Below are 71,697 nucleotides of genomic sequence, written 5' to 3' on the forward strand. Positions count from 1 at the left end.
TGAGAGGCAGATGTGAGCCCCCCTGCCTCCCACACACCTCATGGAACTCACCCGATCAATCAGTCTTTTCTGATTAGTGCTCAGGTCCTTGACTTCACTGCTCACCTTTGCAGGTTTCACTTAAATGCCACTTAAATCTCTCTATTCACCTAGTCTGCCTTTTTAAAAAATCTTTAAAATTATACACATCTTCTCAAGACAATCACTTCTGTACCCATGGCTTCATTACTTTCTATATGTTCTAATGACAATACAATTGTAAATAGTTTTTCATTTAACAGTTTTGTTTTACATAAACTGTGCCATTTATTAAAACCATAGATTCCAAGCTTTTCTATGAAAGTAACCACCAGGAAATGTTACATTCTCAGCATGTCAACTTTAAGAAATCTCCCCAATTACTTTTTGGGTGGTTGAATATGTGTGTAATTTTTGAAAATGTAACTTGGGATATCACAAAACAGACTTAGTCAAAAGAGCTATAGATCCAACTTTCCCCCGGAGATCTCCATTTGGATGTTCCACTTCATAGGGCAAAGATTATCTTCCTCCTCAAACCTATTCCTCTTTCTGTGTTCTCTCTGGGAAAAAGTCACCGCTCTCTATCCAGTCCTCAAAGCCAGAATCCTAGCAGCCATTTCTGCCTCCCTCTTCACTTCTCCCTCCATACCCAGTCATCAAGTATTGCAATTCTACCTCCCCAAAGATCTCAAGTCCTTTCCCCCCACTTCAGTCACTGCCACTGCCTTCTCTCCTAGTTGAACATAAAGTCTCTGAATTGGTCTTGCATCCTTCAGTCCTTATTGTTGGGAGTGACCTCATGACAAACCATCTGATAGTGACACGCCAGCTTCCTATTACTCAATCGTCTTGTGTTTCCAGGGTAAAAATCCATCCTCTTTCCCCCAACATGTACTTTGGGGTCAGTTAGATCTAGGTTTGAACCCCAGGTACAAGCACTTTCCAGCAGCGTGACCTCAGACAATTGGACTCTCTGAGCCTTTGTTTTGTTATCCCTGAGAGCTCACTGAGGGCCCGAAGGTTTCCCACATACAGTGACGGGCACATGGGAGAGAATGTTGAGTGAAGGGAAAACATTTACAAATCTACACTAAAAAAAAAATTGTCCTCCCTTAAATAAATATCCTGATATACAGTGTCATTTCCTCTCAAGTTTTACTTCTACCTTTATTTTCTGGTAATCACAATAAGGTGCCTGTGGGGATCCACAATATCTGGGCTCAAATCCCGGCCCCACACCTGAGCAATCACTTGGCCTTGGGAATGTTAATTCGTCTCACTTTCTTCCCTAAAATCTGTGAAAGGATTGTTGTCGAGGGTTAAACGGGTACCTACCTAACTTGGAATGGGGTTGGGCGCACTACTAAGCACTACCCAAATGTTAACTATCATTATCATCATCTCCATCAGGTCAGGACCCGTGCCACCTCACTCTGTGGGTCTCAATTTTGTATGAGAAAATCGTGCTTTATGGGTTGTTGGCCAAAGAAGGGAAATCTGGAAACTCCTGCCATCAAAGGGGGAAGCAGAGGGGAGAAAAGCGAGTCGGTGAAACCCAGCGTTTCCGGGCCGGGAGGGACGAGTTCGTTCCTTATTTTAGTGAGAAAGAAGTGAAGGGTGACGTGTCCTCGGGTCTCACTCAAGACACAAAGCCACAGCGCTCTACTGAGAGGAGGACCAGGGCTCCGGGGGTTGCTATGGTCAAGTTGCAGGCGAAAACTAACGTTTGGAAGGCAAGAGAGGAGGAGCGTTTAGTTACAAAAACGGTTCAACAATTCGGGGGGAACTAAGTTCGGTGGCCGATCAAATGAGTCAGCTGTCACACCCGGTGAAATCGGGTTGCTAACGGAATCGGCTCTTTACTAACGAGACTTTCTATAACGCCCACCGACCCGGGACGGCTTAGAGTAACTAACGCCCGGTGCGCTTCCCACAGGACCGGAAAGCTCCGGGCTGCGCTAGATGAATGGAAACCGGAGTCGGCGGCGCGCCGCGCGGGGGGCGGAGCAGCCGCGGGGCGGGGCGGGGGCGGGGCACTGCGAGTCACGTGCCTCCGCTCCGAGGCGGGCGCGTGGAGGGAACTCTGGGTGTGATTGGTGCCTCGTAACCAGGTGACCGCAGAATGTGTTCCGGTTGGCAGGCGCCAGCCAGGCCAGCGGACGGCAGTCGGGAGGTGGTGGCGGAAGGAGGAGGAGCTCCGACCGCGCTCTCTGCCGGCAGTGGCTGCGCCTCTCAGCGCTCGTCGGGTCCCCACCCCTTTTAAATAAGCCGGGCTGGTCGCCGCCCTCACAGACTAGTTGGCTCGGGGGAGGCGGCGGCAGCGGCGGCGGCGCGGCGGCGGGGGTGCGGCCGGGGCCGGAGCCCTGCCCGGGGCCCGGCGGCGGGGCGTACCGGCGGGCAGCGGGCGAGGCCGCGCCTGCATGCGCGGCACAGCCCCGGCGTAGCCCGGGGCTGCCGGTGCCGACCGCGCCATTGTTGGGGGAGGGGGCAGCTGCTGAGCGCGGCGGAGTCGGGGGCGAGCGCAGGCGAGGAGTGGAGGCGCCCCATGGGGAACACGCTGACCTGTTGCGTGTCCCCCAATGCCAGCCCCAAGGTGGGCCGGCGCACGGGGCCGGCGGAGGCAAACTACGAGTCTGAGATCTGCGAGGCGGCGGCCGGGGACGCGGTGGCAGTAGCCCCGGCGCCTGCTGCCGTGGAGCCCGCCGAGTTGGATTTCGGAGCCGGCGAGGGCCACCACCTGCAGCACATCAGCGACCGGGAGATGCCCGAAGGTGAGGAGGAGGCGGGGCCCTCTTGTTCCTCTCGGGGGCCGGTGCTGTCCGCTCTCTGGCAGACCGCTGGCCTGCGCCGCCCCCGGGGTCCCCCGGGACCGAGCCGCCGCCTCGGGCTCCTTCCTGCCCGGAGCGGGCTTTCTCAGGGCTGGGCGCCGGGGATGAAGGCGGCTCTGCCTGGCGTCCCCATCCTTTCTTCTTTCCCCGTCGTGTCCGGCCAGTTTCTCTCCCTCTTCCCTGCCCGAACGCCTAGTTCTTTCCCGTATTCCCGTTTCCCAGCGCGGCCTGAGACCGTCCAGTCCGCAGCCCTTTCCTGTTTGGGGGTCTCCTGGACGTCTCCGGAGACTTTATAAAGACTCTTTTGGTATACGCGCTCCCCTTTCTCGGTGGAAATGTAAATACCCCAACTTGGGAGCATCCACCTCATCTCCCTATCCTTACCTAAGTAAAGGGACCAAGTAAGGGCCTGATGGTACCCTTCCTCCTACCATTAAGGTAGTTGACACGCGGGACGATTCAGACGAATTGTAGGAAATTCAAAATAGAGATTGGCTTGCGAAAGTCTATGCGGTGTTCTTAAGTAGGCTGTTTCCAGTAGCCTCGATGGAAACTGCCTAATTCTAACTATATTTTGAAGACGGAAGGAAAATGATGGCAGAAGAGACTTGAACTCATTGTGAACAGTGTGAAATGTTACTGCCAGGGCTGCGAGAATATAGTTTTTTGTTTCTTGTTTTCCTTTTACCGAACGGAGAACCCAGGGAGTTTAAAATTCCCACTTTGGCACAAAAGTGTCTTCTGCTCTATCTCAGTGATTTAACAGACTTAACTTACATGCTGCCAGTTCTAAAAATGAGCGGGGCAGTGGTTCATGAGGCTATTGGTAGAAAGTTTCCAAAGAGAAAAAACCATAAATTTAGACCTTAATTTGTAATATAAACGTTTGGCAGTTAAAGTGTCAGATCTTGTACAGAATGTTTGTCTCCATGGCTCCCTCTCCTTCCTCTCCCCTCCTGCCAATAGAATCCTGTTCAACTTTAAGAATGTTGGGGTAAAAGTTCTTCAGACTAAACGGTTGGGGGAGGGGGGAGGGCAAAGAGGAAGTGTTTGATTTTTGCCTCTGGAATTTTGGAAAGGGAGGACTAGGTAAAAATAATTCTGAGTAACAATGTGGCTCTTTAATAACCATGTGGCTCTTTAATGAGTCTTATGTTCTTTGAAGTAGAAAACATTGTATCATAAAGATGTTAAAGCCCCATTAGCCCATTCGTTTCATTTAAATGCCACAGCTTATAGAGGAAATGTCTTACAGCTCTTTTTCTAAAACTTCAGCGGGGCTCTTAAGAATTATAATAATTAAGCCTGTGGATTCACCCATATGAGGGACATGGCTTTGTAATGGGGAAGTACTGCTTTTTCAGAATATTCAAATATTGTAAAAGAATGAACAAATTAAATGAATTAATTGGACGTTTAAACACAAAGCATGTGAATACTTGTGAAAACTTCTGTTCTGCTTGGTGTTGAAAGGTAAGCTTCTGAGTGATTTTACAAACTAGTTAGTAGATGGGTAGTGTTGGATGAGAGACCAAATGGGACCTTTACATAATTCTTTTAAGATTTACAGCACATTTTCATGTCAATCTCATTTGGCCCTTCCGACTACAAATAAGGCTGCAGGTATTCTCCCCATGTTGCTAATGAGGAAAGAGAGACCCAGAGATGGGCAATGACTGTGTAACACAACTACTAAACAGAAGAGACTGACAAGGTGACAGATTGCTGGGTTCAGCTCTTGTACAGCTCTCATAGTCAGCTCTCACCTTATTTATACATAAGGTAGACCTATCCCAACGTAGTCATCATGATTGTTTCCGTTCAAGGTTGATTGTTCACAACTCAAAGCAACTTTTACCTCTCTCTCCTGTCTGTACATTCATTACAATAGGCAAGACTAGATAAAAGTGGAAGCCACGAACCTAGATTAACCTGTCAGGGAAACGGGTTGATGCATTTTAAAGAGTTTGTTCTGGTGACCTCAAATTGAAGCCAAGAATACGCTGGACAGAGGAACGTTAGGAAAAGCAGATGAGAAGGATGACTGGGAGGCTTAGTCGGTTAAGCATCTGACTCTTGGTTTTAGCTCAGGTCATGATCTCATGGTTTGTGAGTTCGAGCCTCACATAGGGCTCTGTGCTGACAGTGTAGAACCTGCTTGGGATTCTCTCTCTCTCCCTCTCCCTCCGTTCCTCCCCTGCTTGTGCCCCCTCCCTCTCAAATAAGCTTAAAAAAAAAGAAAAGCTGATGAGGTAAGGTACCTTAAGCATAAGACTGTAAGGAGTATTAAACCAAAAAAGTTAAAAAAGTTTGTAAGTATAGAATTTACCCTTTATGTTTAACATGATAGTTTAAATTTCATTTCAATTTGTCTTAAATTTTTCTTTGAAATTCAATAAACTGATAAGAGAACTCTCAATTTCAGCATTTGCCTATTAGATTTCCATAGAAACAAGGTCAGAACACTAACTCTAAAGTGCAGGCACATTGAAAGTTTGCTTTTAATGTCTTTATTTCAAAAATTTTATATCAGTTTCCCTGGAAACTAAGAAATACCTACTTAGATATAAAGCATTTTGGCTTTTCTATGATGAAGAATTTATTTACTTCATTTCGTAGACAAAAGTCATCCATAGATAATGCTGTGCCTTGTTTTTCTCAAACATTTCAGAAAAATGTGATTTCTTCAAACCTTTTCAAAGGGATATTCTAAGAACCTAGCATAGATTTCAGATAGACTCAAAAGAATTTTTCTTTTTTAAAATTTTTTTTTAACATTTATTTATTTTTGAGACAGAGAGAGACAGAGCATGAACGGGGGAGGGTCAGAGAGAGGGAGACACAGAATCTGAAACAGGCTCCAGGCTCTGAGCAGTCAGCACAGAGCCCGACGCGGGGCTCGAACTCACATACCGCGAGATCGTGACCTGAGCCGAAGTCGGACGCTTAACCGACTGAGCCACCCAGGCGCCCCTCAAAAGAATTTTTCTAGGTGCACCTGGGTGGCTCAGTCGGCTAAGCATCCCACTCTTGGTTTCTGCTCAGGTCATGCTCTCGTGGTTTGTGAGTTCGAGCCCTGCTTTGGGCTCTGTGCTGGTAGTGCAGAGCCTGCTTGGGATTCTCTCTCTTTCTGCTCCTCCACTGCTCACTGTCTGTCCTCTTTCAAAATAAACAAACATTGAAAAAAGATTAAAGAATATCTCCACTACCTTGCCTTTACCTAACCCTGTATCTACTCTAACTGGTGTATCAATGACACAAAATAAGATACTGAAGTCCTGTTATCCAATTTTATTGTTACTCACCAACTTTTCATACAGTCTTTTATGTTCTGACCTTACAGGCCTCACTGATTTGCTGGCCAGAGTGCTCTCTGAAGTGACCCCTTCTTCCCCCTTCCCCCGAGGAGTGAGTAGGGAAGGAATTGGCAATATGATGTGGAAAAACCTCTGAGCAACGGATCTTTCCTCTTTCCAGTAGCTATTTTAAACCCTCCTTTTTTTTTGTTTTTTTGGGGGGTTTTTTTTGGCTTTTTTAAATGACAATAAGCATTTGATATAAAAGATTTAGAAAATATAAAAAAGTCATTCACTTAGAATATCCAGAACTTTTATTAATATTTTGGCATTTACTCTTCCTAAATGTGCTGTATGTGTATAAACATAACATTTTGTTTATTTAACAAAAATGAGCTAACTCTTCATATACTGCTGTATAGCATTTTGTTTTAAAGGAAAGCAACGACCTAAAGCTCCTAGCACTGTGCTTGATGCCTAGAGAGCACTCTAGGATATATTTCCGTGCAGCTGCACATAGCTCGACTACATGCCTTTTCATAACTGTGTAGTGTACTGTTGAATGGTGGGAGCACCATTCATTTACCTACCCCTTATGGTTGGGCATCTTTTATAGTAAAACAGTATACAATCCCATTATTATGCTTTATTCAGGGGGCACAGATAAAAACTGGTGCATTGTACCTCCCTTTAGAATTCAGATGGTATACGGAAATTAAGTCTTATGACTTAATTAAGTCTGCAGGATGAGTCCTTTTGTAGGTAAAGTAGTTTAACACTAAATGTCCTTATACTGAATTACAGTTACCATTGGTTTTTCACTGGATGTTAGAGTTCCTCTTTTAGATTTTTGTGGTTCTTGGTAGCCTGTCTTGTGTCTTTAATTCTGAATAACTACTACGCTAAGAGATCTGAAAGTAATGCCAGTCTAAGATGACTAATCAAAAGAAGCATTAGAAGAAATCTTAGTAGAGATGGGAAAATAGGAAGAAACTTAACTGGTTTAGGGTACACTGAAACAGATGTTTATTGGTCACTGTTCCAGATGCTGGGCAGCCGGTGGTATACATGACAAAGCCCCTACCCTAACTCCTTACATTCTGGAAGGACCTAGGGGCAGACAGCACATGAATAATAAAGAATGTCAGGTAGTGAGGTGCTGAAAGAAAGTGAAAGAAAGCCAACGATGGGAGGGCAGTTTTGCTTGAAGTGGTTAAAGACGCTGTTCTCAAGTGACAAGTACACAGCCTTAAAAGTGAGGGGGAGCTGTGGGAGGGTGTAGGACAGGAGGCTTCCTTGCAGAGGTCCTCAGTTGGGAATATGCTTGGTGCAAGCAAAGGACAGAAAGACATGGGCTGGCTCCAGAGTGAGAGGGATGCTATGAGAAATGCCGTGGGTTAAGACCTTGTATGCCTATTGGGCCTTGACTAAAAAACACGGATCTTCGTTTAGTTGTAATGGGAAACCAATGGAGGATTATATGTGGGGGAATGATGTTAATTCTTAAAAAAAAGAAAGAGGGGCGCCTGGGTGGCGCAGTCGGTTAAGCGTCCGACTTCAGCCAGGTCACGATCTCACGGTCCGTGAGTTCGAGCCCCGCGTCAGGCTCTGGGCTGATGGCTCGGAGCCTGGAGCCTGTTTCCGATTCTGTGTCTCCCTCTCTCTCTGCCCCTCCCCCGTTCATGCTCTGTCTCTCTCTGTCCCAAAAATAAATAAAAAAACGTTGAAAAAAAAATAAAAAAAAAAGAAAGAAGAAAGAAAAAGAGACTAGCTACTGTGTGAGAATGTGTAATGCAGGCACGGGTTGGAGTCAGGGAGAGCAGGTAGAAGGCTGATGCAGTAGTTTAGGAGAGAGCCAACAGTGAATTGAACAGAAGATAAGGGTCTAAAATATAGGCTGGCTTAAATTAAGTGAATTTAAAAGGCAACAAACGTATGGATGGGCAAGTCACAGAAAAAGAAATGCAGATAACCTTTAAACATATTTTTACGCATAGAAGAAATGTGAAATAAAACTATACTGTAGTTTCTCTCCTGTTGGGAGAAAATCCATTGATGCTACATTCTTTGGTGAGGCTGTGAAGAAATAATCATGTATTGCTGGTGAAAATGCAAAGTGGTTTGACCCCGTGAAAGAGAAATTGGCACAATCTCACAACACTGCAGGTACATTAAATCCAGAAATCCTACTCTAAGGAATTTATTCTGAAGATATACCCCACAGATATGAAACCACATATTCACAAAGGTTTTGTTGCATTATTTTCAAAAGCAAAATATCGTTAGTACCTTGTATGTCCAGTAAGGGGCTAGTAAAATCAAGTGGTGCATCTACATAGTAGATAGCTATGGAGCTGTAAAAAAAAAGATCAAGGTCTGTCTTCACTGCTGTGAAGTGATCTCCAGGATATGTTACATGAAAAAAACAAGGAGAGGACATACAGTAATCTGCATGACAGAAGCAAGAGAAATGCATATTTGCTTAAAGAAACCAGAATCAATGAGAGAAATTCTTACTGATTGTGTGAGTATTATTCCTTACCCTTTAGTGGTAGCCAAAGCACATATTTGCTTAAGATGATATTTGGGTATGAGTAACGAGTGGACATTTCATACACTTTCCAGTGAAATGCTAAATATTCACTTTTTGCTTTTGAGTTCATTTGTGAAAGCTTTGTCATTTATTGTGCTTTAGATGATATATAGATTGCTCTTACATTTCTTTTGCTCCTCACAAAGTTGAGTTACATAGTATAGGAATGATATGTTTTACACATGAGAAGACCGGCTTTGAGAGGTATAAATTGAGTTGTCCCAGTTTTAACAATGAGACAGTAGATCAGGAATGTAAATTAAAGATACATGGTCTATAGGAATAGAATTTATTGAATGATTCATCATGCGGGCTACTGTGGGATACTATTTTTTTTTTTAAGAGATTATTTTTAAGTAATCTCCACACCCAGCATAGGTCTCAAACCTACAACCCCGAGATCAAGTGTCACATGCTCTATACTGAGCCAGCTAGGTGCCTCTGTATACTACTTTTTTTCTCACTCTTTTGTGCATGTGTGTATTAAAATAATTAAGCTTTAGAATTAAAATATTAACATTGCACAATGTAAAATGAAATAGAGGTAACTTGCAACCCAGAAATGTTCTTAAACGTTCAGGAAACTGAGAAAAAATACTCTTTAGAAATATATAAAGGAAGAAAGGTGTACTTCACTGTATGAAATGTCACATCTCAGTTAGAGTCACCAAACCATGGGTTGAGGGTTAAAACAAGGCAAGACTGAGAAGCAAGGTAGAGTCAGGTACAGTAGTTTGAAAGCCAGAGTTAGAAGGATTGTCAGAGGCTAGGAAGTGGAAGGAGAGCTCAAGCAAGGAGTAGATTGGGGGATGCGGGAACACGCTGTGTGCCCTCTGGTGACACAGGCCAGCTCAAGGCCATACGGTAGAAATTACCTGACTGGGATGGAAAAGTGTGGACTCAGATAAAATCATCAGTGTACATGGCAATTGTAAGACTTGAAATGTTTTTGTTAATGGGCCATAAAATGAGTGCACGTACAGTATAAGGATGATAGTGTAGTTCAGTAAATGCAGGAAGCCTTAAGTGAACAGGTACCCAGCGGTTAGCCCAGAAACTGCTGACATCTTCTATTTTAATTGGGATATATTGAAATCAATATATTGAAATCAATCGCTTTGTGAAATATGCTGCTCTGTCAGGTCGTTTCCTGGTCACTGCCTTCTCCCTCTAATATTTTGACAAGGAAAAATCATTTACTGACAGTTTCTAGTTGCCTAATTTTGCCACATTTAGCCTCTAATAATGCATTTCCTTTATTCTAAGTTGCCTGTGTTTTCACATTTTTAACATCTGTGCGTTGTATAACTGATAGAATCTTAGGGGAAAAGCAGTATTGGATGTCAATGGTTTTACAGATTTCCTCTGTATTTATATTAAGACCCAAGTTTAATTTTTTTCTGAAGTTCTACTTTTCCTGCTTCAACCTGTCATGCTGTCAAATTAAGTTGCAATTTAAATTGATTTAAAAAAAAAAGTGATGGGTATTAAAATACAGTTTTAATCATAACCTCTAATCATGAACTCAGGAATATTTCTCTTAGGTTAAAAACATTCGTGGGGCGCCTGGCTGGCTCAGTCTGAAGAGCATGTGAGTCTTGATCCTTGGGGTCATGGGTTCAAGCCCCACGTTGGGTGTAGAGATTACTTAAAAAATTCTTAGAGGTGTCCAAAGAAATAATTTTGGGCTAGATTCACATACAAGATGTATAGTAATTTCATGCCATCTCTCTCACTGCGTGTGCTTGCATGAATATGTGAGTGCATGTTGGTGGGAGGTGGTAATGCTTTGCTTAATAGTTGGCAGTATGACCTTTGTGATAGTATGATTTTGCATAGTTATCTTAGGTGCTTGAGAAGACAGTAATGGACAGCACGGAAATGTGTGTGTGTATCTGAGTTTACAGTCTAGTGGCTTAAATATCCATTCTATAAAGCAGCAATGTGGTTTTTGTCATTGGCAAAAAGTGCAGGTTATATAGACAACTGTCGCCGGCTAAAGACAGAAGGTTACTATTTTCCGAAAACCTCATGCAGACTGACAACATCAGGGTCTTAGTAGGTGTAATACGTACAGTATATACAAATCATAGCAACTCACCAAAGTGGCAATAGCACTGTTAACTGTGGGGAAAATAGTCAAACTGTGTAATCAGAGAAATGCAAATTAGAGACTGTGGACTTCCTCATTTTTATCAGTAGGAATCTTTTCTTTCAAGTAATCAAAGCCCTGGTAGGAGCTGAAACTGGTAGAGTTGATAGCATTATACACTAATATCCCTTCCCCCCCCCCCCCCCCCCCCCCCCGCCTTTCTTTAGAAAGCAACTCAGCAATACTTTGAGCCATGACAATGATCTAAACTTGTGGCCTAGTCATCCTATTTTGGAGATCTTTCCTAAGGAGATAAAAAACAAAATTGTTTTTTAAAAACTTTGTATATGAAGATTTCCCTCATAATATAAGAAGTTTGTAAGCACCTAAACCCTAAGAATAGGGGATTGGCTAAGTAAAGTATAGGAATAATGCTTGGTAGGCCATTGTATATACATTAAACAATAAATATACTGGAATGGGGTAAAGATCACTTGTCAATAACAAAATAGGACATAAATGGTACACTGATTACAGTTGTTTTTCTGTTTTTTTTTTTTTTTTAAACGTATAAGTAACAAAGTAATGGTTGTGAGTTTATGAGTAATTTTTAAACAAAGTATTATTTTGACTCTTGTAAATTTGTGTTCATGATATTTGTTAAAGGAGTGAGCAAGTGACTTTTATCTATTTGCACCTTTAATGTGATCATCATTACTGCCGATTAACCAGATCCCTTTCAGTGACAAATTAAAATTGATCTTAAAAATTTTTAAAAACAATATTGACTCCTATAACCAGAGTTCATGGAGTAAACTGGGTACCACTTGACCCAGGAATTAAATGGCCTTCTTAGAACCTGTCTCAGTTCTGCTCTCTTCTCTTGATATCTCCTAGCAAGGTCCCCCTCCCCCAATGATAGCAAAGGAAACATGGGACAGCTCCAGGCTAGCTGGGAGCCCACAGCTTGGCCTTGCTCAGTGGTTCTTTGGAAGTCCCAGGGCACGTGCCACCCTAGAACTCTAGGTGGAGTAGGGGCAGTGCCAGTTTCCTTCTTGTCGCTTGGGCTAATTTTGCTTTGTTCCTGCACGTTGCCATTTCTTTTATCCCAGCTCTTGATTTTTGTACTTAGATCGGTAGTAGAACATCTTGGTTTGGGGTGTATGTACATGTGTAGCCTGCTTCTTCTCCTTTGATTCTGGTACTTCTTTTTCCTGGATTTAATTTTTTTTAACTTAAAAAATTTTTTTTTGAGTTTATTTACTTTTGAGAGAGAGAGAGCATGAGGGAAGGGCAGAGAGAGGGGGAGAGATAGAACCCCAAGCAGACTCTGCACTGTCAGCATGGAGCCTGATGTGGGGCTTGAACTCATGACCTGAGCCAAAACCAAGAGTTGGATGCTTAACCAGCTGAGCCACCCAGGCACCCCTAATTTTTTTTCCCAATTTTTAAAAATGTTTATTTTTGAGAGAGAGAGAGAGTGGGCGAGAGCAGAGGAAGTGGAGAGAGAGAGGGAGATGCAGAATCAAAGCAGGCTCCAGGTTCTGAGCTGTCCGCATGGAGCCTGATGTGGGGCTCAAACCCACAAACCGTGAGATCATGACCTGAGCCGAAGTCGGATACTTAATTGACTGAGCCACTCAGGTGCCCCCCCATTGAAAAGATTTAATTAAACTTCTGTGGTGCTATAGGCACTGATACATAGTATGTTTACTTCTGCAAACATTTCTGTTTATTTTTTGGATTCAAATGCAGTATATTTGCTTTCTTTTTGGTAGGAAGTTGGTCATGAACTCTTTTGGAAGCTTTAGGTTAGAGGCAGCTGTGAGAGTCTTTGTCGCTTTGAGCACAGCTGAATTCATTTATTTTCCCAATAGCTGACACTGTCTCATTTTTCAAATATGTGAAAAAAGTTTAATTTTTATGGGTCTTTTACATAAAAATGTTGAATAAGTTTCTCAAGCAGTTTTAACAAACTTCAAATTCAGTGAAGGAATTTCCATGAAGAACAAAGCTATGTTTAGCTATGTAAATTTCTAGTGCTGGCAGCACCATTAAAATGGATGGTTCAGATTCCTGTTAAACCAGGAAGTCCCAAATGATGTTTGTGCAAGATTCTAACTATATTACTTGGAGGAAAAAAGGATTCTAGGTAGATAAATTTTATGAAATGCCGAATTAGACAGGATTCACTGTAAGAATGATTAGTTTTTAATATATCATTGGATATTTTGATTCTCTAATAACCACAGATAGTGTTTAAAGAAAAAAAAATTTTAATGTTTTATTTTATGTTTTGAGAGATGGAAGGAGACAGAGCATGAGCAGGGTAGGGGCAGAGAGAGAGGGAGACACAGAATCTAAAGCAAGCTCCAGGCTCCAAGCTGTCAGCACAGAGCCTGATGCGGAGCTCAAACCCACCAACGCGAGATCATGATCTGAGACAAAGTCATATGCTCAAAAAAAAAAAATTTTTTTTGATTGGACTGCCAACACCCCTTTTAAAAACAGAACAATTATTATGTGGTTTCTTAACCATACTCTGTCAGGATCTTGGTCCAGTTTCTTACAAGATTGACTAAATGCTTTGAGATGGACATTGCTGAGTGTCATAAAGTTTTGTGGGTTTTTTTTTTCCTTTTTAAGAGAATTTTGAGTGGTTCTTACAAAGGTTGTTGCAATATGAAAGTCATTTATTTGATAGAAATATCAAGCTGTCTTGTCAAACACAGTGAAGTAACCCAAAAATATATTTCAGAGCTTAAAAAGAGCAAAGATTATATGGAACCAGACAAAACCTATTTGTGCATTTCCTATTTCTTTCTCAAACTACTTTGCTTACCAGACTGTCACTAAACATCTTGAGGAAATGCAGGGATCATTTTATTTGGAATCTTAGACACACCAGAGGTTTTTTGTTTTGTTTTGTTTTGTTTTTTATATGACAACTTTGTTTCCCATATGGTGGCAAACCTTGTTCTATGAAAATTCAAGGACCTGTTTTTGTATTCTTGCATGAATAGAGAGACTTTTTCCCACCTTGGTGCAGGATGGACTATAGACAGACATACCTTTTACATAGGCATGGAAAAAATTTTTTACAAGTAGCCTCATGATCTGCTCCAGAAAGTAGTCTTATTGAAGCCCCAAATGAATCATGCAGCATGGACAGAAGAAGCAAGAGTCTGGCTTTAGAAATCAAGGGCAAAAGTTAAAAATCACTTGCTATTATGGAAGTGTACCTAAAGAAGAGAACATTGAACCTTGTATACATACAGTCCTCTTAATTCTACCTGTGTATAGCTCCCTACATAAACCACAGCTAATTCAGTGAGTTCATTTGTTGAATGGAGTTAGAATTAGCCATTTGATTATCTAAGGAACACGAGCTTGCCAAAAGCAACTTGTTTGGTTTTGGCACATTTGATATATTGAGCTGGTATCTGACAGTAATTAGCCACAGCATAACTTGCTTCTTGGGACTGTTTCTAGAATATGCTGTTAATATCAGCTTAAAGGATGGTAATGGGATTTTTAGTAAGTAGGAGGGGGAAGGCACATATTTCATCTAAAAGTTGCATAGGTTATTTAGGTGCAAGTTAGAATAAAAGTCTAAGACATAGCCTGGTTTTATTCCACATGTGTGGAGAGATTCTACAATTTTGCAGTGTCCTGGTATATTTTTTATATTGTTCCTGTTACTAAAATTGGCTTTTTGTCATTACTAAAAACTCTTCCCAAGACTGCTAAGTGATTCAAATTGATGTGTAGCTATTTTTAAAATCCTGTCTTTTTCTACTCAAACCATCATACCTTTTCTTCCTATACAGACTTAGCTTTGGAATCAAACCCTTCTGACCATCCAAGGGCAAGCACAATTTTCCTGAGCAAATCTCAAACGGATGGTAAGACAGTATTTTTTTTTTCTTCTGAAAAAAAGATTGAAAACCATCTTTGTTTTGTGTATTATAGAAGGAACCTAGAAGAACTCATACGTTGGTTTAAGTGTTTCACTTTTTCATGTATTCACTTATTTTAATATGCGATGATATACTTTCGTTGTCACTGATTTAGTTAGCAGAACACGTGGACTGTTCACACATTTGCCACCTCTTTATCAACACAGTCGGTTGACCACATGATTTAGATGTGGTCTAACTCATACCACTTTGTCTTTTTCCCCTGTTCCAAAGAGCACACATTTTAGAGATGAGTGATAGGATTTAGGCCACAGTTAGGTTTTCATTTAACAAATTAAAAAAATCATCAATTTATGGGGATTAAATCTGTGATTCTGGCCCCATTTTACACAGTGCTCAACCAAACAAGCCTATCTCACATCCACATTTATGCCATTCAGAACTTTTGAGCTATTCAAAACTTCCTCATCCTAACGTAGTGACGTGGCAGGATTTGTAGGAACAAACATAGCCTGTGGGGTTTCCTAGAAGGTTCGCTTCCACAAGTGAAACTAGTATACATTGCCTGTGCCCTTGATTTAGAATGAGAGTCTGAACTGGAGATTTTTTAGCACTCCTGCTTTCCTGCTTATTTTCCTTAATGTTATGTTAAATCCTCATTTATTTGAACTAAAAAGCCATACGTGACCAAGTTTTTCAGTTGATTATGACAGAAATAAAAGAAGTGAGGGTTCCATAATATTTGAAGTGATGCAGCACAATAAATAATGGGATGTTTTAACCTGCATGTTCACAGTGTGTGTACTTAGCCTATCGCAAGCAGATCGCTTCTGGTTAGCATTGCTGTATTTCTCAGATTCATCCAGAAACATGGATTGCCCACCTGATACAGACAGTGTGGAGACAGTTAAAGAAAAGCTATCTCATGTCTCTCTCGCCTCAGTCATAAGGAGTGCGTACCTCTGATGTCACGCCACATTAAAGGAGACAGTGTGGGAAACAAAGTGTGGCCCGAGACCCTCATTGGACCCTTTTATTCTACTGCTGTCCTTTCTTAGAGCAAAGTGATTTTGTGTGCTGTAGATATGTCCAGTTAGGTTAACATACTCACTAAAATATAAATTTAAGGTAGATTACTTTCCAGTTGTGTAATGACCCATTTTTTTTTTAGTAAGGTGTATTAGTAGATTACCAATAAGTGCTTCAGGATGCTTCCAGGATACTGATGCATCTATAGATCAGTGCCTGGCCAGAGACTGGTTCTTAGAGCTGGCAGATCCTGGTAACTAAAGTAAGTTATATAGAGAGAATTAGAAAATACTACTGTGCAGTGGTTCAGATATAGAACAGATAAACATTTTTATTAGCTAAATTTTTACCTGGTGTGGTTTGCTTTGTCCTTTTCTTTTGTGCGTGGGGAGCCTTTCATTTGTACCTAACAGGGAATATCTGTCGAGTCAAAAAGTAAAACTAAGTCTTTAGATTTTACTATAGGATTCCTCTTGCTAGGTGATTTAAATTATGAATTTTATTGGAAATTATATTTTAAAAATGGAATTTGATCTCCTTTTGTATGTTGGTAATCCATCAGATAATTAGCAGCTACTTTTACTTTTCTATGGCATTTGTATCAGAATTGATCAGTTAATCTTTTTTATTCTTAGTGCGAGAAAAGAGGAAGAGCAACCATTTAAACCATGTAAGTAAACAGTTGAAAAGTTAAAAAATTAACAGTTTGAATTAAAAATGTGTCTGCCATTATTCCTAAAAAATGTAATGGATCCAGTATTGTTAGTGTGAACCTCTTTTTGTAGGTTTTCTAAATCTCTTCTATTTTCCTCATTATGAAATGTATTCAGGAAAGTCTTTGGCTTAGTAGTCCTCATTTTTTAAGGGTCCTGACATTTGACTTAAATTTTAAAAACATGATTGTGATATAAAGTTCTACCTTCAATTTGTTCGCTTTAATTTTTTAATCTTATTTTTTAACCAAAGTAACAAAAATATACCAAGTTAATTTGTAGCGCTCTCTATCCACTTGCTGTCATGCCAGGTGAAAGCTTAGCTCCCTCACTCACCTTGGCCTTACCTCCCTCCCTCTGTTCCCTCAGCCTGTATCATGGTTCTTATTAAATCAGCACCAATGTTTTGTTATGACTATGCAGATACTCACTGCTGAGCCATGTAGTTCTCTGCCTTCTCCTGTATACACTTCATCCTTTTTCTTAAACATTTCTGAAACCTGAGCACTTCAGCACTTCTCCAGGGTAATCCAGTCCCCATTTTCCTAGCCAACATGATCTCACACAGCCAAATGCTGTAAGTAGCTCCCTGGCGGGCCTTCCTACTTTCACATACCCCGTTTTTTGTGTGTGTGGAATTAATTTCCTGACGATATTCACTTGCCTATTTTCTAACAGCTATTTTTCCCCCAAATGCTGTAACATTTGTCACATGTCTATCAAAAATATTTTTCGTTTACTAAAACACATCTGTTCCATTTTTTTTCTTGGAGACAGCCTTTTGTCATTCTACTCCAGTAGAGTAGACTGGTTTTTGCTAGGCCAGCTCTGTGTCTGTTTTCCTAGGATATCTCCTTGAAGTCATCTGGGATCTCACATAACTACTGTCATGTTTTGGGTCCCCCTGTGTCCTAGAATCTTTGTTTCCCTTTGTCTTGTTAAATGCCCTTGTTTTACTGGAGTCCATTTTTCTAGGAATGGGCAGAAGTTTTTAGAGATCTAGCCTGTCTCAAACTCCTGTTTGAGAAAGTATAGAATTCTAGGTTGAAACTAATTTTGGCAGTTCTGCAGACATTTCTCTTTTGTCTTCTCATTTACAGTGTTGCTCATAAATCTATCGACATTGTGCATTATTGATTTTAGTCATTGTTTCCTCATCCCTTCTTTCTCTGGAACCTTTGAGTACCTACCCTGTCCCTGGGATTCTGAAATTTCATAATATGGTTTGGTATGGACCTTTTCATTTTATTGGGGCCAGTAAGTCTGTAGACCATCCCTCCTCCTAGTAAAGTAATTAATTAATTAATTAATTAATTTATTTATTTATTTATTCTGTTTTGGTATTTTCTGTTATTCAGATGTTGGGCCTCTTAGACCAGTATTGCAGCATGGATCTCTAATCTTTTCGCCTTCTGTTTTCATTTTGCCTTTTTGTTCTACTTCCTAGAGATTTTCTTGACTTTATGCTCTGACCCTTCTCTTGAATACTTAGTTTTATCTTATTTTTAATTTATAAAGGCCTCAAAAAATGACCTTTAAGTGATTTTTATTTATAGCATTATTATTCTTATTCTTATTTATCGCATTTTAATTCTTTCACCAATGCAATTTCTTGTCTTTCTGAGGGCCTTTAAGAGTTTTTTAAGTTTCATTTGCTTCTTAATTTTATCATTCCTATCAGTTTCTTTTTCCTGTTTCAGTATCTTGTTGGAGGCTTCTCTTAAATGTGTAGTGGTCCCTGCCTATCTCAAATCTCATTGGAAGTCCTTGTTAACTGATGGGCCTCACTGTGGAGATTTGGGGCTGAGCCTCTGAATTCTGAGCCTGCCATGGCTTCTTAAGACAACTGGCTTTCTTGTTCCTGTTCCTGTAGCATCCTGGTTGTGTTTTCGGTGTTCTTCCATGTCACCTGCCATTCCTTTGTCTAGTCAGGTCATCTTTCACACGTTAAAAATCACCTGCTGTTTATCCTGTGTTGTGTATAACCTCTGAAAGGAGGGGGAGCGGAAATAGATACGTGATCTTTTACCATGTTTAACTCAAACTTAGAATCTGTTTTAATTTAATACAATTAATCATATTAAATCAGACAGTATTTTTGGTTATCCCTGTAATTTGCGTATTATACTTTTCTACTAAGGCTTTGGTTAAGAATTCAAACCATGCACCTTGTCATATTGCCCCATTAATGCACAACATAGATAAAGCGTAGTTTTTATTAATGCGTAAAGTGCTGGAAATTTTTAAGTTATATTGCAAGAAAGACAAAACTTGTCCTGTGAAAAAGAGGAGACACAAAAGTGAACTTCAGCAGTAGGCACAATGGAAAAGTCAATGGGTGGGGGCAGGATTTCAACAGGTACTTGACCTTTGATGGTAAGTTTTGGGTTGTGACTTTCTAGACTTCTAGGTGTGATTATTTTCTAGTCTTTGCCGTTGAACCTTAAGTCGATGAAATAACCTCTCCTTTTGTTGTAAAGATTGTAAAAGCCCAACTATTCTGTTAGTGCTCAATGAAGATAAATCCTGCCTTTGTCTCTTCTAGTGACCACTGAAATAATATCTATGAACACTACACTGCCAGTACTGTTTTTTGCTCTTTGGTTTTTTGTTTTTTTTTTGTTTTTTTTTAGTATTTGCATTTTATAACCCTATGTTTGTCAGTATAGTTTATTGAGGCTGTAAGCCACCAACAGTTAAGCCTTTAACCATAAAAGACAATTGTCTTAAAATTTCAGCTAATTTTAAGCTAATAAATAATTACAGCTAATATATCCAGGCTTTGCTCAGAGACTTAATTCTGCCACTCTCTAGTTGAATATTGGATATTACTGAATACTGAAAAGTAGGCCTGGACTGATGGGGACGTATTCAATGTTTCTTTGGTTAGATCTAGTCAGTAGACAGTAAGTTCCTGATTCACTAACTCCCTCCCCTGCCCAATATGGCTATAAGGCCACATGTAATTAAAATTTCTTAATGTTTCACACTAATATTTTTAGAGACAAACCAATATACATTTATAATAGAAAAAAAAAATTTTAAACAAGTATTTTTGAGAGACAGAGCATAGCAGGGGAGGAGCAGAGAGAGAGGCAGACACAAAATCCAAACCAGGCTCCAGGCTCTGAGCTGTCAGCACAGAGCCCGATGTGGAGCTCCAACCCATATACCGTGAGATCATGACCTGAGCTGAAGTCAGACGCTTAACTGACTGAGCCACCCAGGTGCCCCAGAAAAAAATTTTTTAATGGAGGAAAGTGGTAGTAAGTATAACCAACCCAAAGCTTTACCAACTAGTCTACACTTGGGTGCATTTTCTTCCTATTCTTTTTATAGCTCCCCAGTGTAGGTTTTTGGTCAGAATTGACTTTTCTTATGATGTAATATACACTATATTATACCCAGTAGTAGTGGCCTAAAAACATAACTTTCTTCCCATTTAGAATTTTTTTTTTACCATTTATTTTTTAGAGACCGAGACAGAGCATGAGTGGGGGAGGGACAGAGAGAGAGGGAGACACAGAATCCAAAGCAGGCTCCAGGCTCTGAGCTGTCAGCACAGAGCCTGCAGCGGGGCTTGAACCCACAAACTTGCGAGGTCATGACCTGAGCCGAAGTCACTTAGGGGACTGAGCCACCCAGGTGCCCCTAGAATGAAAGTATTTAAATGAATTAATTTTCATTTTCATGCTGTATTTTTTGAGATTCTGAAAGTAAATTACATATTAGCTGAATAGCTTAAGGAACATAACAGAGTTTTAGATACAGTTGAACATTTCTGGCTTAAAGGAGAAGTTAGTGATACTTTTCAAAAATACAATGTCTGGAATTTTTTATTAATAAGTGAAGTGGCGTTTTTATAAGCCATGTGGATATTTCTGATTATTGGCTGCTGGCAGTTTTTAAATGCTCTATAATTTTAAAAGTATCAACTAGATTTTTTCTCTGCCCCATCTGTCTTGTATTTGAGGAGGATGCTAGTGGGAGAGCATGACAGGATGGCAAACCCTATTTTATCTTAATAGGAGGAAGGAAGGCTCATCTGAATTAGTAAAAAAACAGAAGCAAAACTAAAACCCCACAAACTAAGCACTAAAATTGTTGGTATTTTGTGGTATTGAATGCTGCCATTTTGACTTCTCAGTTATTGGCCTTACTTTAAGGAAGAGATTTGTCCTACCAGAGTTTAGGCTGTTTCAGTATTTGACTGCTGCTGTACACCCCGGCTCTTCACAGATAAATGGATACTTCTAAAGTGTTTTAAAGATCATTTATTATTGCATAGAGGGTCTCCGGAAGCTCACTGTCACCTCTCCTGACACCACTGCAGATAAATTCCGCAGATAAATTTGTATCTGTAGTAAGATTTACCTTCCAAGTGTAATTGATTTTTAAATAATTTGTCAGACACTTATGGAACTCCTGATTTGCCCCAGATTCTGTGCTCAGCAGCTGGAGGTGGGAGGAGTGAGAGTCCTCCTTTTCCTAGAGAAGCTTACTTTCTAAGGAGGGGGACACCGTGTAAGCAATTGATAGCATGTAACAAGTGGCAGATGAGCTGTGTGAATGTACAGAAAGAGAAATTTTGTGGTGTGGCTACTGGCAAAGGTATCCTTCCTTGGAGGTAGATGAGATCAAGCTTGCTGAGACATGGAGGAAGAAAAAGACATTGTAGGCAAGGAGAGCAGCATGAGTGAGGCAGGCACGTATAGAATAGAATAGAATTAATAAAAATTTTAAATGAATGGAAAGTATTCTGAGGTTCTCACCTGAGTAATGCGATGGCAATCTTATTCAAACATGAAGTCAAAGTTAAGTTGTCGTAAGCTGTTTTATCTGTTTTTGAATGTGAGGGAATCTTAAAGCAATACTCTTACCCTCCAAATAAGGAAACTGAGGCCCAGAGGGACCTATGGCCCCTTCGCTTATTAGTGATAGAGCAGCCCTGGTACAAACAGCCTCTGACTCCAGGACGTTTGTTTCATCACACTGTCTCCTGAACTGACACATTTGTTGTTGGCTTTCATTCACTGCGATAAAATGTTTTTGCATCAATATTCTACAAGGCATTACATTTTATTGTAGTAAATGAATAGTAGAAATGGAAGTCTCAGCTGCTTTTCATTGCTTAAGAAAAAAAATACTGAAGTCTTATTCTAAACTTTTTACCTTGTTATAAAGGGAATTTATAATAGGTGCTTATCAGGTTTGATAATAGGCAATTTATCAAGGTCAGTAGTTCATAACCCATTCCTTAAACCTCATGTGGGAAGTTAGAGTATCCACTGGGTTTCCCATAGCACTGCACATGATAGCACACTCAAGCAGTTCATGAAGTATAAGAAAAAACGTAATGCTTTATCGTTTGACATTTTAACCGAGGAAAAAACACACTTTTATAGGTTTAACTTACTGTGACATTTTCTTCTATTTCCCTTCCCCTTCAGGTATCTCCAGGGCAGCTTACTAAAAAGTATAGCTCATGCTCAACAATATTTCTAGATGACAGCACAGTCAGCCAGCCTAATCTTAGAACCACAATAAAATGGTGAGTACAACTAGGTTGCCAAGGGCTGAGTGACAGACCCCCTTATGCTCAAACAGCATCCTAGCCATACTTGGTCATTTCAGTCACTTGATTGTCCTTTTCAGTGATCAGGTTAAGAAACTGGTATCACTTTTATATTGCTTGCAAGGACCTAAATCTGAGTATTCAATTTCCATTTTAATCTTAGAGTACCTGGTGGAAGGGAAAGCCAGTTAGCAAATAAGAAATCCCAGAGAGAGTGCACCTCTTACTTGGTGCATTTCTGTTGTGAAGACATTGTTGAACATGATGAGGAGAGGGAGAGGTGCTTTTTATTGGGTATTTCTAGGAAAAAGTATTTCTTTATGAGTCATAAGTCTAAAACAACGTGTATTACTTTGGAAGCTACTCTTGAAAGAAGGAACAGTTTGTCCCCTACTGGCACCAGAGTGTATCTACATTTAAACGTAAATGAATTTTTGTCAGATTTTCCCTATTGTGCGCTTTTTTACCCTGCCCTTTTTCTGTGTGAAAATTAACTTCTCCTTCCTATCTCTCAGAGAGGGGGAAAATAAATATCGAGCCTATCTTAAGGAACAAATTCTTCAAGCTTTATGGATGAGATTTGCTCAACTGGAAATTTTAACTTAATAGATATACCTAATTTTAATTTTATATGTGTGTATGGATACAGAAATATATCTCCAGGCCCCACTATATCAGTCCATATATTAAAAAAGTACAGCAGAGAACAGAGATGGTTTTGGAAACATAGCTGGTCAGGTTTATAGTTCAGCAAACATGAACAGCATTGTGATGATGACAAGTATTCCTTAATTTCTGAGAGCACTTCATAATCCACAGTTGGAGTTGCACTTTCGGAACACCCTAAAGATGAACCTTCCAAGCTTATTTAAGAGGAAAAAATAAAACAGGATGCAGTGCTTCTTGACTTCTTTGAGATTGGCCAAGGAACATTTATTAATGTCTCTTTGAGACAGGAGTGTGGATTTTCCAGAACACAGTATGGAAACACTACTTCAAAATATTAGTATTCTCATCTTTACTTTTATTTTTCAGTCTTCAAAACAGTTAGCTTTTAACTTATTTTTTTTCTAACATACCAAGCTTTTTCAGCTACTTAAATTATTAGTAACTTCTACTTTAATTACAGACAGCAGGTTCACAATCACAAAAATGTAACTTTCTTCTCTCCCTTATAAATAACAGTAGTTAAGATTAAATTGTGTTTCAGCAAAACCTGAGCCCCAAAAGTCTAAAATCCTGAGTTTTTGCACCTAACAAGTGATCACTGAATGTTTTTATTCAGCCAAGACACTAAACCCGTGTGTAAAAGAACACTTTACTTTGGCTAGAGTCCCCAGCTTTTGAGTTCAAAAGATTCTAATGTTTTAGTATATAATTCAAAAGTGGTTTTAAAGATTAATCTTGCTCAGACAAGTAGGTTTCATGCTTGTTTCTCCCAACTTAGTCTAATTTGTGGAAGTACATTAAGTTTAATTTGCTCTAAGTTTAAAAAATATTAATTCAGTGCATTCATTATTGGTGAAATAAAGGTTTACTGAGAAAATTAATAGGGCAAAGTGGCTTTTAGGAATGATTTTGAAAAATGTTTACATTGGGGTAGGGCATTGTTCTCAGTGGGGAGGGGGGCTATTAGAATCACACAACTTTTTTCAAGATCTGTGTTTCCAAATACATGCATTTTCCCCTCCCCCACCACACTCTCACAACCCTTTTGATAGGCTGAGGAAGGATGGGGGCATAATTATATGGACAAAAGCATTCTGGATGATTCATTCATTCCCAGATTTTGTTGCACATTGCAATCACGTAGGGACTTTTAAACACCCTTCTGGTGCCCAAGTCCTACCCAATGCCAATTAAATCAGAACATCTTGAGGTGGAAGCCAGGCAGTTTTTAAAGCTCCTCAGGTGATCCTAGTGTGCAGCAAGCTTGGGGAACCACTGCCTGGTTAGAGTGTAGGAGAATGAGAACTGCTTCTGACCATCTGTGGGGCTTTGGGCAAGTCAGTTTTAAGCCTTGGTTCCTTATTGGTAAAATGGGTTGTTTCATTAAATGCTACGTAAGGTTTAGTGGTCCTTTTCATCATAGAACTTTGAATTCTGTGATCTTAAAATCAAATTGAAGTTGAAACTGTTTGAAGCACTATAGAAGTATCCATCTTTGATGCTAATAACGTTATAGGCCTTTTTACAAGTGCTCACCCAACAGACCTAGTTAAAATTCAGATTTGCCTTCCCTCAATTGTTTTGAGCTTCATTTTAGATACTTTGAGGGTAAAGGGAAGCATATAACTTAACCAGGAGAACCCCTTTGTTGCCTAATACAAAACATCTGAATAACTTAGGACTAGTGATTTAAAGAGTGTCTGAGAGACTTCAATCTATCTGTTCGTTAATATTTTATTCAAACTAATTTGGAAATACCTGTCATTAAATACTATACTGTGTAGTATGATGCTGCATTGTTAATACCGCTTATTTCAGGATAGCTAGACCTATCATCGATTTTGTGGGTACTTATACTTACCATTAAATTTTCTAATTATGCAAAAGTGCTTTTAAATGATTTTATTTGGTACAGAACACTTTCATTTACTCTTAGGGAAATAATAGAAAATGGGTGGGTTGGTGGATAGTGAACTAAATCAACTGAAATGCAGGGTCTAACCTTTTTTTTTTTTTTTTTTTTTTAATACAAAAACTACCTTATGGCTTAAATTTAAGCATGTGTACAAACGATAAAACTTGTACAGGAGGAAAGATTCTGTGGGTAGAAGGACAAATGACAGGGAAAATATGTAATAAATTTATAATTTGTAATTATTAGCCAAAACTTGTCTTCTAACAGCATATTACCTAGCAGTTTGGTCCTCCTATTTTTGCCAAAGCCAATGAACTAAAACAAGGGGGGAAAGTGCCCATATAAACTGCTCTGAATTAGAGGATTTCAGGGCCACTAGGCCTCTGGGAAGATCCTCTCTCCCTCCCAACCCCTCTTAAGAAAATGTCTTCATGCCTAACATGGTAAAATCAATTGTTACAGTTTTCTTTTTCCCTCCACAGTGTGACCTTAGCAATATACTACCACATAAAGAACAGGTGAGCTCTTTTCAAACCTGTCTTGTTATTCCAGTTAATTTACTAGATATCAAGTTTAGTGTTAGGGAACAACTATAGATATCATTAGAGTAAACTTATAGAATGCTTTTATTACAATATTGAGACCCAAAGAGTATTTGTTCCTGTGGGTTATATTTACTGTATTAGAAATTAAATTTGAGAATTAAAAAATTAAGTCCACTGTATGTTAAAACATGGTTTTTATGGCACTATTGGAATTTTGAGCTAGATAATTCTTTGTTTGGGGGGATTGGCCTGCATATTATAGGATGTTTAGCAGTATCCCTGGCCTCAGCTCACTAGATGCCAGTAGCACCCTCTCCCTCCCTCCACATTGTGTCTCCAGACCTGGCCAAATGTCCCCTGGCGAACAAAATCATCCCCGATTGGGAAGCCCAGTGTTAACAGAAATCATATCTTTTATTAAAAAGTAGCTATTATCCACAACAAGAGAGTGAAAAGTATGTCATTGATTTACAGTTTTGCAAATCTCTTTAATATCTGCCTTAATAGAAGACAGCTGATTCTCATACCCTGTCTGTCTTCAGTGATTTGTTTTAAAGAAACACTATGAAGAAGAGCCGGCCTCTTTCAGATACATAGTTGGAAAAAGGTGTGCTTTTAAAGCCTTCAGATAACCGTGGATATTCTATGATGCTGCACCAAAAGTCCACAAGGGCTAGTTTCTTAAATTGTAACAGAATTTTAAATCCTGTCCGTGAACTTGTACTCTGTTAATACATTGATCTATCTATCTTGCACACTGAATGGATCTTTTACGTGTATGTGACTTTATAATATTATGCACTGATCAGTTGGAAAGTACTAGTTCACATTTCTTTATATAGTATCAAAATCTCACTTTTGTTAGTATCACCACCAGTCTTACCAGAAAAGTGTTTTAGGTATTGAGAAGCTGTCAAGCTCACAGTAGCTGAAGCTCCCATTGAAAGGTACAAGTTTTCCAAAATCCTGATTTTTTTAGCTTGATAGCCTGAATTTTATCATTGGCAACAAATACTTTAGTTACTTCCTTGAAGTTTCAGGCTCACTTTAATTTAAAAAAATTTTAAAAATTTTTATTTTAAAGTAAACTCTATGCCCAACATGAGACTTGAGTTCACGACCCTGCGATAAAGAGTCACGTGCTATACCGACTGAGTCAGCCAGGCGCTCCTCATTTTGTTCATTTTTAAAAAAAAATTTTTTTTAATGTTTATTTATTTTTGAGACAGAGAGAGACAGAGCATGAACGGGGGAGGGTCAGAGAGAGAGGGAGACACAGAATCCGAAACAGGCTCCAGGCTCTGAGCTGTCAGCACAGAGCGCGACGCGGGGTTCAAACTCACGGACCGTGAGATCATGACCTGAGCCGAAGTCGGACTCTTAACCGACTGAGCCACCCAGGCGCCCCCATTTTGTTCATTTTTAAGAGAATGACTATCAGTTGCACTTTCAAATAAAGATGGTGCTCTATGAAAAAAGCGGCTTGTTCGGCTCACAACTAAGTCGCAAGTGCTTTTCCTTAACTATCTTCGAGTATGCAGAAGTGTTTCATATATACTTTCTGCTTATTCAGAATATTAGAAGGGTCAAGGCTTAATAACTGTTAAATTTTCCTGCTTTACCAAAGATGTTCTTAAGTACAGCAGAATTTTTTTTCAACTGCAAGTGGCAGTGAAGACTAGAATGACTAGGTACAGTTGGGTACCACTGCCTTGATTCATGCTCAGAACCCAGCAGTTTTACTCCCTTTTATTTTTTTAGACAATCACTGCAGATGTCAAAAGTGTATGAGCGAGTAATGTCTTTAATATTTCCCTCGGTTCTGACTTCCTGGGTCTCTGAAAAGGGGAACCCTAGAGACCTGTAGACCACACTTGGAGAACCACTGTTTAAATCAGCGCAATGTATTAGTGTGGTGAACTTTTAAACAAAAAGACTTTGAAAATTAAGAAGATTACATTTTTAACTCAAACTATTTAAGAGAGACAAGAAGAAATACGTGATAAGAATGTGTAATATAGAGAACTACAGAGAGGGAAAAAACAGGGAAAAACATGAATTTCATATTCACATTTATTAAAATTCTGAAGACTTTATTGTCCACCACTATGGCTTTATGAAATGTTTTTCTGTGTTCCAGTGTGTGGTTAGAGAAGTGAAAATATATTGGCTTCAGTAGCGTTGCCGGCTAGGGAAAGTCGGTGCTAAAGGCAACTCTGGCTTGGGCTGGTCATTGTAGGAAAGATTTCACAGAACTTGATGTGTTGAGTAAAAAGAGGTCAGGAAACCCTCTTAAGGCCAGAATACAAAAGAGTTTATAAAGCTGTTTGCTTTGTTGAAGGTTAAGCTTCTTCCACTCCCCCCTCTACTCCCAGCAGATATATTACTAAGATATTAATTCCTGAATTAATTTTTTAAATGCATTCTTATTTTATAGAGATGCAAATAGATCCTTGGATATTTTTGATGAGAGATCACATCCACTCACAGTAAGTGTCAGTTTTATTGAAGTTGTATTTTTCTCTCATGCAGTTGTGTTTATTTCATGCTGATTTGATTTGATATTAATTGCTAAAAGAAAATTACTCGCTCCAGCTTGAAGTCAGACTCATCTTTAGTCTTCTTCCCTACCCCATGTTGTGTCATCATTTTACAAAAGGAATGTTGTAGAAGGGATATGAAAGAGTAAGAATGGATTTGCTGCTTTGTCTAATTAGTGAGCCAAAGTGAGTAAACATACCCAAATAACAGAAAATAGACCTTTTTAAAAGCTAATCTTCAGTAACATCAGACTGTATATATTTATAAATAAACCTAATGAATATGTTATGATCTCTGTGAAGAAAATTAGAAGACTATTTAAATTTTAAATCACTTAAAATAACAAGTTTTAAAAGTCACTTTCTCAGGTGCTCTACGGCCACAGGTGGCTGGTGACTGTTGCATAGGTCAGCACACACTTAGTGCCTTGTGGTTACAGGAAACTGAAAATGGTGTTTCAAAGTTGGCTGCAGAGAAGTATGACTTGTCTGAACAACCAGACTCTTGAGCCTAAAAATAGTTTGCATTTGGTTAGATTTCTGTGGGGGGGGGAAGTAGGAAGGAACACATAACAGATTTTCTGAGGTCGTGCCTGTATTTTTCTTTAATGAATGGTGGTGAGTATTGAATCACTGTGGTATTTTAAGATCCCATTGTTTATATTCAAAAGACTAAAAGACATGTCACGCAATCAAAATTACTCTAAGGGGCACGTGGGCACAAGTAAAGACTGCTATATTACGGGCACTTAGGTATTTTTCTTTGACAGATATTTACACTGCATTTTCTTCTTCTTTCAGCGAGAAAAAGTTCCAGAGGAGTACTTTAAGCATGATCCTGAACACAAATTTATTTACAGATTTGTTCGTACTCTTTTCAGTGCTGCACAGCTAACAGCCGAATGTGCAATAGTAACTTTGGTAAGATATTTCTTCTTTCCTAAAGCATCTTTAGAAATTTCTATCTTGTGCACAGGGTATGGTCCTGGTTTTCACATAAAAGTAGGTTCCTGAAATGATCATCAGAAATTTATTAGGAGAAACCTATGGAAAGTCACATATACACATTCGAGTTTAATATAATTTGAGTTTGAGAATAATCATTATTCTTTAAAATGTTGCCATTGCTTTTCTCATCACAAAACAATTGCTATTAAAGGCAGCAGGAGCGACTTCTGGTTTCTCCCTCCATACCTCAGGACACAGATGCACACACAGCACACACATGTTCACACACAGAGGATGTGCTGGTGGGTGTGGGTAGGATGGGGGCAGTCACAAAACCATCTGGTCCACAGGCAGGCACTCATTCAATGTAGGTCTCAGCTGAGTCCCAGATTATTTCAGTATTCCCCAGACAGTTCTGACGTGGGTCCTGATTGAGAACTATTGCCTTCAGTTCTCTGTTCCTTGGACGATGGGTGTTAATCCATCCCTGGTGTCCTCTCGTGCCTGCCTGTGAAGTTGCCCAGGGTTATAGTGCCAGAAGGACTCAGAAAGGCTTTGTTAGTCAGCCTGCTAAGCTACAGCTGTGTAAGGGACCTTTGTGTTCTTCATACAAATTCCTGTGATAAGATTTTATCATTTGAAAAATAAACTCTATTTAAGTGGGAGGTGGTTGGGATTATTTTTACTCCTCCCTACAGCAGACCTATAGTGGAGGCTTACCCGCATGGTCTGTAGGGAAAGAATACTTAGGTCAATGCCTGCACTCCCTTCCTATCCAGTTAGAATTCAGTAGAGGAGGCTTATGCTTTTGAAGAGAGACCCCTCTGTGGGCACTCAATCAGACGGGCCTTTTCATTGAACTATAAACCATTTGGAGTGCTTAGCCCATGCTGGAGAGGGGCAGCAGTGGTACTTGCATCTGAAGAGCCAGGTGATGCAGGAAGGAGAATATCTGGAATAGAAGAAAGGGAATTCTGTGTTAGGTGAAGTGTGACATTACCGTGAGACAGCAGAGTGATCTTGTCTGGTCATCACTGGAATAGATGGAATCGAGCATAAACCTGAGCTCTAGAGGTAGGGAATTAAGAGTAGTAGAGAAAAGTATAGACTAAAAAGTGGATAGAAGCTAGACCTGGAAGGACTAACAACATATAAGGGACAGGTCCTCAGAGGAGCGGCTAGAGTGGTAGGAGAGAGAATAATAGTGGTAGGACCAGGAGAGAATAATAAAAGAGATGCCAAGATGAGAGGTTCAGTTCAAGGAGAGCGTGGTCCAGATGCCAAATGCTGCCGATCAGTTGCTCATTCCATACCCACTGGATACCTCATCACTATTCCCAGTGTTGGAGGTAGAGGAGACAACAGGTTGAATAAAGGTCTTGCCTTTTATATGGCTTATATTCCAGTGAGGAAGAGAGAAGTGTGTGTTTTTTTCAAGTGAGTGTTAACCTAAACATTTCAGGCAGTGGTAAATACCAAGAGAAAGCAGGGTACAGTGATTGGAGGGGTTGCCATGTTAGACTGATCGGAACAGCCTCTTTAAAGAAGTAGAGCTTGAACCATGACCAAACTAAACTGGGGAAGATGATGAGCAAGACTCTGAGATGGGAACACATCTTGCGTGTTCAGGGAACAGCAAGTGTCCACTGGTCAGAGTGAGGAGTGAGGGGAAGAACGTGGGAGATGAGGTCACAGAAGGGCAGTGCCGTATCTCATGGGGTCTTAAGGCTTACAGGCTGTGGGAAGAAGGTAAATTGTTATTTGTTTGGTGGGAAGCCTTTAGCAGATCTTCCCCCAGGGGTATGAAGTGCTCTTAATTTAAGAGGCTGTCCTGGCTGCTCTGGGGAGAATAGACTGTAGCGATAGTCAGTGTGGAGGCAGAGAGGTCAGGAGGCTGTGACAGTGATACAGCTGAGGAGTGACAAATAGAATAGAAATCAGCCAGATTACCAATGAGGGTAGAGATAACAAAAATTGCCAATGGATTGGAGCAGGATTAACTTAAGGGAGGTTTGGGCCCCAGCAAGTAGGTGAATGGCAGTACCCTTTGGGTTATTAGGCAAGGCTGAGGGAGTAGACAGTTGGGGTGAAGAGCTCTGGTTTCTAAGTGTGAAAGCACCAGTAACCTCCTGAGTGACAGGGGCAGGGGGGCAAACTGCCCAGGGTTAAGACAATGGGAGATGAGAAGCCAGCAGGGGGCATTTTCCCATGAGCAAAACTAAAGGAAGCTTTGTGCTGGGGGGCGGGGAAGGGCAGGTTAGGCTGGGGGCAATGTAAATACATTCACATTGGGGGAAATCTCTGGCAAAGAGGGAAACATTCTTCAAGAAGAGGGAATTGTGAGATGGGATCACGGAAAAAAGAGTTCACTTCAGTGAGAAGAAACCTCCCTTCCACTGACACTGTAGAGTCGGGGGCATGAATGATTGGGCAGGTTCCAAGTTTGCCAGGGAAGGTGATAGGAAATCAAGACATTGCCAGTGTCCTACACATGCCTCTCATTATTCCCGTAAAGTAGAGAGTTGAACCTTGTTGTAAGCAAGGGTGGTTCTTAGGACACCTGAGAATGCTGGGTTTTGGGGGTCGGGAGCAGGATTTCACTAAGAACATGTAGTGTTCAAGAACCATTTGTTTTTGAAAACACAGTTGAGTTTGGACAATATTGCAAATCTGAGCTGGCAATCTGACAACCTTCAGACAGTAAACGTAACTCTAAAATTGGACTTTTCTTCTTGTCAGATGGCACCCTTCTTCTTCAGAGCACCCTTTGAAGTAACGAATCCTAGCTTAGCTCTGTAATCTCTACTCAGCTGCTCACTCCACCCCGGTCTTTGCAGACTGGGCATTTGATACACAATAAAAGAAATCATGAAATCACCTCATAGGCGGCTTTAGAGGAGCCCCAGTGATCTAGAACCTGGCAGCTGTGAGCCCTTTAAAACCAACAGAATTGAGTACACCGTAGGTTGTGTAAGACAGGGTGAATTATCACGAAGGGACAATAGAGATGTGAAGGAGAGGGGTCAGGAGGACTGTCCTTTGTATGCACCTATGTTCCCGTAACAGACACTAAATAGGGGATTACTCGACAGTTGGAAAGACTGGCCCAGGCACACCTGTTGCTACTTCCTGTCCTGCTGTGCCACGCAGCAGCCACTGGGAGGCTCTCTTGACCACCAGTTTTTATCTCCAGGCTCATGGCGTCAAAGGACTGCTTGTGAAAAGGGGAAGGCAAACATGTGCTCAGTATCACCAGGGTTTTACATATTCAAGTATTTGTACATTACCATGTAACCACCAGCCAGCTTTGGTACACAGCACATGGTAGGCCATCAGGTTTATTGAACGGCTTGAATCTACAATCGGTTGTACTGAATCTTTTCCCTTTATGAATGGGAAGGTTAATAGCCCAGTGCCTGTCTTCAGGATGCCCTTTGCTGAGGCGTCCAGTCATTCCTGTGACCAAAACTGGGCTGGACATTCACAGGGGCAGAGTAGGCAACAAGTATCCGACCTACAACTGTGACCTGGCCTCTGGCTTTGGCTGGCGGAGCAAAGTCTTTGTAGAACCTAAGACTAAAAGGCATGTCAAAAACAGATGAAATCTGTCATTCCTAACAGTTCTTATCACAGCACTTAAACTGAACTAAAATGAAAGACCAGTGCTCTACTTTTGCAGGTTTACTTAGAAAGGCTTTTAACTTATGCTGAGATCGACATTTGTCCCACTAACTGGAAAAGAATTGTTTTGGGAGCCATTCTTCTTGCCTCCAAGGTTTGGGACGATCAGGCTGTATGGAATGTGGACTACTGCCAGATCCTCAAGGACATTACAGTTGAGGACATGTGAGTTTGTAAGGTTTTGGTGAACTTTCTAACCATTTTTCAGTGCCTCCTTTGCTCCGGTAAAGTTTACATTTTAAGCATATTTTTAAAGGTTACGTTGTGCAGACAACTGCAATAGGCATTAAAATTACATACTATCTGGCTATGGTATAACAATTCATATTTCCCCATCATCAATTGATAGGTCTTGATGTGTTACTTGTAATAATCTCCTTGGTAAATTGAAGTGTATTTTTCTGGTGGTTTTTGGCATACATTTTACAGGCTTACTATCAACACAGTACAATACATATCTTCATGGCTTTCTTCAAGCTGCCTACGCGTTCCAGCCCATCTTTAAGAGGCATATGTCTGGCCTTTGAGATAAATGTTTGGCCACTGTTAAGGCCTTAGGGCCTCTAGACTATAGAGAGGTTATACCTCACCCTGACTCAGCTTTTGCTGGTCTTTCCTTTTTATCTCAAGTTCTGTTGTTACAGAAACCATGGTACAAAAGTAGCCACATGTATGAAGGTTTCAGATCCCTGTTCTTCTGCCTCCTCCCCTCCTAGGTGTATTGCTCCTGTTTAAAAATAGCTCTGAGAAGTTAGGGAGCTCCTGTTTCTCTGGCATCCCTGGGACATCACCCGCTGCCCATCCCATTGAAGAGTCTCCGGGGCACTCAGCAACCACAGTAGTGCCTCGTGGGGCTTTCGATTAATCCTGAGGGTGCCCCCCACAGATGACATGTGAACATGGGAGTGAAATGCCAAACTCAACGAGGGCTTTCGACTTGGCCACCCTGGCTTTTGTGAAGGGCCCCGAGGATGGTAGGCAGAATGAGCCAGAGAGGGATTCGCAGTAGACTCTCGGAGTGCCCCCCTGAGAGTGAACATGTCTTTGTGGGTGGCATTGGAGAAGATGTGGAAGAACATGTCTTGATTATACAGAACAGCATAGGAAGATTAAGATCTTGGCAGGCAGTGGCAAGTTTGTTTTTGTTACCTTTCCCTGTTGTTCTAGATAAGATCGTCATTCAGAATTACCAAAGTGCATATTTACAGCTGAAGTGAGGGTACTTCTGACTAGGAGAAGGGACCAGTCATTGTCGGTAGCAGTCAGAATGGCTTTTGAGAACAGCGTGGACGGAGTGGGTGTGGACATACTGCTTGCGGCCCCAGTAGCAAATGGTGTAATGGCAAATAATGGATTTGAAATGAATAAAAGTGGTTTGGGAAGTTGCAGAAGCTGAAGAGACTTTGATCACCACTGTTGCCAGTCTTCAAGCTCTGGTCCCTTAAAGGAAGAAAAACGTGTAGTCCTGAACACTAGCCCTGCCGTGGCGGCAGCTGAGAACCCGTGTTGAAGCTGGCTGGGCCTCTGATTCCAGTGAGAACATCAGAGCCCGCTGGGAAGTGTGGAAGCTCATAAGAGCGAGTTCCAGGAGCAGTGGTGGCAGTGTCTAGCTACAGGAAGACTCGTTGTAAACAAGTTTTTTACACGATCAGAGAAGCACCAGGAGCTATGTTTATAATAGGTTGTTTTGTTTACGGTCTTTGGAACCTGGAAAGTATCACAACGAAGTGTTTAATACACATTTGTGTTGTCCCCCTGCTGTTGCCTTCAATGTGTAATGGTCTCATTTTGAGTCTCAATTGAAAAATCGCTGTCTATCCACTTTTTCTTCACACTTTCTAGCATCCACGCTTTAGAATATATTCCCTTCAAAAGAGTAAGTTAAACTGAGCAGCTGCTCTTCAGAAAATTTGCTGTGCCCGTAAATGGTGTGCTATTCAGCCATCTAGCTATTTAAAACACAACCCAGAAGATGCATATCCTATAGGCATAATGCTTTTCTTCGGTGATTAAACCTTGATTATAGACATGTTAATCCTATGAAGTACTGTATTTCTACACAATTAAAATGTATTAGTGGAGGAAATATAAAAGGGATAGTGAAGTGCATTTATTCCTGTAGTAAATTAAGTCCTGATTAGCTCATTATCAAAACATTATCTGATTTACATTTCTATAGACTTGCAGTCATATGAACAGGAAATTAAATTTGGAAGTAGGTTCGATTGGGTTTAAAATTCAACAAACGAGCACCTCATCTCTTCTGTTCATATTCTGAATGTTCTCCATACAGGAGAGCATCAGGCATTTGTCGATCTGTCCAGTGGATTAAAATATTAAAACCGAGAAACCAAATAGGTTATAAAATTACCCTCTTGCATTTTTTCAGGTATTTGCCATTTTTATGTATTTCCCTAAAAGGATTACTGTGAACATGGTAAATTTTTAATTTATTAAATATTTGGCAAGGAAGCTGTAAAGTCATGTGTAGCAGAGGACTGCTCCTAACACTTTCCTTTCCTGTTTTATTGAACTCGCCCCAGGCGGCTGTGTTCACACTCTGTTCTGACAGGGGCTGGCGACACATCTTGGGGTTGCATTCCCAACATGAGACATGCTGTTGGAGTCCAGTGCTCTATCAGAGGTCCTATCGTAAAGTGAGCTGTCTAGCCATGACATCTCTTTGATCGTTCTGCCTGTCAGAGTTTAAAAAGTACATCCTGTCCTGTCATAGTGACAATCTCTTGCCCTAGTAAGACTAAGGTGAACAGAAACTTACATTTATGAATGCCCTTTGACATAGTCCCATGCACTGGGGGAGGGGATTCCCTTTTCCATCGAATGTAGCTTATTTATTTATTTATTTGAGATGAATCCTTGTTGCTTCAAGAGTTTTTCCCCCTCAGAGATAATAGCAGTGGCTCTCGATGGATCCATTTGTTGCCGTGGTGATGTGCCCACTCCTTTTGTTGGCGCGTCTCTACTTCAATAAGCCCCTTCCTGTTATCGGCCCGGTGAAAATGTCTGCAAGTTCTTCAGAGCTAATAAACAGCACACATCACTCCTTTCATCTGATCACTATAGTGGGGCCTTGTGAGTGAGCGTGGAGCATGAATTGTACAGCTGCACTAATGGAACTCTGAAGAATGAGCCCCTGAGTCAGCAGCAGGAGTGCATAAGAGGGCCATAACCTCTTCCCCCTTGTCCCAAACTCAAAGTGCTGGGATGCAAAAAGGACCACAAATAGCTGTACCTTGTTGGAGCATTAGTGTATTAATCCAGCCAGGGAGCCTTTATTTGTTTCAAAACAGAATTTAGAGCTCTCCTAGTAGCTCAGAATGATACTTTTGAAGATAGCCCAGTTGACTAAAATTGTCCTGTGTTGGTTTTGTCTCTTCCCCCAGGAATGAGATGGAAAGGCATTTTTTGGAGCTACTTCAGTTTAATATTAATGTTCCCGCCAGTGTTTATGCCAAATACTACTTTGACCTTCGCTCCTTAGCAGATGACAACAACTTGAATTTTCTGTTTGCTCCTCTTAGCAAAGAAAGAGCACAGAACCTAGAGGTAAGGCTGTGAAGTCATCAGTCAGGCTTTTCTGTCAGCCACCAAAAAACCCACGTCTGTGGCTAAATCTCATTCTGCAGTGATTCGCAAAACGGAAAGCTTTTCAATGAACACATCGAAGAGCTTATTAACCCTTTGGCAGCATTTTTCCGGTGTCTTTTATGATTTATATAAAGACCTCACATCATTTTAAAGAAGTATATAGGTGTCTCTTCTGTGACCATAATTCAGAATATCTTAAATCAGATTTAACCTGTTCTCAATGGTTTTCCATTTGATCCATTTGAACCTCTACCCTTCCATATAACCATTCGTGAATAATGTATGGTTGTATCCCTAATCATGTCTACATACATAATCGACTCACTGCTCTTAACTGTCTTTTACTCGGTTTGCAAATTCATGCTGGTGTTTTCTATAGATAGCACAGTTCAATCCCATGAGTTTCTTAAACATAGCATTAGTGGCTCACCTGAGAAACCTGTACTTAGACTGTATATCGCGTGTTTCCAGTACTGGTGTAGGGCTTTTAATGGAAACGGTAACATACCGGAGACAAAGTAGCACGTATGCCTTATGACTGTGGGTGAGCGTACAGCAGAAGTAGTCACAACTGAAATTTCAAACACATTTACAATGGACACTTTTGGGGGTACCTTGGGTGGCACTTTGCAATCAGGGATTTTCTGCCCTGGTTGATATGCAAGTGAAACAGCCCTCTTTGGCACTTCAGGCGTCAGACCTCCTACCTTCCAATCAAGTCCAGCACATGTCTGCCCTGGGAAAATTTGCTGAGAGTATGTGATAATCACTGCAGACTGGAAAGACGTTGACTAGCTGAGAAAATGCTGATTTTTGCCCAGGTCCATGTTCATTATGTTGAAGGAGCAAGTGTGGTGCTGTTAGGAGCCTGTCACAATACGTTTCACATCTTTGGAACCCAGTTTTTAAATTCTTCTTTGCCCCAAGGATCAATCATAGCCTCTTAAGGATTTTACCTTAGTGAATTGGCAGGAAGGAGCATCCCCAGAATCTGGGAGCATAGACCCCAGCTCTCCAAGGTAGCAGTAACTGTGAAGTATCTGAAGGAGTGTGGCTGTGTGGCTTACCAATGATGCTTTTTTTTTTTTTTTTTTTTTTTTTTTTAAGGTTTTTTTGTTTTTAAATTGTTCTTGTGTTCTGTTTGACTTTCCAGGCCATTTCCAGGTTGTGTGAAGACAAATACAAAGACTTGTGCAGAGCTGCTATGAGAAGGTCTTTCAGCGCTGATAATTTCATTGGTATTCAGCGCTCTAATGCCATCCTCTCTTAAGGGAGGAAGGAGGGGTTGTAACATCACGAACCCCTCGCCTACAAGGACTGGAGAAATACCACCTCTCCTGCTCAAAAACCAGCAAAGTTAGTATTTTCACCTAAAAGAAAGTCAAGAGACTCGTGGACCGCAAGGATTATGCTCATAGGAAAGAATGGAACTTGTCAATGCAACACACTCCTTTGTCCTTTTTAATGTAAACAGAGTTACAAAAACCACTCCAAAGCAAAAGCTCCAACCCACACACAGATATTTGCTTACTATGTAGGCTTATAGCTGTGAGCTAAGTGAGGTTTTAAAATTTTTAGACAAGACACTAACTATATATAACTTTTATGTTTTTCTATTTTTCTTGCCCCTCCCTCATTTTGCTGCATATTTCTTTAGAATCAATGCAGTATTACCATTGAAACATGGGACTCCTAACAACTCATAAAGCCACTTAGGAACAGACTGTAGCGTTGTGAGGTATCGAAGGGTTCTTCCTCCTACTTTACCATTGAAGCTGCTGGTCGTTATTGGCAATCAGTTTAAACCAAAAAGCTGCCGAATAACACTTGTCGTTCAAATTCTTTGCAAGCACTACTTATTAGCGTTATTAGTATGTTTGGGATCATAAACAAGAGAAAGTACATTATCGATTATCTACTTCTATTGGGTCCATGCTGCATTTCTTGTGAACTATAATGGTGCTTCTCATTTTCTGACGATTTTCCTCTTTGTTAAATGTGTGTATTAAAATATATTTTCATAATTCCAACCAACATGGTGGTCCAGTGGTAACAAGCAGGTAGTGAAATAGAAGGTGTCCTGAAAATCTTATTGCAACTTTCAGCTTAAATATGGTGTGCTTGGGCCCTCCAGGGCCCTGCTGAAGTATAAATGCCACAGACTTACAAAATATCACTTGAAAGTTTAATTACATTTCTAGTAAACTTCTCTAGTTTTGTAAATTTTAAATATTAAGCTTTTAATTTTAATTTTTTGTTTCAGCCCCTCTTGAAGATGGCAAACATTGGCTGAAGCAAAAAATTAAAATTAGAAGTTTAATATTTAGAATTTACAAAACTAGTTAAGTTTACAAGAAATACCTAAACTTTTAAATGGTGTTTTGTAAGTTTGTAGCATTTATACTTCCACAGGTATCAAAGCTTAAAGTTGCACTAAGACTTTAAAGATACCTTGTACCTTCATAGACATGCCCTCCCCTTTGAAAGTAGTCCTTTGCAGGGCTGTGCCGTTTACCTGCTTTGATCACCTGAGTTTCTTTTTTCTAGATTTGGTAAGGATTATGAAGAGCAATGGTAATTCACATGTAATAAACTGAAATGAATTGGACTCTAATAGTAGTGATATGAAAGTAGGGGATAGGAAACCGCTTTTCTATCCTACGTGTTAACCTGGCTGGAGATGTCTCGTTTCAAGTCCTGCTATTTAAGAGGAACTCTCACCTCAGGCTTTAAAGGGCAGGGAGTTAAGAAATCAACCTTCCAGGACATTGGTAATGATGTCACCTAAACTTGAAATGTTAAAAAAAAAAAAGAAAAAAAAGGTTCGTGTTCTTAACCACGTGAGATCTTTCTCCTACCTTCTCAAATGTAATCCTAGGAATTTTGCCTGTAAACACAGCATTTCTGGGCCAGGAATACTTTCTCTCAGTATAGCAAGGCTTCATATTCTATTGAGTGCTGCAGGTTCCATCATTTTTAAAGGACAGAGACATAAATGATAAATAACAGTATATAAAATATTACAATCTACCACCTCAAAAAAATGTTTTGTGGAGTTCGGAGCTTGGAGATTCAAGTATTGATTACAGTCTTATTTTGAAAAGAATGCTACAATGTATGTGGTTTTTCTTCCTCATGTTTATATTAAAAGAAAAGCTAATAAACTCTATTTTAATTAAAATATGGCTAGTGTGTAACATTCAGTTCACCTAGTATTCTAACTGAAATGCTTTCAGTCAGCTCTAATAGTAGGGTCTTAAAGCATTTTCATACTGACCATTCGTGATGGGTTTGATCCTTGCCTCTGTTTCAATGTAGTCATGTATTTCTTTGGCTTCTGCTCTTTTGGACCTGCAGGTAGTTTGGTACATTTAAAACCACTGGCCATTGTGCTCGGAGGCACAGTGCAGTAGATGGCATCTTTCAACGGTTCATCATTGTGCCAAGAGGGAAGAAAGCACACTGAGAGATTCGGTAGAATATACCAGAGAGAAAGGAATTACAGGAATACTGTAGAATCAGAATGTGAGCTATATGAGGATCTCCAGCAGTTTTGAAAACCTGGAGGCTGGTTGGAAAGGGGAGCCTGGGTGCCTCAGTTGGTCAAGTGTCCTACTCGTGGTTTCAGCTCAGGTCACGATCTCACAGTTCATGAGATTGAGCCCCCTGTCAGGCTCTGTATTATCAGCAGAATCTTGGGATTCTCTCTCTCCCTTTCTCTCTGTCCCTCCCCCACTCACGTGTTCTTTCTCTCAAATAAAAACTTAAGAAAACAAAACAGAAAAGAAAATGGAAGCACAGGAACATTACTATAAAAAGAAAAACCACCCACATATTTTGACTTTAATATGCTATCTTCAAACTTAACATTTCAGTGAGAAATACGCCAAATCTCCATAAGGTGTCTTTAAAAGGAAGACCCTGCGGCACCTGGGTGGCTCAGTCGGTTAAGCCTCCAAATTCGTCTTAGGTCATGATCTCACGGTTTGAGTTCGAGCCCCGCGTGGGGCTCTGTGCTGACAGCTCAGAGCCTGGAGCCTGCTTCGGATTCTGTGTCTCCCCCTCTCTCTGCCCCATGCTCATGCTCTGTCTCTCAATTAAAAAAAAAAAAAAAGTTAAGAACTAAGACCCTGTCCACTCGAGCAAAATGCTCAGTAAACTGAGAGTCTGGCCGTATTCTCTTCCACCTTCATTCACTACCGAAGGTCACATCACCAGCTAATCACTTTGTTCTTGAGAAACTGCTGGTGAGGATAAATGATCTGATTTCACTGAAAAGGGAATTCTGTCTCAAAACACTGTTAAGACTGTCTCCCCTTTACTATGCCAGCCACTAGGCAGAAATGCTGACACGAGGGGTCAGATGTTAAAGTCTGGCGGGGGGAGGAACACTGTGTAAGACTAGCTTCAAGAACAAGCGGGTAGCAGGAGAATCACAAATTACTCTTTCCCTTTGGTTTTAATTCTAGGTGGCAATATAGCCATTGTGATAAAGGAGAAGTCAAGTCAACTTAGGGTAAAGATAATAAACATCACTGAAAGCTGGTAGGTTCTCTGACAAATGTTGCAGGGTCTGGAAACTAGTTGCTAATGGGGTAGTACCTGTGGCAGTTTTCTCAGGGTTTTATACCTGGGAAGGGTTAGATCGAACCATCTCATCTCATTTATCTTCAATTTTAGTTTTTCTCAGTGAAATTTTAATTCTGATATATTGTGAACTGAGCCTCTAAGTATTCTTTCCTTTACAAGGCAAAGACAAAGGTCCGAAATCTATGTTTGAACCAAATGAAATTGCCATCTCTGGAGGTAAAAAAAAAAAAAAAAAAAAAAAAAAAAAAAAAAAAAAAATGCTTGCCTATCAGCAGTTTCATATGGTTCATTCTAAGATTCTTCGGGCCCAGTGCTTCTGGTTAAAGAGAAACTCTCCCTGCTGTATCAGATTCCATCACGACCTTTTCTTTGACATTTACACTGAATGTGCCCCATATGCTCATACATTACTGAAATCCAACACCACTTAATCTTGGTTTTGTAACAGTGTGAGGTTCATCTCTTGGTTTAGTTTTCCTGTATGTATAAATACTACTTGATTTAAAGGAAAAGCATGCTGAAGCCAGTATTCACAGGAAAATAATTCCCTCTGTATTCAGGTTATACAATGTTTTTTGGAAAAGTTTAGCTACAGCATAGAAGTTAGCTAAATTGGTCTTTCATCACCGAAACTTCTCTCTAGTCACACGTTATACGACTACAGCTGTTCCCTCAACCAGAGGCTGCATCCTGGAGTGTGGAGCTGCTTGGAAAAGCGCTCGGCAGCCGGCAGCCACTCCCAGGTAAGCGCTCGTTTCTATGCAGAATCTAGATTACACGCAGCATCTAGCAAGTTAAGGACCTGATTGCCTGAAGTCTTAGCCACGTACTGACCTGGCTGGCCAGACACTGTGCCGGCAAGAAAGCAGATCTGGGAACCCTTCGGCAAGGCCTGTTCCTGAGGTACACGGGTGCGGTCGATTTGGTTTCTGAGGCAGTTTCCACTACCCTGTCTTTAATGGGTTTGGCCCGTGAGCCAACACGTACTTAATAGGATACAAATTTTAAGAATATCTGTGGTTTAGCATTTATAGGGTGCAGAAAGAACTAAGTGAGATAGTACAGAAATGAGGAATCTCAAATCAAACGAAAGAAGGTTAACGTTCTTTTAAGAGGCAACAGGTTAGGTGGTAATGATGGGAAATGCTGCGGAGGGAACTACGTCCTCTGAGGGGGGGTAGAGAAATTCAGTGATTGCCTCCGGACCTAAAGTCCTCAGGAAGGTTTCCATAGCATCTACTTCAAGACCGAAAGTCATTCTGCTAGCTTTTTCTTAAAACATCTATTCCTTCCTCCTCTTACCCTTCTCAGTTCTACTAACCTTGTCTTCTGGCACCCAGACGGGGCCCCCGTGATCTCACTGTGGGGGGAGAGTCTTCCAAGGCAGAGCTTCAGCGTGTGCACCTCCCGCCGCTGGTGAGGGTCCTCCCTCAACAAGACCGTCTCCCCGCTCCACCTCTGCTAGTGCCCAGTGTGGTAGTGCGTGATGTCAGTTACAACTGTGACCTATTTCTAAAGCATTTTCATCAGGTTCCAGAAAATACAGGACTGTGGGGCTCCCAGGCTGAACCGGCCGCTTGTAAGCTCCTACAGTCACCTACCGGAGCCCTCCCCGGGTTCCCCAAAGCAGCTCCCCACACACTGCCTTTGTTGACTCCCCTGACCTGCCCCCAACCCAAGATGGATCTCCTCACTCCAGGTAGCATCCCCACCTTCCAGCTCCAAGACTCATTTCAGCTGGCATTAGGAACGGGCCCCTCACTTCCTGACATAACCCCTCTCGTCTCATGGAGGGGATTCCATTCCACCTTTTTAACACCAGCCGTCTACATCCCCCCTTGTTCTTCAAAACTGCTTCGTCTTCCCAGTGTGAGGATGGGGCGATTGCTCGGTCCTTTACTTGCCCTATTATTTCTCAGGATACGGTCCCCAGACCACCTACCTCTCATCAGCTGAAAGTGCCTATGAAAAACGAAGCTTCTCTAAATGCAATGTGGAATCCTGTATTGGATCCTGGAATAGATAAAGAACATTAGTGGAAAATCTGGTGAGATCCAAATGAAGTCTGGAGTTAATGGTAACGTGCCAGTGTTGACTTCTTCGTTTTGACAGTGACCTTTGATGACATGTTAGCATTAGGGCAAAATGATTAAGGGGTATACAGGAACTGGATTATCTTTGCAAATTTTCTATAAACATAAAGTAAGTCCAAAATAAACTTTTCTTTAAAAAAAAAAAAACAAAAACAGCTTTATGGGCCCCAGACCTACTGAATCTCAATTCCTGGAGCTTAAGCCTGGGAATCTACATTTTAATTTTTTTTTTAATTTTTTTTTTTTTAACGTTTATTTATTTTTGAGACAGAGAGAGACAGAGCATGAACGGGGGAGGGTCAGAGAGAGGGAGACACAGAATCTGAAACAGGCTCCAGACTCTGAGCTGTCAGCACAGAGCCTGACACGGGGCTCGAACTCACGGACCACGAGATCATGACCTGAGCCAAAGTCGGCCGCTTAACCGACTGAACCACCCAGGCGCCCCGAATCTACATTTTTAGTAGGAACTCCAGAAGATTATATCCATTTGCTTTCCGTTCCATGCCTAAACCGTTGCTGCTTCCTTGCTTTACCTTAACCTGATCTCATCCTTTAGCTCCCCTCAGCCCTAAGATCAGTGCTATTCTGCCTCTTTCACAGATGAGAAAGCTGAAAAACTCAGAGATTAATATGTCCAGGGTCACACAACCCATAAATGGAGGAGCGGGAACTTGAATCTCTTGCTGTCTAGCTGCCAAGTCTTTAAAGACTTGGCATCCATTCTACTGCCTCTCAATCCCATTTCCATTGGTGACAAACTAAAAAGCTCTAAATCACTAAAAGAATTATTACCGGGGCGCCTGGGTGGCTCAGTCAGTTAGGTGCCGGACTTCAGCTCAGGTCATGATCTCAAGTTTGTGGGTTCGAGCCCCGTGTAGGGCTCTGTGCTGACGGATCAGAGCCTGGAGCCTGCTTCGGATTCTGTGTGTGTGTGTGTGTGTGTGTGTGTGTGTGTGTGTGTGTGTCTGCCCTTCCCCCCTCTCACTTGCTCAAAAATAAACATTTAAAAAGAATTATTACCAATAATACTCTGGACCCCACCTTTTTCTCCAACCTGCTAAGTCCCTACAGTCCCTTTGCCCCGGCCTGTAGCTTTACTCCTACCCCCTTTTCCACTGGGGAGAAATGAGCAATGAGGAAGCCCTGGGAGGGTGTGCCACCGCCAGAGTCCTGCACATGGAAGGTGCAGCTCTGTTCTTCCGTCAGGATTCAGCTCAACAACGGGGTCTTCCATTCTGCTTCTCCCAACCGTCCTCACTTCTATATGAATCTGACAATGTTCACAGCACTCACTCTGACATTAAATTACATATGCTCATATTGTTGTCCACCTCTTAGATTTGTCTTATCTCCCTCCAACAAAACGTGAAGACCCTAATTACCCGTCTTCGACATACTTACGCCTCAGAGCGATGCTGGAAAACACGGACATCCCAGGCATTAACAGGCGATGGTCCGTGGACTGGGGACTACTCTGCATTTGGCCAACAGGCAGCCAGGAGAAAGGACTCTGACAATAGTATCTCAGGTTTATCAGGCAGCAGATTATCAGGGAGGTGCCAACTCTAAATCAATTTCTAGCCTCTTCTCTGGGCTCCCTGACTTGTATTCAGGGCTTAATACTAAGTTGTGGATCTAACTGCTGAATGACAAACGGTTTTGAGAGTCCCTGCCCGCCCCCCCACCCCCAACCAGACACACAACAGCATCACCTCTATTCAAAGAGGTTCAGTATCAAGTACAGATGGAGAGCTGATAAAATAGAAAACGATCTCAGGCAAGGTTGCTGGTCTTACGTGTATTTCCCTTCATTTCTTCAAGGGATTCATGAAACAATCACAGGATCGGCAGGAGAAACCTAAGTACATTCAAGTAAAACATGTTTTCATTAGTTTTGCTGCTGGTGACTGGAATTGGCTTGATTTTCATACTAATAAAAGCATTGCCTTTTTAAGTACATCTGAGAAATCTGATTATGAAGTTAGAATCCACGTATCTCCTCAAGCACTCTTAGAAAGCAGTGTGTGTCTTCATAAAAGCATGAGGAGAAAAAGACTTGTACAGCATCTTTTTTATTTTCTTTACCATTGTTTTAATGCACTTTAAAATTTATCTACATTAATTGGGAACAAAGAAACAAAAATAGACATTTCTTTGTTTTTCATAAATAACTACTCTCCATATTTGATAAAAATCTCAAACCATTATTTTACCTCCCCACAAATATAATACATACAAAATCTTTTCTGAAATAATAAGGTCAGCAAATTAAGCATCTTGAGACTAACATAACCACATACAACTGCTGCTCTACGGACTTCCAGGAACAAAACCAAACCAAAAACTACCTATCGAGAATGTCTGGGTTTCCTTTTGTTAATGTTATGGAGTCAAAATTATAATCCTCTGCCAATAATAATTTATAGATTCAAGTTGATTGTCTACAAATAAAATATCGCTGGCTCTGATTGGGGAATTCTGGGTCGGACGCAACGGCGAGGATGCTGCAGTGATAGGCACTATACACGGGTGAAAAATAAAAAAAAAAACATACTGAATGCCCTGGACGCCACCTACTGACTCGGTATGTGCCTCATGTGGCTCAGTAATAAGTTCACCTGCACCAAACCCGTATCAAAGTCACTAAATCTCTCATATATATAATATATATTATATGTATATACACACCCACAACACATACATACTATACATACAGTTTGTAACAACACGAAGTCATATTGTCTCACAATGGTGTCCCAGACAGTGTCCTGGCTGAAATGAATCCTGCAATTGTCAGTGAGCTGCTAGAAGCTTTTGAGAGTTGAGTCAGGTTACTTAGTTCCTCACATCCTGCCCACCCTTTGCCCCGCTTTAATGTCTTGGTAGCTTTTTTTTTTTTCTTCCCCTCAGAACCACCCTCCCCCCTCCAGGCATATTTCCCCCCCTGGGATCACTTGCTTGGACTTTGGAGGCAAGAAAGGGCACGCAGAGGGAGCAGGCAATTCTCAGCCACTGTACCTCACACCTGCCTAGATGTGTGACGTTCTCTGTCCTGTTTGCCACATTTGGTGTTAGAAAGCAGTTATTCAAAGCTTTGTCCCTCCTACCCCCCTTGGTCTTTCTGTAGAGCACAAAAGTGAAAGAAGCCCCTTTAGCAGGGGTAGCAGTTCATTAAAATATACGACTACGTTTCCTAGCTCTGGGGTTTCCATTCTGTACTTGAGAGTGCAGGTCACGGATGCTGTTATTAAGGTTCGGTGTGGGATCCATGAGGTTTTCTCCTGGCAGCCAGTGTCAGGATTAGTGCAGCCCTGGCCCAGGAGGAAACAGCCTAATGAATACCAACTTGGAAACAGTGCTGTCGGCACATTATTTAAGCCTGTCCATGCACACAATTACACACACACACACACACACACACACACACACACAGGCCCGTCATTGGAAACGGTCATGTGAAAAGATGACAAAGGTTTGCAAAGATAAACCAATAAGGCACCAAGAAAAATTATTCTCAGCCAATTTAGACAACATCAAAATGTAAGGAGGGAAATCATATAAATTAAAGAGACTTCCTAAAAGTCTGGCCAACGGATCCGCGGACGGGTCACATTAGTTCCTTTAGACAACTTTCTAAATCTTCACCCCCAACTCATGAAGCACGACAATGCTTAAAACTGACCTGTGAAAGGGACAACCTGGAAGCTGTACACGTGCCATTAAACTGAACCATAAATCCTTTCCAACTCCACAAAGCTATCTGTGAAGAAGTTGTTAGACCCCACCGCCCACAACCTTTCATTTTATAATTGTTTTCATGAGTATGAACTGTCTGCATAATAAAAATGCAAATCTGGGGGAAATAGCATGTGGGACGGAAAGAGAGGGTGGCCATAAATAGATCTGGCTTCTCTCCCCTGGGTGGGGGATGGGGTAGTTGACATTAGGAAGACTCTAGGGAAGCAGGTAGGCTTTATCGTTGAGGGATGGGAGAGGAAGAGCGGGGGCAAGAACACAGACTGAAAACAAAGGGGCATCTCTGAAAAGTGGTGTGCAACTAGACCCCAAAAGGCATTACTTATATTGCCCCTCCTTGGCTCACTGTCCTTTTTCAACTGCTTTTCTTTTTTTTCCTTCACAGTAAATTGGTTGTTTTTGTGAGGCTTGGCATGTTGCCCAAATGAAACACTAATTTTTTTTAAAAAATGAAGAATTAACCCACTTTCATCCATTTCATCCCACAACTTTTAGATGCACTGTGCATCATTTTCTAGATTCCTCCACAAAGAAAAAAAGTCAAGGGGTCAACCCAAATTAAGCACAATGACCGGAGGCGGCATGACCATCTGTGTACTTTCTGGGAAGACATACTAAAAGAGGGAAGAGGTCAAGGTGATCGGGAAAGGTCCTCATTTGAAAAACACAAGAATTGGCCCTCAGACAGGGGATCTGTTCGAAGGTCCTAAGAAGCAGCTTCTGAGTAAGGACAAGAAGATGTGCAAAAAGTTCTGTAGCTCTATGTACTAGGTTTTGTCGAATCCGCTGAAATTTTGACTTCAATTCAGAGTATGAGTGTGTAAGAGCAGTGAGTTTTTATAAAAGCGAGCAGCTTTTGAGAGTCCCCAAAACTACAATACCAGGCTTCTCCCTGAAGCAAAGTGTTTAAGTTCGCTATGGGAACGGTGCATTTGTTTCCTTAATATCCATGAAGTGAAAACTGGCCTGGGTTTAAATCTTACATTCCCAACTTTGGTATAAATAAAGCACAAATGCCTAGACTCGTCATTTTCCTAGGGAGTCATTCTAAAATTTTCATTGTTTTTGTCACTTGAGCTTCCTAAATTCGGTCCCCACTCAACCCTGGTCATTGGTATTTTGCTGGTCATTGCACTGTCACCTCCTTCTCCAAGTCATGGCCTCACACTCTTCATGAAGGAACAGTTAAACAGATTAGAAAAGCAAACAGAATTCTTAAATAGTGAAGAAACCTGTGTGTGTGTGTGTGTGTGTGTGTGTGTGTGTGTGTGTGTGTGTTCATATATAGGCTTTCATATATTAATGAACGGTTAAGCATGTCGGAAAGCAAACAGAATTCTCTAATAGCAAAGTGCATGTGTACGTGCATGTGGGTGCATGCAAGTGTGTGCTCGGCAAAAAGAAAAACATATTGAGGTGGGGGAGAGAGGACAGCTTTCCTCCTGCAGCAGTCCCCTGAGCCATATTTTAAAAGCTTCTGCACGTGCATTATGGGTGTCATTTGTTTGGGGAGACTGCAGAGAGCAATGTTTGGCTGCTTTTGGAATATCTGCCTAATAAACGAGTCCAAAGTCCAGGGACACTTATTTTCCCTCATTGCTGCCAATGTTTGTTCACAGGTAGCCAGCCTCCCTGCCCCCAGCTCAAGCACCCCATTCAAGGGTGGGTGGGGTTTCTTAATCACAGCTCTCCAGGAGAGGAGGACTAAGAAAAGCAAAAAGACTGTTTAACATGATAAAGGTGGGATGGGGTGGAGCAGATAAGTGTTAGAAATTTACTTAATTACTGGAGGTATATCCATTTTAGTCCTTAAATCTAAAAAGCAGCTCCTTTAACAACCATCTCTAAGTACTTCCAGAAGAAGGGAGTGGGTTTACCTTTACCAAAATCAGAACACGAGTTCTTAAAAAAAAAAAAAAAAAAAAAAAAAAATGGAATCACTGAAGCCTGTTAACCACCCACTCCTTCTCTGGCACAAAGCTGCCATTTTACCAGTCTAGAATTCAAGCTCAACCAATCCCCATCCTCGAGATTTTCACTTTTCCAAATATTTATACCGGCACTCTATGATGCTACCTCTAACTTACTCAAGACCATGCTGGGTGCTGTTAGGAATAAGAACGATTACCAGAACTCCAGAAAAGAAACCGAAGGTCGATAAATAAACAAAACTAGTATGGCACACAAAATCGTTAAACGCTCTCCTCTCTAACCTTGTCACTTTGGGGAGGCCCTAGCCCCATTATGCTCCCGCTCCTCGACATGAATTGGGGTTTCCTCTAACTTAGGGACTATAAACAGAGACCAGCAGCTCAGCCTTAAAGCGTCTAGGACACTTTAAGCAGTGAAAGAAAACAAGCTGAAAAATCACACCTGACAACCTCCCAGTCATTCATAGCAACCTAAACTTTCACTGTTCACATTTGTTTTAAAGACACAAGTATAGGAAATATATTTTCCCAATTTAGACCACACAGTTCAAAGAAACCTGAACCAAGCGGAACTTCATTATAATGCCAACCTTAGGATTGTAAAGCCCCCAAAGCAAAGGTAAATTTTGTTGCCAAAATGCAACAAAGTTAAAAATTAAGAAAACTACATATAAATTAACAACAGGGTTCCCCTAAAACAAAAACAAAAACAAATGGTAGTAAGAAACACAAAATAGAATACACGTGGGCTGAGCCCCTTCGAGAAGTCCTGGGACCGGTACGGCCTTTGAAAGGGCCCCTTTCCCCTCTCTCCAAGTTGCCCCAGGAGGGGGCATCAGCACCATGAAGGTAAACGGAAGTGAACTTGGCAAAACTACCAAACAAAACAACCCCCCTCCCTCCACTCCCGGCCCCTCTGGGCCTCGGCGTCCTACACGTGCGACAGGGACACCTGCTTGTGGTAGGCGGCGGCGGCGGCGGCGGCGGCGGGGGGGCCCGGCGGCCCGGTCCTGCCCGTGAGCGAGGCGCTCGCCTCATAGTCCCCCGCGGCCGTGGCGCCGCCGCTCTTGTGGCCCCGCCGCGGGCGGCAGCAGCATCGGCTGGTGAAGCGCCGCCACGACTCCACAGTCTTGCCGGACCAAATCCAGACGCCCGACGTGATGCCCACCACGAGGCACATGAAGTACTTGAGCATGAGCACCCAGTACTCGGGCTTGGCGCGCGGCTGGCCGGCGTCGGGGCCCGGGCATGCGCAGGTGAGCGCGGCCTCCCAGCTCTCGCGATAGTGCTGCTCGTACAGGTAGCAGGCCACCACGATGCTGGCGGGCACGGTGTACAGGAGAGTGAAGATACCGATGCGGATCATGAGCTTCTCCAGCTTGTCCGTCTTGGTGCCGCCCTGCTTGATGACGCTTCGGATGCGGAAGAGCGACACGAACCCCGCCAGGAGGAAGAGGGTGCCCACCAGCAGGTAGAGCACCAGCGGGCCCAGCACGAAGCCGCGCAGCGAGTTCAGGTTCTGGTTGCCCACGTAGCAGATGCCGGCCACCGGGTCCCCATCCACGGAGCTCAGTGCCAGCGCCGTGATGGACTTGACGCTGGGGATGAGCCACGCGGCCAGGTGGAAGTACTGTGCATAGCCCGCGATGGCCTCGTTGCCCCACTTCATGCCAGCTGCCAAGAACCAGGTGAGCGACAGGATGACCCACCAGATGGAGCTGGCCATCCCAAAGAAGTAGACCAGCAGGAAGACGACAGTGCACAGCGCAGGGCCCGTCGTCTCGTAGTGAATGTGGCTGTGCTCGCGGCTGCAGGCGACGCTGGCGTGGCCCACCACCAGGCGCACCAGGAAGCCCAGCGACACGCACAAGTAGCAGGCAGACAGGAAGATGATGGGACGCTCAGGGTAGCGGAAGCGTTCCATGTCTATTAGGAAGGTGGCTACCGTGGTGGAGGTGGAAATGAAGCACAGCACAGACCACAGCCCAATCCAGAAGGTGGCGAACGTGCGCTCGTCGGGGCTGAAGGAGGGCTGGTAGCAGGGCACGGCGCAGTTGGGCACCTGGCCCGTGCGCACCTTGTTGTAGAGCGGGTGAGACTCCTTCAAGATGGGGACGAAGGGCTCGCGGCACTTGCACACCGACGGGCCCCCGGCGGCGCACTCGCCCCCTGAGGCCGGTGCGCCCGCTGGGCCCGGGAGGGTGGGTTTGGCCGGGAAGGGCCTGGGGGGCACCGTGGTGGCCTCGCTGCGGTTGTAATCCATGCACAGGACCTCGGCGTCGCGGCCCAGCACCGGGAGGCGGTCGCAGCTCATGCGCTCCGGCCAGGCGAAGCCGTACTGGCGCATGAGCGGCGAGCAGCCGGCCTTGGCGCGCTCGCACACGGAGCGGCAGGGCGGCAGCGGCTTGTGGTAGTCGGGCAGGCAGATGGGCGTGTACATGGAGCACAGGAAGAAGCGCAGGTCCGGCGAGCAGTGGATCTCCACCAGCGGCCAGAACTGATGCACCTCCAGGCCCGCCTCGTCCTGCGTGTCGTGGTTGAACTGGTTGGGCATGTGCGTCAGGTTGTAGCCGATGCCGCGGCACATGGGCACTGTGATTTCCTGGCACACTGGGGCCTTGGAGGCAGCCGCCGCCCGGCCCGCCAGCTGCGCCAGGAGCAGCAGCAGCAGGGAGGGCGGTGCGGACGGGTCAGGCCGAGCCATAGCCCCCTCCCTCCCCTCGCCGCGCCCGCCGCAGCCCGCGCGGGGCCCACGCAGCCGGGGGAAACCGGGCTGGCCTTTCCGCCGACTCGTGTGTGGCGCCGGGGCTGGCAACCTGTTGGTTTCTTTTTCTCTTAAATCCGTCCAAAGATAAACTGTTTCGGGAAGGCGCTGCCTCCGCAGGCAGCGCTCTGCTCTTCGCCAGATAGGGCTGGGGAGGAACGGTTAGGGCTCCGATTCCAGGAGAAGTACTCTTTAAAAAAGAAGCTGAGGGAGAAGAAAAATTGCAACCACTCCCAGTTAGAAGGGAGTCAACCGCTCAGTCCCCGCAAGCGCTCTCCAAATCTCCAAGTTAATGTCTCTTCCTTCCCTCCCCTCCACCTCCGGGAACCAAACTACTGACTCCCGGCCCACCCCCACGCCCCTCCTCCCTTAACGCTGGGCCTTCTAGGCTGTACCCCGGGGTCAGAGAGCTCAGCCGCCGGGAAAAGCGCGGAGGAACCGGGAAACGAACGGAAAGAAAAGGGTTAGGCGCGGGCTCTCACCTTCGCGGATCCTGAAAAGCAGATAGTCGTCAGCCAGCCTGGGTCTCCTGTTCCTGGGGCAGTCTCTCAGAAATGCGACTCAGAGACGGGCTGGCACCCGGAAAGTTTGGCGATAGGCTGGGTACCCGAGGCGAGGCACATGGCAGCAGGTGGGGGCTTCTCAGAGAGGGGGTCGCACCCTGAACGCGGTCGCCGCAGGCCGGTCACTCGCCCTCTCCTCCTCCGGGGCCCCCCGCATGATCCGAGCGGGGCAGAGCAGGAGCCGACCGTGCGTTCTACCGGGGTCCGGGAGCCGGACGAAGGGCGAGCGCGCCTGGCAGCACCTGGGCGAGAGGAAGGCGGTGTGCGGCAGCCTGGGGATCCCGCCGCCTCACTGCACCGCGAGCAGCTGGCGCTGGCCCCGCCGGGACTGCATGGTGCTCGCCCGCCGCCGCGTCCCGCCGGCCGCTCGCCTCCTCCCCTGCAGGGGGCTCCGCGCTCCAGCGGACTCCTGGGGGCGGTGGCGGCGCTCCCGGGACGCGCCCGGCTCGGCTCCTCCCCCGCACTCTCTCACTCTTTTGCCCACCTCCAGCGGGCACCGAACGGCGCGCGCGGCGGCGACGACGGTGGAGTCACGGCCGCGGGCTGACTGGCCTCTCCCGCCCCGCCCGGGTCACCTGCCTCTAATGCCCGCCGGGAGGCCCCGCCCCTTCCCCGCCCCCTCGCGCTGGGGCTCGGTTGGTGGGCCGCCCCGCCACGTTCTCCGCGCGTCCCCGCCCACTGCCCCGCGGGCTCGGCCTCTCCCCCTGCGCCCTCCGGCCCCGCCCGGAGCCGGCCGCCGAAGAGCGCCGGCCAATAGCTGGCCGGAGAGCGATGGGGGCGGGGCGAATGCTAATCGCTCCTTCTAGAGACCCCCGGCGGGAAACCCTTGCCAGAAGTCCCTCCGGAGTTCGCTGCGGGCGCACAGCGGTCCCCGGCTCACTTTCCTGTAATAGGCTGGCTTATGAACCCTTGCTTCCAGGGCCCCTACCAGGTCTCTCTGCAGCTAAAAATCTTCACAGTCCAGCGCTTGTTTAAAAGAACCGCTCGAAGAATCATTCTTAACCGTGGCACCTGCCTCCGCTCTGCGCTGTCCTCCTACCAGGTGAGCTCACACTGAGAGAAGAGCGAAGGTGTATTGAGTCCCTACTGCGTGCCAGACAGCGCGTTAATCGTTTATACCTTAATACAAGATCTCAGATGTTTACAATCCTGTGAGACAGGTACTCCTTACAGGTGAAGGAACAAAGGTTGAGAAGCTTGACCAAGGCAACCGAGCTAATACTTCCCCAAGAAAGCCGCAACATAGGCAGTCTTCACCCCAGTATTCCGAGCGCCTGGCACATAGTAGGCGCTCAAATGCTAACTCAGGATTCGAACCCACGTATCTGCATCCCAGTTTTAACCACTGTCCCCACCCGTGTACTACCTGTATCTCCTAGTCTTCAACCTTTACTGTTGCACTTAACAAACTCTTATTGTCGCCATAAAGTGATTTTCTTCCTGTCTTTGGAAGACTCGAGAGATGTTAGTCCTCTATCTGTCGAAGTTTAAAAGCCCAAGCAGTTCCGAAATCGCCTGCGGAGAGAAGCCGCGCCAGCTCGCGGATCTGTTGCGGGTAGGGCGCCTGGCCCCCCGGGGCTGCGAGCTGTAAGAGCCGTGCACTGGCTCGCCTCTGGGGAGCGGGGACGCTGGGAGCAGGCCCGGCAGGAGGGAGGACCAGCTGGGTGCCCCGACTGCTGGGACACACAGTGGCGCTCTCCAGATAGGTTATTATGCTGCAAGTTTTAAATGTCTTAAAAATGCCTCTTTTCTACGTGTTCTAATTAGGTTGGGAGACTGAGGTGTTTAGCATTCTTGAAATTCATTCACACGCTTACAAAAGGGTTTGCATTGTTTCCTGCTCCCCCCCCCCCCACCCCTTCCTTCTTCTGGGAAGAAGGCGCGGAGGGGGGGGGGGGAACAGGAGGGCCTGGGTACTTCAAGGAGTCAGGACTGGACTAAAGGGTTGAGACATATAGACTGCAGTTATCGTCGTTCTTCTGTCCTGGATCCTGTTTGTACAGACTGGGAGACTGGATTGCAGAAGAGCCGTCTCCCTCCGGCTCATCACCAAGGCTTTGTGGAAAATTATGAAGATATGTGCATTAATCCCAGACTCAAAGTTTAAAGTGAATAAATACAGTTGTTTCACAAGCATCAAAACTATTAATAGATATATTTAGAATGTACCTTCCACCTTTCATGCCCTGAAATTCTACAGGTGTTCATATTTAACCTCTTTTGTGTTTTGGAAACACTTGGCACTCTGGGTCGGCAAACATCCCAGGGTTGAAAGTAGTGGGAGTTGAAAAGCTATGGAATAGCAATCAGAAAGAAAGGGAAACCCTCAGTGGAAAGTATGTGCAGACTGTGAAAATGCCAAGCAAGGGCTGTCTCATTCTGTGCCCTTTATGCAACGTGTGTATTATTGGGGATGGACAAGTGTTGGCTAATAATAAAAATTATTTGAAGTTGGAGAATGTTAATCACTCACACTGGAATTTAGCCAGAATACTTGTGTTATTTCACTTGGTTCTGATTCAAACGATGTTATCTACTGGTCTGTAAACCTCTCCCTTCTTAATCAAGAGCGAAATTTATTTTTGCTTGGAGATCTCTAATAATAGTAACAACAGCAGGAAACTTTGCCAAATGAGACTTATTTTGCATTGTATAGTTTTTGTATCATTTAAAATTTTGCCTTTTTACACATACTACTTCAGTTTAAAGGCAGTTTAAAATACGCTGTTTAACATGTATTAGACAGGCTGCTAAATAATTCATTTAGAGCTCATTTGATCGTTGCAACAATCAGATGAAATGGGTACCATAATGGCTTGCTTGAGATGACCAATTTAGTCCATCAGAAGGATAGAAACCAAGTTGGTCTCCCGACTCATAATTTATTATTTAACAAACTAGAAAACACTACGTGATTTTTTAAAGGTGCAATTTGGAAGCATTCTTGTCAATGAATTCGCTCATCTATACTTCCACGTAGCCATTCATCTGTCCATCCGTCCATCCGTCCATCCGTCCATCCATCCATCCATTCATCCAAGAAACATCAGTTTCTGAGTTGAAGACACAACTATGTTAAACATGTTTCTGCAAAGCGAAATTCATGAAATTCAACTTAAATTATTGTCCAGCGTGTTTATGAATTGATGAAAATACAGAGAACAATGCTAAATATTCCATCAAGGGGGGCATCTGGGTGGCTCAGTCAGTTAAGCATCCGACTTTGGCTCAGGTCATGATCTCACAGTTTGTGGGTTTGAGACTTGCATTGGGCTCTGTGCTGACAGCTCAGAGCCTGGAGCCTGCTTCGGATTCTGTGTCTCCCTCTCTCTCTGCTCCTCCCCCACTCACACTGTGTCTCTCTCTCTCAAAAATAAACATTTTTAAAAAATTAAACATTTGGGGCGCCTGGGTGGCTCAGACGGTTAAGCGGCCGACTTCGGCTCAGGTCATGATCTCGCGGTCCGTGAGTTCGAGCCCTGCATCAGGCTCTGTGCTGAAAGCTCGGAGCCTGGAGCCTGTTTCAGATTCTGTGTCTCCCTCTCTCTGACCCTCCCCCGTTCATGCTCTGTCTCTCTCTGTCTCAAAAATAAATAAACATTAAAAAAAAATTAAACATTTTATCAAGTAAGTGTGTGATATTCCAAAAGTGTTGAGGTACTGGCTTTGGATTTTGTCATCAGGGAATAGTTGGAGCATTTTGAATCTCACTAGACTTGTGTTCCTTATCTATGCATTATTCTGTCGACACACTTGAGAGTTCCATGCTATAGGAATGACTGGACAGGTTAACTTTGTATAGTCTTCAGTGTCTTCATAATCAAGCCTGGAACCGTATGCTGCACACAAACACCTTCAGTAAATATTTGTGAAGTAAGTGGATGAATGATTGACAACGTGAATGAGATTACCTTCCTAAACTTTAGCAGCTGGCATTGAATCCTTGCATGCAGCTTCTCTTACATCTCTGAGGTTGACCATATACAAATGCAGCATGAGTCCAAGCCTTGTCCCTGCCTAGCAGCTCAACCACCTAACAGCTCCAGGGGCTCTCTGCTTGCCTGCAAAATGGAGTTACAGATAGTTAGCTCCTTCACAGTGTTGTAGTGAGGGGATAAATGAATTTATACGGTAAAGGGCTTAGAACCTCATTTAGTGCCTAGGAAGTCTATATAGTCTTAGTCATTATTATTAGTTTCTACTATGGTTCATTCTACTTTTCTGTTTTCCCAACCTTTTATATTCTCTTTTGTGTATTACTTTAATAATGGGGGAAAGTTACACTTTTTAGAGGCACTTTCTGTTGGAGCACACTCTCAGCCGTCACCAGCCATCTCTGGTAGTTAGATATTAGATACATTTTATGCCAAAGCAGAGATCATTTCACTTGCCCTGAATGCAAGTGCAACCAGCCAGTCACTATGCAAACGTACACAGTGCTGGCCCAGAAGAGACACTGCCAGCCGACATGAATCCCTCGCAGGTGTTTCCAGACTGGCTCCTTCCATGTCCTAGAGCGTTTCTGATCTCTTCTCTTACCAGATCACACACCTCTACATGAGAAACCAAGACCCTAATCAGAGAATTAACAAGAGGAGCCATTTACCCATGTGCATAATGAGAATGCCTTGTTCACATTATAAGAGGAATAATTCAATGATAATCTTTAGTCCTTTCTGCTCCACCACGGTGGTATGGTGGAGATTATAGAAAAGTAAAAGCTTTTTCTTCCCCCAAAGATAATGGAAGTACTAATCTTTCCCACATTAAACTGTGGCTCTTAGCTGCACATTATGATCACCTGGGGGAGCCTTAAGAAACACTGATGCTTGGGCCCTATTAAATCAAAATCTCTAGTTCAGGGACCATTGAGATCTCATTTTTTGGTTTTGCTTGTTTGTTTGTCTGCTTGTATTGCTGTTTTGTTTTAACTCTCCAGGTGATCCTGATTTTTAGCTAGGCTCAAGAATGACTGACACAGATGACTTTGTTATTTTCTCAGTCCAGCCCCAAGCTTGGGCCCAGCTGGATCTTCTGCAAAAGGGGTTAATCACATCAGTGTGCAAATGGGGCACCTCAGGAGAAAGTATAGAGAAGCGCAGCCTAATTGCATGTGAGTCTGTTTGGACTGAAGGAAAAATTGTATAAAGCAACAGAACTGTGGTATGGTGATGATATGGTTAACAGCAGTGGGGACAACAATAACACTTTATGTATATCATCTCTTTTACCTCTGGAATCTTGTAAGGGCGATATTATTATTTCCATGTTATAGATTAAGAAACGGAGGTTCAGACAAGTTAAATAACTTGTTATACAGGGTTACATAGCTTCCAACTTAGATTTTCCTGACTCCAAAGCCTATGCGGCCATCGACTGCAGACCTCAAGTTAAGCCCAGCAGAGAGGGTCCTGAGAACCACCAGATGGTAAATCTTGAGATAAGCAACTTTCCTTGTTCCTTTGCATCACTTTCCTAGGGATCAGGTTGAATCTTCGATTCTGGTGCGGCCTCTTGTGGAGGAGGGGCTAATGTGTGAAAAAGCTGAAGACTCTGGATTCACCCGGAATCCAGTGTGAGACTAGAGCCAATTTGTTCTCCGAGCTTTGCAGACCAGGCATGAGGTGGGACGCCCCTTGGACTTAGAACCTCCCTGGCATCTCGGCAGGTCCAGGTCAGTAAATATTGATGTCACGCATGCTGTGGGCCAAGCACTGGTGCTGGGGTGTGAAGATGATGAGGCAGGGACTTTCCAGGCAGGACATGGTGGGAGCGTAGCAGATGCACCTATCTCAACCTGGTGGCTCAAGGAAGACCTGGGCTGTGCCCAGAAGGCCGAATAGGAGTTAGGCAATTTATCAGTCAGAGTTTAGTACAGGAAAGAGAAACCACCCCGGGTATTTCAAGCAGAGGAAGACTTAATACTGAGAATCAAGCAGGGCCTCACAAAATTGTTGGAAAGGCTGGAGGGGCAGAAGTCAGGAGGCTACCTGGACTGTTGAGTTCAAGGGACCACCACAGTAGCCGAGTCCCAGAAATCAGTGGTGTTGCTGCCCCAGCTGCCTTCATGCCCATGAACCTGGCGACTAGACACTGAGACAGGATGGAGTCCAGCACTGAGGCCTCTTAGCATTACCTCTGAGACTGCGCTTGCCAGCCTCAGCTGAAGCAGCCTGGTGCCTTCCCTTTGCACCTGCTGGATCCCCGAGGAATACACCTGGTTGACCAAACATATATTGTATCCAGACCCTAGCTGCAAGAGAGTCTGGGAAGTGTCATTTTCAAGTGTCCAGTTTCTCCAACCAGATTTCTAGAAGGATATAACAGAAACGATCCTAGTATCTACTACAGGTGAAAAAACTGAGAACTTCCTAGACAGAGGAATCTGCACAAGTAAAGGGCATAAGGCCACAGAAGAGCACAGGACAAGTGGCTCTCAGGGAGTAACAGAAGCATCTGAATCAACGTTTTTACCTGAAATCACACTCATGTCTAATTAATGTTATCTTTAAATTTAGACCCATACATATACTCTACAAATAACATGCTTTTACTGATACAGTGCTGGACTTATTCAACTGACTACTAATGCAGAAGGAGAAAGGAAATGAGCAAAAAGCACAACAAAGAAATAAATGGAAGTATTAAGTGAGAAAACAGAACCTTAACCTTCGCCAAGCATAATGTTGCAAACACTATTGATACTCAAGACTCTTCTCTTTCCTAACAGAACCCCAGTTTTTGGTTTTGTTTTATTTTGAGTCTACACTTTTCTGCACAGCCATGTGCTCCAAGGGGACTCAGTCTAAGCCTCAAGAAGTAACATGTATTTGGTGCAACCCATCGTGCTCCCCCATTTCCTCTTATTAGTATATAGGTTACACAGGTGCACAGGGCACAGTTCTGGCCAATAAGGAGGCATGCTGTTGGGAGAGATTTTACTCCAGAGGAGAAGCAGCCCTCTCTCTTGCTGGATATTATTTTGTCTGCGTGCAGCGCCTACCATTGTGGGCACCGTCTTGCAACCGTGAAAGGGCTCAGCTGACACATGAGGAGGGATGACATTGAGGCTGCCTGAACCGCCTGCCTCCAGACTTCTTATGTGATGCAACACACTGCTAGTTTCTTAAGCCAACTGAGTCACTGTTTTCTGTCACTTGCAACTGAGAACATCGTGACTACTACGTGCAGTCTGTGGGTTCAGGATGACGATCTGCCCATTTAAACTTGGGTAATAGAAGTCTCTGAAGAAATTTAAGGACAAACATTTATCCTCTTCCCCCCCTCTTTTTTTTTTTTTTAACCAGAAAAACTGTTATTCATCCTTCAAAAGTATTCAAGACCCACTCAAATGTCATTCCTGTCTGGCTGAGCTGTTTGTTGTAGGCTGTATTCCCACAACCCTTCCCCCACTCCTCTGTTACAGAGTTTTACTCCTTCTCTTTCAACAAATATTTATGGAGTGCCTATTATGGGTTTGGTAATCTTTTAGGCAGAGGAGTTGCAGCAGGGAACTAAATGCATGGAGATTCCAGTCTAGTGGCAAGAGAGAAAATGATGGAAAACACTTAAATGTGATGACTCTTACCAAAGGGGGGGGGGGGGCAGGGAAAGAATTCTTATGGCAGCGTTTTAAAGAGGAGGAAATAACTACCTTGAGTTTATTTTATTGTGCTGTGATTATCTGTTTATGTATCAATTGTTTCCAATCAGTTGTATGTTCCTGCAACCTCACATCCCTCACCGCCTGCCTAAGAAATTGGATTTTCCAAAGGTGGCTGCAAAAACTTCTCCCATCCGAGGTGTTCTGCAATGTAAACTTGCCATTCCCCATAGAGGAGGGAAGTGGGAGGTCCTAAGTGTCCCCTCCCTTTGAATCTCAGTGGGCTTGTGATGACTTTGACCAACAGATTATGCCGGAAGTGATGCAACAGGACTTCCGTGGATAGGTCGTAAAAGGTCATGCAGCTTCTACCCGCTTCTCTTGGAGCACTGGTCTTTGGAAATGTTTCTTCTATGGGGCACTCCCTCTCGAAACCTGTATGTAGATGCTCCGGGTGACGTTTCCAGCTGAATGAGCAGACAGGTCATCCCAGGCCAGGAGTTGGACGTATGAAAAAGGAGCTTCCAGATGATTCCAGCCCCCAGCCTCAAGTTTTCCCAACTGAGGCCCCAGGTATCAGGAAGCAAAACCAAGCCATCCCTTACTGTTTGTCCTGCTAACTTGTGGCCGACAGCATCCCTGAGCATAATAAAATGCACACTGGGTTTACACCACTAATTTGGAGTGGAAAACCCCAAACCTGCCTTCCTGTGAGACCTTAGATGACCAAGTAGACAACTTTTTTTCTTTTTACCTGACGCAGCTGGTGATCAGCTTAGGCACTGAAGCTCGAGGACTTTCATCCTGTTGAACCTCGCTCACGATGATATGCATGTGAAATGTCTAATCTCTTAAAACACAAATCTTCACCATTGATCTTAATATCCCGCTGCAGTGAGTTCCCCAGGTCAATTGTGTATAGTGGGGAAAAAAGTACCTTCTTTTATCCATTTTAAACATGCTGTCTTTTCATCCCATCCCATTCTTCCCCAAGTAAAGCAATTTCCATTTAGTGGCTACCTAGACACAGGGAGCTGAGTTGAGACAATAATCTTGCTTTGAGCTGGTTACCCACAAGGCCTCAGGTGTGCTGAGACACAGCGCAGTGGATCTTAGCTGGTGGCTTCAAGGTGGTGGGGCACTCTTCTAATTAGTCACACGTTTAGTGCCCAGCTTTTAAAAACTAATGTCTTACGGGTATCTTCTTGTGGGACTGGTAAACGGAACACAATATAGTGGGAAGAGCATTGGCTAGTACATGCACAATCTCGATTCAAGTCTTTTTTTTTTCCATTTATTTGTTTTTGAGAGAGAGAGGGAGACAGAGAATCCCAAGCCGGCCCCGCACTATCAGCGCAGAGCCTGATGTGGGGCCTGAACTAACAAACCATGAGATCATGACCTGAGCCAAAACCAAGAGTAGAATGCTTAACCAACTGAGACACCCGGGCACCCCTGGACTCAAGTCTTATCTTGTGAGTGAGCTGTGTATCCTTGGACATAACACTTAACCTCTCTGGACCTCATTTTTCTCAACTATAGAATGAGGAGACCAGAGGGCCCTGTGGCACCCTTTTGCCTCTAACTTTCTATGAATTATAAATATTTGCCAGTCATTTTGAGACATCTACTACGTGAATTCATGGAAAGAAAAAGTGTGTTATTCTCAACACTTTTCCCTTTTTAGCTCTAAAGCAGGGCTGGAGAGAACCCCTTCTCCCCCTGAAAAAATCCTCTAGTTTTTTTTTAGAACAAATGTTATCTTTTTCCAAAACCAGAATCCAAACTAGGCTTCAATGACCGAAAATAGGTTCTCACTGTGGCTCTCACTGTGAGAGCTCCTGTAGCTTGAGTCCTTTTGGTTTGGGGGTGCGCCCCTAGAACTCCCTTCTGTCTTGCTTCCAGGAGCCTACCCTTCTCACCACTGCACGCTGGCTATCTGTGCTGAGACAACTTCATGCCAAGGGATGAGAATGAATGGTTGAGGCGACCACCTTGCTGTATGACCACCTTGGGGAGGAAAAAGAATACTGTCCAGTGAGCAATGCAGTAGGAACGACTCAAGTGAATCTCAATCTGAAGTCTCTTCGCAATCCTCTTTTCCATACAGAGGGAGAAAGTAGTCACCGGCTGGAGCTTAGGGAAAGCCTCAGTCTCACTGAGCCTGGACTCACTGTGCTTATTTGCTGGTCTGCTAAATATTTCTTCAGCAGTTGTGATACTTAGAACTTCACAGGCTTGAACCTGCTTCTTCAGTTCTGGATCCGGTTTTCTCTTACTGAATGCTCACTTTCCCATCTCAAGTGGGGGAAGTGCTTCTTGTCTCTGATTTTTAAATTCATTGCAGAACCACCACTCTTGAAGAGCTATCGGGTTGGAGGGATAGATTGCTTCTCGCTTTTGGGTTAGCAAATTTATCAATAGAAGGCCCTGCTTGACAGAAACTTATTTGCAGGGCTAATATAACTTCTGAGGTCTTTATCATGGGTGGAGGGTATGACTCTTAGCTTTAAGGTATAGAGTCTTAGACTCTTAGATGTCAAGTGACAAGTGGGTGAATAACAGCAATGAAATTTAACAAAATCTCTAATCCCTAGAAAAGCTTTTTTAAAAACAGGAATCCTCAAGATAAGCCCTCCTCTATCTTCCTTAATAATGTATCTTGTGTCCTAAACGATCACGCATATCCCCTTCCTTATCATCATCATTAAGACATAAGAACGTTCCCGTGTGTTTGTTAAGAACGTCAGGGAAGGCTTGAAAACATCACGGCAACATCCGTAGCAACACCCTCACTTGTACCAGCGGGGAAACTGAAGATCACGGAGGATGAATTATTTGGCTGTTATCTGCTTATTTAGATTATTTGGTTAAGCCAATCGCAAGTATAGCTTTTCTTCAGGATGCTGCCACCCCTGCTGGGCTGCCTTCGTGTGTGCTCAGTGACTCCTCGGTTGTAGCTAAAAAAAGGAAGCTCGTGTACCATACACCACAGTCTGGTCCCCCTTCTGCCTTCCTACTCACGCTGTAGTGAGGGGATGGCTCTGAAGGACTTGCTGGCTTCGAAACCCTTCAGCCCATATGGGCTGTGCTGTGTCATTGCTTGTTGCCCAGAGGCACACTGCAAAAATGACTTACTGTTTAAATAAGTGGTACATACAGAACTGGTCAAGCAATGGGCTGCACTTTTTTTTTTTAACTAATAGACTTTAGAGCAGTTGCGGGTTTACAGAAAATTGAGCAGATACTGGGGATTCCCAATATGCCCTCCTCCCACTCACATCTCCCCCTGTTATTTTTTTTTTAAATTCTTTTTAATGTTTATTTATTTCTGAGACAGAGACAGAGCATGAGTGGGGGAGGGGCAGAGAGAGGTGGGGGACACAGAATCCGAAGCAGGCTCCAGGCTCTGAGCTGTCAGCACAGAGCCCGATGCGGGGCTCGAACTCACAGATGGCGAGATCATGACCTGAGCCAAAGCTGAACACTCAACCGACTGAGCCACCCAGGCACCCCTCTCCCCCTGTTATTAATATCTTGCCTTAGTGTGGCACACTTGTTACACTGGTGAGCCAGTATTTATATATTATTATTAACCAAGACCCATAGTTGACATTAGGAATTCATTCTTATCAACAAAACTAAAAGGCAACCTACTGAATGGGACAAGATATTTGCAATGACCTATCTGATAAAGGTCGGTGTCCAAAATCTATAAAGAACTTATAAAACTCAACACCCAAAAACAAATAATCTAGTCAAAAATTGGGCAGAAGACACGAATAGACACTTTTCCAGAGAAGACATTTAGATGACTAACAGACACACGAAAAGATGCTTGACATCACTCATCAAGGAAATACAAATCAAAACCACCATTAAATACCACATCACACCAGGCAGAATGGCTAAAATTAACAACAGAGCAAACAACAGATGTTGGTGAGGATGTGGAGAAAGTTGCACTGTTGGTGGGGATGCAAACTGGTGCAGCCACTCTGGAAAACAGTATGGAGATTCCTCAAAAAGTTAAAAATAGAACTACTCTATGACCCAGCTGGGATACTTTGGGATACCAAAGGATACAAAAAGACTAATTCAAAGGGAGACATGCATCCTGATGTTTATAGCAGCATTGTGAACAGTAGCAAAATTAGGACAGAGCCCAAATGTCCATCAAACAATGAGTGGAAAAGAAGATGTGGTATGTATATACAATGGAATATTATTCAGCCACGAAAAAGGATGAAATCTTGCCATTTGTAACAACATGGGTAGAACTAGAGTGTATTGCCATTCTAAGAGAAATAAGTCAGAGAAAGACAAATACTGTATGATTTCACTCGTATGTGGAATTTAAGAAACAAACACAGGGGGGAGAAAGAGAGGCAAACCAAGGAACAGACTCTTAACTGTAGAAGACATACTGAAGATTATCAGAGCGGAGGTCAGTGGGGGGATGGGTTAAATAGGTGATGGGGATTAAGGAGGGCCCTTGTGCTGAGCACTAGGTGTTGTGTATAAGTGATGAATCATTAAATTCTACACCTAAAACTGAAAAAAAAGCACTCATTGTTTATACTGTACAGTTCTATGGGTTTTGACAAATGCTATCATGCATCCACTGTTACAGTATCATGCAGAATAGCATCCTGCCCTAAAAACCACCTGTGTTTCACCTAATCATCACTTGCCTACCCCCCACCCCAACCCCTGATAGTCACTGATCTTTTTACTCTCTTTACACTTTTGCCTTTTCTAGAGGGTCATATAGTTGGAATCATACAGTATATAGCCTTTTAAGACTGGCTTCTTTCACTTAGTAATATGCAATTAAGTTTCCTTCATGGCTTTGATATGGCTTGATAGCTTATTTCTTTTCTTTTTTTTTTTTTTATAAACACTTTTGGGGTGGTTTGGTTTTTTTTTAGAACAGTTGTAGGTTAACAGCAAAAATGAGCCGAAAGTACAAAGAGTTCCCATATATACCTCCTCCCCCGCAAACACACAGATGTACCAATTGTCAACATCCCACACCAGAGTGGTACATTGTTACAATAAATGAACCTCCATTGGCACATCATTATCACCCAAAGACCACAGATTACATTTGGGCTCACTGCTGGTTTTGTACATTCTATGGATTTTGACACATGTATAATAATAAGTATCTGCCATTATGGTACCATAAGGAATAGTTTCATTGCCCTAAAGATCCTCTGTGCTCTACCTATTCATCTGTCCTTCTCTCCAACCCCTGGCAACCATAGTTGGGCCTTTTTTTTCAGAATGTCATACAGTTGGAAACATACAGTATTTAGCCTTTTCAGGTTGCTTCTTTCACTTAGTAGTGTGTATTTTATGGTTTCTCCATGTCTTTTCATTGTTTGATAGCTCTTTTCTTTCCGGTGGTGAATAATGTTCCAGCATCTATATGTACCACAGTTTATTCATTCACCTGCTGAAGGACATCTTGGTTTCTTCCAAGTTTTGGTAAGTATGAATAAAGCTGCTCTAAACATCTGTGTTCAGGTTTTTGTGTGGACATAAGTTTTCGACTCCTTTGGGTAAATACCAAGGCATGAGGCTTACTGGATTGTATGTGTGTGAGGGGACGTTTAGTTTTGTAAGACACTCCCAGACTGTCTTCCAAAGGAGTTGTACCATTTTGCATTCCCACCAGCGATGAATGAGAGTTCCTGTTGACCCACATCATAGTCAACATGTGGTGTTGTCAGTGTTTTGGATGTGGGCCATTCTGATAGGCGTGTAGTAGTTACTCATCGTTTTAATTTGCAATTCCCTAATATGGTATGGAGCATCTTCTCATATGTTTGTTTCCCATATGTGTATCTTCTTTGGTGAGGTGTCTGTCCAGATTTTTTGACCATTTTTTAAAGTGGGTGTCGTTGTTTGTTTTTTTATTGCTGAGTTCTAAGAGTTCTTTGTATATTTGGTTATAGATCCTCTATCAGATACATGTTTTGCAAATTATCTTCTCCAAGTCTGTGGCTTGTCTTATTCTTAACAGTGTCTTTCACAGAGTAGAAGTTTTTAATTTTAATGAAGTCCAGCATCAATTTTCCTTTCATGGATCATAGTGTTGTATCTACAAAGGTGTTTAAATGGCTAGGAAACAAGCCATGAAGAGATCACTGGACTCCAGGAAGCAGCTTGAAGAATCTTGGAAGAGACATCATGAGCGGTCCTTCTAACATTTAGAGGAACTTCGGGCTCTGCATCAGCCTGAACCGTTAGCACCACTGTCTCCAGACCATTCTTGCCTCTCCATCAGCGTTCTTGTACTGACCACGCCATTGCTTACACCCTTTGGCAGAATGTGGACTTCATCAGTTTGAATTTTATGAGGACATATTTAGGTTTAGTTTTGGGGAACACCATTGCTCCTGAATCCTTGATGGTTTATTAATTAAGTGATTTTTCTGAGACTAGCAAAGTATTCAAGTCTTTTTAGCAAAATTATGCAGTCGATCTCATCTAACACAGAAGCAAACAACTCTTGCTTATTTTTAAAAGATGGTAAGTTACTCTTTCTAAAGAAAAAACTTCTGACTCTAGCATAAGCGTGAAACTTCAAATTGGAAGTGACATTGTGAGGGAAAATAATACAAAAATAAATAGTTATAACACTTTATGGACCTTAAGATGATCAGTAATTTTCCAAGTATCCTTGTTCAACCATAGACCCAGCTCTTTTATATAAAGCAACTTTGGTGATTGTCACTTATAGAATTTATCTTTTGACTTCATAATACTGTGGTTTGCTTATTTGTAAACTATATTGCAGAATGTCTGACAGCCCATCTTGTGTTAGTATTATGTCTTATTCTACCTCAATGTGGGCTCCTTTAAGGTGGGAATCAATGGTGTTCACAGCCCAGCCCAGAATCTTCTTCTTTTTTTTAAATGTTTATTTTGGGGGGGGGGGTGGGTGCAAAGAGGGAGGGAGAGAATCCCAACCAGGCTCCATGCTCAGTACAGAGCCTGTTGCGGGGCTTGATCCCATGACAGCGAGATCATGACCTGAGCTGAAATCAAGAGCCGGACACTTAACCGTCTGAGCCACCCATGCACCCCCAGCCCAGAATCTTCTATGTAGCAAGCCCCTGTAAGTGCCTGTTGAATTAACTTGTTAAATCTTTATCCAGTAACACTAAGTGTTCAAGAGAATTATAGTTTTGGGGAGACATATTTATAAAAAAATTTTTAGGGGCACCTGGGTGGCTCAGTCGGTTGAGCGTCCGACTTCGGCTCGGGTCATGATCTCGCAGTTTGTGAGTTCGAGCCCCGTGTCAGGCTGTGTGCTGACAGCTCAGAGCCTGGAGCCTGCTTCGGATTCTGTGTCTCCCTGTCTCTCTGCCCCTCCCCCACTTGTGCTCTGTCTCTCTCTCTCTCTCTATCAAAAATAAAATATAAGGATGATGCCAATTAAAAAAAATGTTTTTAATTCGTTTATTTATTGACAGTGTGCGCATGCATGGGTGGGGGGTGAAGGAGGGGCAGAGAGAGAGGGAGAACGAGAATCCCAAGCAGGCTCTGCATTGTCAGTGCGGAGCCTGACACGGGGGCTCCAACCCTTGAACTGTGAGATCGTGACTTGAGCCGAAGACAAGAGTCAGACGCTTAACCAACTGAGCCACCCAGGCGCCCCTATGAAAAATTGTTTTAAGTGAATAGCATTCAGGAAAACAATGCAAAATATTCCTGCAGTGTTGAAATATAGAGCAAAGGAGAGAGAAAAAAGTGTATTAATGATGTTCAACTATATGTTGAACAGCATTGTTCTTCCTTTCCCCCCAGACTCTGAGAAGAAGGTGTAGGTACAATTGCAATAAATAAAAGGGAGATTCGGGAAGCACGTAAGGAACACCTTTTTTTGATTTTAAGATTCTTGGAAACTTGGTGGAGGTAAGCAGAAAGCACAGCCCAGAGCCTCCTCTTAAGAGACGCAAAGCTGGGTTGACTTCGGTAAGCCCCGTGCCGGTGCTGGAGACAGGGACAGCCACAGGACTGCCGGTTCCCATCCACGTGCTCTTGATGCTTGCATTTATGGATTCATGTGCAATGAGCAAATCACTGATTGCAACAGAAGCTCACATCCGTGCCTCTTCCTTCCTTATAGGTCTAGTACGAAATGGTGAGTGGTAGGAACACTGCTACCTAGATGCTCCAAGGGCCTTTCTACTTATTGGCTTGAATGCCAGTTCTGAGACCCGGGTCCCCTGTGGCCTCAAGAACGTCCGCAGCATGTTCTCAAGTTAGGCTCTACATTGCAACCACCTGGGAGGCTCTACAAAAACGTTGATGCCAGGGTCCCACTCCTGAAGATTTTGACTTAATTGTCTTCAGTGCAATTTCAGCATAGAGATTCCTGTGTAACTTTTTATTGAAGTATATTATGCATGTAGCAACGTGCGCCGTCCTAAGTATGCAGCACAGCGAATTTTTACAAACGGAAGGTACCGGTGTCCCCTGGGCCCAGCTCACGAATCAGAACGTGACAAGCACTCTAGAAGCATGCAGACGCTTGCCCTCCATCTAGCCCCACCCCTACCACTATCCTCACTTCCAACAGCAGAGTTTGGGTGCAGAGATTTTTAAAGCTCCCTCAGATGACTCTGACGTGCAGCCACGATGGAGAACCACGTCTTACTGGCTGAGGGTAGGGAAACGGGATGCAAGAAAACCAAACGCACAGATACAGGTGAAAGAAAATGAGAGCAAATAAGAAACTCAGACTCCCCTCTGCCTGGAGCCAGGCTGTCACCTCTTGGGTTATGTGTATAAGTCCTATTGCACATCAGCAAGTCAATAAGAATTGAAAAAGTTGGGTTTTTTTTTTTAAACAAAATCCTTCATTTATAAACAAATTTTCTCAGCATTTCCTTCTCAGTAAAGAAATACCTGCCGTCCCGAGGGTTGCCGAAGTCACACGTGCAGCTAATACTTTAAAAAAACGCATGGCGTGCTCTCTACGTGCCCAAGCCCCTTACTGAATGCTTCACGCGCTGTCTCACTCAGTCCTCGGAACTCTCAATAATAGTAGGTTATTTTATTTCCCCCATTTTACAGACTGAGCAAACTGAGGCACGAAGGATGAAGTAAGTTGCTCGAGGGCACACAGTTTGGCATAGCTTCACTTGCAACATTTCTTCTTGCTGTTATCTCCGCTGTGGTTTTGATTTTATATATCTGTGCCAAGCAACCTCTGTTACTAAATACCTGGGCAAAGATTCCTGGCACTCTGATTTCACTCTTTCAAGGCGCGATTGGAGGAGGCGGGTGGGGGGAATCACCGAAGTACTATGTGTGCTGGCATGGACGTTGATGAGCATGTAGTTTGACCACTTTCTTTTTCAGGTGAGGAGACCGGCCAAGAAAGGTTTTGGAGGCCTTACACTCAACGAGAGAAAATTGGAGACAGCCTGAACCCCTGGGGGGTGCGGAAAGCGCAGGTAGGGGCATCACTGGGCTGCAGGGCTTTGACTTTTCCTCTAAGCCACAGACGCACAGGTTTGTGACCTTTGTCATTACCACTCTGTGGCTGGTGAGGCGATGTTGCTATGACTATTTAATCGAACATTCGTGGCAGAGTCACATGTGAGTGTTGTTCTTTGTATAACTACAAAAGTCTCTGTGCAGCTAGCTTCCAACCTGAACGAGACTTGGAACGGATGACCACCGAGCTATCTGAGCTGGGAGCTGGAGGCTCTCCGTTTCCCCGAGTTTGTTCAGTTTGTTTGCATTTCGTGACGTATGCGATTGCCCTCCTAGCATGTTTATCCTGGCAACCGAACGGGTAGAGCGTGAGAGAGATCGTGTCGAGAAGTTTTCATGGAAAACTTGGTGTCACACGTGTAAGCCTTATTTCGTAAACGCTTCCAGAAAGCAAAACACATCTCAGAAACTGTGGGGTTTGTTGCCTCTTTCTTTTTCTGCTCTAAGATTGCTTTGGGGTTTCTTGCGACTGTCCCTTTTATTTTATGTATTTAATATTTATTCATTTTTGAGAAACAGAGACAGAGCGACAGAGCGTGAGTTGGGGAGGGGCAGAGAGAGACACACACACAGAATCCATCTGAAGCAGGCTCCAGGCTCTGAGCTGTCAGCACAGAGCTCGACGCGGGGCTTGGACGCGTGAACGGTGAGATCTCGACCTGAGCCGAAGTCGGATGCTCAACCGACTGAGCCACCCAGGCGCCCCGCTACTGTTTGTCTGAGATCTCTCCCCAGCCCCCACCCCCAGGGGTCTGTCTCCTCTCCCTGCTTCCCACATCCCTGGACACTGGTTGGTTGAGTTGCTCTGGTCTTTGGCAGGAAACTCCCTTGGAGCCAGAGTGCTGGCTCTGTCGCTGTCTAATTTCCTTCAGAGCAAGTCTTCCAATATAAATTATACCCTCAATTACTTCTCTCTTCCTGGAGCAGTGAATCACGTGTGAGGAGTTGTTAGGGTGGGAACAGCCGGAGACAGAGCCGGGAGGTTGGAGCCAGTGCCGGCTTGTCACCCTCATTCTGTTTACCCGCGGCAGCCGCCAAAGTGCCTCCTTGCACTCAAGTCGCCAGCGATGGAAGTGCCTTCAGTGTCCGCTCCTGCTACACCCTGTTCTCCGTGGGCCTATGTGAAGGGGGGCCGTGCTTTGGGGAACGGGCCTACACTCTTAGGCAAGAAGAAAACTTAGCTTCACTAGGATGGCTTGATATTTGACGACCATGGTAGATTGCATTAGGACCTCCAGTTTTATCCTGCCCTCTATCACTACCCTCTGCCATGTGATTCTGTGGCTCTTCCCATCATCAAGAGTTGAGTGTATTCTCTGACCCACTGATTCTGCCCATGACCCCTGCTTTGGCCAATAGGATGCTAGCAGGTGGGATACAAGCAGAGGCTTGAAGGCATGCTTGTGTGGTTGGGCTTGCTCTCCTGCGTCTCTGCTATTCCCATGAGAGGGGCCTGCCTGGGCTAGGCCACTGGTCCCAGTGGGGAGTTGAGAGACATGTGGGGCAGGGGGCCCCCAAGGAAGCTGCCCCAGTCCAGCTCAGCCCCGCCCAGAACAGAGCTGTCCAGCTGCCCCTGAGATGGGTGTGCAAACCCAGCCAAGATCAGCTGCTCTGCCTACCCGGCGTCCCCACGAACCGCAGACGTGGGAGCTGGAGTAGGAAGTGATGGTTATTTTAAGCCTCTGAACTTTGAGATGGTTGGTACCTAGCAATAGCGATGGGGCCATACCCCCTGAGACTGTTATGACTATATGACAAACAAAAGCACTTTACAAATGTGAAGCCATGGGGAGTGAGCAGAGGGAAGAGGAGGGCTGTTGAACCAGCTCTGGACCCAGAACCTGAAGATCAGAGGTAAAATTCGCTCCCCTCCCCAGTTCGCTCTGTAAACTTGGGTAGATCGTTTAACTTCTCTGGGTCTTTCCATAAATTACAGAGCTGGCTTGCAGACACAAAACCGTGAGAGCTTGAGAAGATATTGGAAAAGTAATATGGGTCCTAGAACTCCATTGGTAGAGAGTTAAGGAAGGGTTGGGAAAGGTGGGAGAGAGGTTCCAGGGGTATTTTAATTTCGTCTAGATAAAACATTTTACCCAAATAAAAGGGAGAGATCCATTAAGTTGGAAATCAGATGATTTTGGAGAATATGTGGGTGTTTTTGTTTTTGAGAGACAGAGAGTGAGAGTGGAGGAGTGAGAAGTGAAGAGAATCTTCAGCAGGCTCCACGCCTAGGGTAGAGCCCAACACAGAGCCCTCTTCGAGGTTCCATCTCACCAACCATGAGAGTGTGACCTGAGCTGAAATCAAGAGTCGGGCCCTTGACGGACTGAGCCACCCAGAGACCCCGAGAATGTGTTGGGTCTAAGGCTGGGAGGTAGACTTGGAGCCCAGATGTAAAGTCTCATTTCCCCAGAGACCAGAAACAATGTCTTAAGAGTGTGGGATACATAAGCAAGGAAGGGGAATGACCCTGAAAATGGGTTATAGAAGGCGCCTTCCTGACAGCTCTTCACTTGGAATAGAGCAAAGCTGGGGACAATTATGGAGTCTTTGGTCAAATTCAAATGGAGAGGTAATGGGCCAGACTAGTAGGTAGATGTGCCCGTGTGAGCTCCTTCCTTGACCACCTCTAACTTTTCTTGGTCGTTTATTATCTGACCTTTGATGAGGCACTCATCCTATGGACAAGTAGATAAAATACTGGTCATTTATTTGTTACATATTGATTATATGCTACATTCCAGGAACTGCTGTGAACACTGGGGATGAAACAGTGACTGAGGCATGGTTCCTGAGCTGGCTAGCAGCTCAAGCTAGATGGATTTTTTTTTTTTTAAAACATTGTCATTCATATCAAAACATAAAATACTAGGTCCCTTTTCAGAGGGGAAAATTATAGCT

General features: G+C 43.3%; 2 protein-coding genes across 2 annotated transcripts; one reads left to right on the forward strand and one right to left on the reverse strand.

The window, feature by feature from the left end:
* Positions 1–2,381: 2,381 nt before the first annotated feature.
* CCNYL1 (cyclin Y like 1) lies at positions 2,382–39,590 on the forward strand. Its single transcript, XM_042949929.1, has 10 exons — positions 2,382–2,792; positions 14,661–14,735; positions 16,415–16,449; positions 21,943–22,043; positions 25,134–25,169; positions 27,634–27,685; positions 28,538–28,657; positions 32,364–32,530; positions 35,770–35,932; positions 37,128–39,590. Exons 1-10 carry the CDS (start codon positions 2,567–2,569, stop codon positions 37,242–37,244), a joined length of 1,092 nt encoding a protein of 363 aa, XP_042805863.1. The 5' UTR covers positions 2,382–2,566; the 3' UTR covers positions 37,245–39,590.
* Positions 39,591–48,332: 8,742 nt separating this feature from the next.
* FZD5 (frizzled class receptor 5) lies at positions 48,333–51,837 on the reverse strand. Its single transcript, XM_042949930.1, has 2 exons — positions 51,594–51,837; positions 48,333–51,315 (listed from the first exon to the last, which is right to left on the reverse strand). Exon 2 carries the CDS (start codon positions 51,049–51,051, stop codon positions 49,279–49,281), a length of 1,773 nt encoding a protein of 590 aa, XP_042805864.1. The 5' UTR covers positions 51,052–51,315; positions 51,594–51,837; the 3' UTR covers positions 48,333–49,278.
* Positions 51,838–71,697: the final 19,860 nt, after the last annotated feature.

The sequence above is a fragment of the Panthera leo genome, chromosome C1 (genome assembly GCF_018350215.1).
Source record: "Panthera leo isolate Ple1 chromosome C1, P.leo_Ple1_pat1.1, whole genome shotgun sequence".
NCBI classification, from domain to species: Eukaryota; Metazoa; Chordata; class Mammalia; order Carnivora; family Felidae; genus Panthera; species Panthera leo.

What these genes read in the sequence shown, in the direction of transcription:
- FZD5 (XM_042949930.1), bottom strand. Translation starts at nt 51,051, where the DNA reads ATGGCTCGGCCTGACCCGTCCGCACCGCCCTCCCTGCTGCTGCTGCTC.
- CCNYL1 (XM_042949929.1), top strand. Translation starts at nt 2,567, where the DNA reads ATGGGGAACACGCTGACCTGTTGCGTGTCCCCCAATGCCAGCCCCAAG. An exon ending in CGACCGGGAGATGCCCGAAG is followed by an intron (nt 2,793 to 14,660) that starts GTGAGGAGGAGG and finishes CTTCCTATACAG; the next exon opens with ACTTAGCTTTGGAATCAAAC. An exon ending in GACATTACAGTTGAGGACAT is followed by an intron (nt 32,531 to 35,769) that starts GTGAGTTTGTAA and finishes CTCTTCCCCCAG; the next exon opens with GAATGAGATGGAAAGGCATT.